Below are 72,089 nucleotides of genomic sequence, written 5' to 3' on the forward strand. Positions count from 1 at the left end.
TGCAGCGAGCAACTGACTTATTGGAAATAATACATACTGATGTATGCGGTCCGATGAGTGTTGAGGCTCACGGCGGGTATCGTTATTTTCTGACCTTCACAGATGATTTGAGCGGATATGGGTATATCTACTTAATGAAACATAAGTCTGAAACATTTGAAAAGTTCAAAGAATTTCAAAGTGAAGTGTAAAATCATCATAACAAGAAAATAAAGTTTCTACGATCGGATCGTGGAGGTGAATATTTGAGTTATGAGTTTGGGCTTCATTTGAAACAATGTGGAATAGTTTCGCAACTCACGCCACCTGGAACACCACAGCATAATGGTGTGTCTGAATGTTGTAACCGTAATTTATTAGATATGGTGCGATCTATGATGTCTCTTACCGATTTACCACTATCGTTTTGGGGTTATGCTTTAAATAGGGTTGCATCTGGTTCTGATAAGGTTTGGGGATTTTTCGCAGTACCGGGAGGCTACCGGAACCCCCCGAGAAAGTTATTGGGCCTAATGGGCTATAGTGGAGGAGAGGAGGCAGGCCACAGGAGGTGGGGCGCGCCCCCCATGCCCCTATCCGAACTGGACAAGGGCAGGGGCGCGGCCCCCTCTTTCCTTCTCCTTCTCCTTCATTTCCCCTTTCCCCCTCTCCGTTGGAAGGAAAGGGGGCCGAATCCTACTAGGTTTGGAGTCCTAGTAGGACTCCCCCCTTGGTGCGCCTCCCCCTTGGCCGGCCTCCTCCTCCCCCTCCTTTATATACGTGGGCAGGGGGCACCCCAAAGCACAACAGACAAATCTCTTAGCTGTGTGCGGTGCCACCCTCTACTGGATCAAGAGCTCGAGGGACATCATCGTGCTGAACGTGTGCTGAACACGGGGGTGTCGTATGTTCGGTACTTGGATCGATTGGATCGTGAAGATGTTCGACTACATCAACCATGTTACTAAACGCTTCTGATTTCGGTCTACGAGGGTACGTGGACACACTCTCCTGTCTCATTGCTATGCTTCTCCTAGATAGATCTTGCGTGATCGTAGGAATTTTTTTTGAATTACTACGTTCCCCAACATGTATAATCCATGGAATCACATTAGTCATAAAGAACTCATATACTTATTGCAAAAGTTTATTAGCCCTCGAAGCAAAGTACTACTACGCATGCCCCTAGGGGGATAGATTGGTAGGAAAATACCATCGCTCATCCCCGACCGCCACTCATAAGGAAGACAATCAATAATAAATCATGCTCCAACTTCATAGCATAACAAGAGACTATACGTGCATGCTTCGGGAATCACAAACCTTAACACCAATATTCTTACTAACCACACCATTTACTAGTACCTCCCACATATTCCATATCTATATTGCAAAACTATTGCAAGGAATCAAACATATCATATTCGGTGATCCATAAGTTTTATGTAGGACTTTATGACTAACCATGCAATTGACCAATTCCTGTTGACTCTCTAAATAGATATAAGTGAAGCAAAAGAGTTTAATTCTTTCTACAAAATACCATGCTCTAATAAATATAAGTGAAGCAAAAGAGCAATCTTCAAATAACGGTTTTCTATGTGAAGAGAAACAGGCAATCCAAACTTCAAATGATATAAATGAAGCACATGAAGCATTCTATAAAGCCATAGTCAAAAGATATAAGTGAAGTGCAATGAGCATTCTATAAATCAACCATGGACTATATCATACCAGCATGGTGCATGAAAGAAAAGTGAAAACTAAATGCAAAAGACGCCCCAAGATTTACACATATCACACGAACGAAACGAATCTGAAAACATACCGATACTTGTTCAAGAAATATGGGACGCTTGAGTCTCCTTGAATATTTACTTGGGGTTCCTTGGGCATCCCCAAGCTTGAGCTCTTGCCTCTCCTCCTCCTCACATGGAGACCTCCTCGATCTTTGAACACTTCATCCACACAAAACTTAACCGAACTTTTAGTGGCGGGGTTAGTGAATATAGCAATGAAATCCCATCATGTAATATTGTAACATTATTGCATAATTATAAAAAAACATTACCCACTGTATGCTATCACAATCCTATGGCCCCAAGTCAAGGAGGCTTCAACAAGAATTCAAACATACGCAAATAACAAAGCTATAACAGCAATCTGTGAAAACAGGACAGTTTGTAAAGATTTGAACATCCACCATACTTATGTAACTCAAAAAATTCTGAAACATTAGGAAAAAATAAACATTTTGTATATAAAGATTGTGCAAAAAGTTTCAGAACTGTTTGACGTTCCAGTAAAAAATGTAAAATCGAGCACTACAGCCAATGTTTCTGTTTTGCACCGCACAAACCAACAAGCAATTTAATCACCCTAAAGGCAAACCTTGGCACATTATTTTTATAATACAATGGAACTGTACAAGGGGATAACTATTTTTGTTGAAAATTTTCTATAATTTAAGGTTCACAAAGTTTCCGTGAGCATGAACAAAGTTCAAGGAGCTCCCCCACTTCAACAATGCTTGTCTCTGTCACTTTCACTTTCCTTTTTGAAAAGTTTTGGGTTCCCCTCTAAATTTTTCTGTTTTTAAACTTTATAAAAGCACTCAACAGAAATAAATGACTCTCTAAAACTTCCGGGTTGTCTCCCTGGCAGCGCTTTCTTTAAAGCCATTAAGCTAGGCATAAAGTGCTCAAGTAATGGATCCACCCGGATCCCCAAGGTATATCAAAGCCCATTTTAATTAGCAATGTGGCATTTAGTAGTGAGCACAAAGCAACATATATCAAGCAATGATGAAGTCTAACTCTCTCCCTAAGCATCGGCATGTCATACAAGAACAATTCATGCACATCAAGTAAAGGCCAATACATAACATTAGTAGTTTCTTGCAATTTTATCGTGTTGGAAACATAGAGAGGTGGAGATATAGTTCCTCTCTCATAATAATTGCAAGTAGGAGCAGCAAGAACATGCATATTATATTCATCAAAATCATCATGTGCAACGGTAAAAGGCAATCCATCAATATAATCCTTAACAAGAGCAAACTTCTCCGATATAGTGTAGTTGGGAGAATTCAGAAAGATAATAGGACTGTCATGTGTGGGTGCAATAGCAATAGTTTCATTCTCAACATAAGGTACTATAGCAAGTTCATCTCCATAAGCATAATTCATATTGGCATCTTGGCCACAAGCATAACAAGCATCAAATTCATCAAAAAGGGATATTTCAAATGTATCAACGGGATCATAGCATTCATCCTTCGATAAGAACGAAGGGGCATTAAATAATGTATGAGTTGAAGAGTTACTCTCATTAGAAGGTAGGCACGGGTAGCTAATCCGCACTTCCTCCGCTTGTTCTTCGCTCTCCTCCTTCTCCTTTTCATCCAATGAGCTCACAGTTTCATCATTTTCTTCTTCCACAGACTCCTGCAAAATGTTAGTCTCTTCTTGGACATCAGAGATATTCTCAATAAATGCAGCAATATCGCAATTGTATTTATAATTATAATAGCAATATTTAAGAATAGCAAGATTTTCAGGTTTATAGCCAGCATCATCATCATCTTCATACTTTAAAAACAGAGATTCAATTTCAGAAACACCCTTAAAAGCAACAAATTATTCTATTTGTTCCACATCACAGTAATCATATATACCATTAGCATAAGAAGCTAAGGTTTCATTATCATTAAATTTGCTTGTAAAGGGAAGATGTGGAGCATTCATCCTATAGCAACAAGTATAATCATATATCAAGCATAGATTCCAAGCATACCATTTCAATATATGAATTTGATCCCATAATAGTTTCCCTTTGTGAGTCAACTGATAATGTCTAAAGTATTCACATTGATCCAACGTTACTCCCATTATATAGTAGAATGGGGTTTTCTCCGGATTATCAAAATACTTCATAATATCTTTCACATAATGAGCATCGAGGGTTTTAGGAGGTTCCCCATCTCCATGAGTAGCAGGTACAACTATTTTTTTGGTGTTTCGTGTTCCATATCCATAACTAAAGATAGAGAACAACTTAGAACAGGAAATAAAAACTACTTGGTGATAAAGCAAACAAGCACACACGAGAATATTCACCCCACGCTATAACTCCCCGGCAACGATGCCAGAAAAAGGTCTTGATAACCCACAAGTAGAGGGGATCGTTTGTAGCCTTCTTCGATAAATAAGAGTGTCGAACCCAACGAGGAGCTAAAGGCAGAACAAATATTCCCTCAAGTTCTATCGACCACCGATACAACTCTACGCGCACTTTAATATGTGCTTTACCTAGAACAGGTATGAAACTATTTTGTAGGAGTGATTCTAGAACTATTTTGCAAGAATAAAACTAGAAGTACTTTGCAAGATAGTAAAAGTTAGGTGTTTGGAAAAAGGGTTTGTGTCAACAAGAAAGTTATTTGTCCCTAGGAAATCGATAAAAAGTATGAGTAATCATTCTTGCAATTCTACATGAGGGAGAGGCATGAGCTAACATACTTTCTCTACTTGGATCATATGCACTTATGATTGGAACTCTAGCAAGCATCCGCAACTACTAAGGATCATTAAGGTTGTGAAGCCCAACCATAGCATTAAGTATCAAGTCCTCTTTATCCCATACACCATAGCCCACCTACTCAGGTTTAAGCTTCTGTCACTCTCTCAACCCACCATAAGTGAACCATGATGTTGGATTCAGGGCTCCGCTGACCCTTGGGAGGTTCAAACATTGGGATGCGTACGAAGAACTCCTTCGCCCCAACTTGCTGGCCCAACGATTCCACAGCCTAGCTTGACGAACCCAAGAGACAAGAGACACAACAATTTATCCTGATTCAGGCCACCTTGCGGTGTAATACCCTACTCCAGCTTTGTTGGGGATAACTGTTGGGGAACGTAGTAATTTCAAAAAAATTCCAACGCACACGCAAGATCATGGTGATGCATAGCAACGAGAGGGGAGAGTGTGATATACGTACCCTTGTAGACCGACAACGGAAGCGTTAGCACAACGCGGTTGATGTAGTCGTACGTCTCACGGCCCGACCGATCAAGCACCGAAACTACGGCACCTCCGAGTTCTAGCACACGTTCAGCTCGATGACGATCCCCGGACTCCTGATCCAGCAAAGTGTCGGGGAAGAGTTCCGTCAGCACGACGGCGTGGTGACGATCTTGATGTTACTACCGTCGTAGGGCTTTGCCTAAGCACCTCTACAATATTATCGAGGATATGGTGGAAGGGGGCACCGCACACGGCTAAGAATATGATCATGTGGATCAACTTGTGTGTCTTTGGGGTGCCCCCTGCCCCTATATATAAAGGAGCAAGGGGGAGGAGGCTGGCCCTAGGAGGGGCGCGCCAGGGAGTAGGTCCTACCCTAGTTGGAGTAGGTTTCCTCCTTTCCTAGTCCAACTAGGAGAAGGGGGGAAAGGGGGGAAGGAGGGGAAGGAAGAGAGAGAGGGGCCGCGCCCCAAATCCCTTGTCCAATTCGGACTGGGCTTGGGAGGGCGCGTGCGCGACCTCCTGGTCCTTCCCACTAAAGCCCATTAAGGCCATTGCTTTCCTCGTATTCCCGTAACTCCCTGGTACCTCCAAAAATACCCGAATCTCACTCGAAACCTTTCCGATGTCCGAAAATAGTCGTCCAATATATCGATCTTTACGTCTCGACCCATTTCGATACTTCCTCGTCATGTCCACGATCTCATCCGGGTCCGAACTCCTTCGGTACATCAAAACTCATAAACACATAAATATAACTGTCATCGAAACCTAAGCGTGCGGACCCTACGTTCGAGAACAATGTAGACATGACCGAGACCACATCTCCGGTCAATAACCAATAGCGGAACCTGGATTCTCATATTGGCTCCACATTATTTTACGAAGATCTTTATCGGTCAGACCGCATAACAACATACGTTGTTCCCTTTGTCATTAGTATGTTACTTGCCCCGAGATTCGAATCGTCGGTATCTCAATACTAGTTCAATCTCGTTACCGCAAGTCTCTTTACTTCGTTTCGTAATACATCATCTCGCAACTAACTCATTAGTTGCAATGCTTGCAAGGCTTATGTGATGTGCATTACCGAGAGGGCCCTAGAGATATACCTCTCCGACAATCGGAGTGACAAATCCTAATCTCGAAATACCCAACCCAACATTTACCTTTGGAGACACCTGTAGAGCTCCTTTATAATCACCCAGTTACGTTGTGACGTTGGTAGCACACAAAGTGTTCCTCCGGCAACGGGAGTTGCATATCTCATAGTCATAGGGAAACATGTATAAGTCATGAAGAAAGCAATAGCAACATACTAAACGATCGGGTGCTAAGCTAATGGAATGGGTCATGTCAATCAGATCAATTCTCCTATGATGTGATACCGTTAATCAAATAACAACTATTTGTTTATGGGTTAGGAAACATAACCATCTTTGATTAACGAGCTAGTCAAGTAGAGGCATACTAGTTGACACTCTGTTTGTCTATGTATTCACAACATGTATTATGTTTTCCGGTAATACAATTCTAGCATGAATAATAAACAATTTATCATGATATAAGGAAATAAATAATAACTTATAATTGCTTCTAGGGCTATTTCCTTCAATTACTACTGGGCGTAAACCGGCCTATCTGGGCCGGGTTAACTTCATCAGTAGTTAAGTATGTTAAAGCCCATGAAGGTAGATGAGGGCTTAAAGCCCATGATCGGTTTAAGGCCTGTAGCCGTAAACCGGCGTCGGTATGTAAACTTGTATTGTAAGTTAGGAATAAGTAGAGACCAAACCGAACACGTATATGAACCGGTGTTGGGACTCTGTAAACCGACGGGCGTCACCCATGTATATAAGGGGACGACCCGGCGGCGGTTCTAGGACAACAGACAACAACTCGAGACTTAGAAGAAGCTTGTTTGCTCCCTATTCATCGAAACCCCATCAATTCCATCACAACTAGACGTAGGCTTTTACCTTCATTGAAGGGGCCAAACTAGTATAAACTCTATTGCGTCCCTGTGTCCGCTTTAACCCCTTCAAGCTAACCCGTTGCGATGGCTCCATGACTAAGTCCTTTCTCTAGGACATCTGCCGTGACAAAACCACGACAGTTGGCGCCCACCGTGGGGCTATCGCATGATGGTTTCAGGTTCTTGGAGGGCCGCTTTGAAGGGCTCGAGGGCTACGCTGTAGGCTGGATGACTAAGAGTCGTCACGGCAAGCTCTACATCGACGACGCAGGCTGGGGCCCCGAGGCCGGCTCAGTTGAGTACGGGAACCGGGTCCCCTTTGGCGGCATTCACGTTTTCATCGGCAAGATCGGTGAACCGGGCCCTGAGCCGGACATCTGCACCGACCTCGTCGAGACGGCTCAGCGTGCGCGATCCGCCCGGGTTGAACCGGCCATGAAGCGTGCCTTCGTGGGAGTCATCCATGGAGGAAGTTATGAGGATGTATCGGAATCTCGCGGTGAGACTGTCGTTTGTTCCGACGACAAGTCATCAACCGGAGAAACCGAATCTCTATATCAGCTACAAGATGGCCGGATTGGGGGCTGTTCCGATGGCGATAGTATTCCGGACCCCTCTGATCTGCCCAACCGAGTTGGAATATTCATGGCCGGCACACAGGCAGTGCTTCATTCTTCGACCGCTGCGCCAATGACCTCCGGTTCAGTAGCAGCAACGGCTGCCGGGGCAGGAGGCTCTGTACGCCCGCCGGCTCAAGTTCTATCAGATCTATTTGATGCATTGGTTGTGCTCATGGCAGAAGCTAATCCGGTGGATCAGGACGCCCACAGCGCGGAGATAGCAAAGGTGAAGGAATGGATCACCCAGGCCAAGGCGGACCTGGCAGCTGAGGATGCCAGGATGACCGCAGAGCGGGTCGCTCTAGACGCACAAGCCTACAGGCTCATGTTGGACCAGAACGCGTTGCATGAAGTCATAAAGAGGAAGTACCGATCCCGTTTGCCTTCGGTTTTCGAGGCCAGAGACCTTTTCAACACCCCAGGAGCAGGAACCAGTAATCCACTAGAGGTAAACCGGGCGGAGGCTCCCGCGACCGGTGCGCCGGTTCAGCCCCATCGGATGGATCTGCCTTGCCAAAACACTGTTATACCTCAGGCTGTTTCGACACCTCCGGGTCACTACTCCAAGCCGATGGACAATCTCGTTGCCGCTGCTGCACGGCTGGAGGCCATTCCAATTGAAGGTGACTCACCGCAGGCAGTAGAGACGCGACGGGTCAAGGAGCTTCTGAGGACAGCTTTGGTCCAACAGGAAGCATACTCGTACAGTCGCGACCGGATTCACTCGACCCCTCGTCCAAGCCGGAGCTATAGCAGGCATATGGATGAACCGGCAGTGTCAAGTAATGAACGACGTGGAGCACCCCGCGGCAACAACCCGGCGGGTGGTGCTGATAACGCTCAGGAAGTGGTGGACCGGGCCCGAGCGCGCAGGGAGGCCGAGTTAGCCGCACAGTATCAGGCTCGGCAGCTTACGCCGGTTCATCCAACTGTCTCGATCGAACCTGGTGTTACGTCTAGTTCTTTGGGGGTGCCTTGCCTTGTCCCCGCTTTACGCAATGTGCGCCTGCCCAAGGATTTCAAAGGCCCACGCAAGGTACCAAATTACACGGCGGATCAACCTCCAGAGACATGGGTGGAGAGCTATGAGATGGCCATGGAGATGCTTGATGTGGATGATGCGGCGTGTGCGAAATACTTCACCATGATGCTTGAAGGAACGGCCCATACTTGGTTAAAAAGCTTGCCGGCTAATTCTATCAGTTCATGGGCCCAATTACGAACCCGGTTTATCAATAATTTCAAGGATACATGTAAGTAGCCCATGTCGATAGTAGACTTAGCTGCCTGTGTCCAGGAGGAAGGAGAATCGACGACTCATTGGGTGCGCCGGGTCTCACAAGTGTTGCATTCATCAGACCGCATCAACGCTGACACCGCAGTCTTAACCCTAGAAGGCAACTGCCGATTTGGGCCCCTAAAGCTGAAGTTGGGACGGATGAAGCGCCATTGCACTGACATGGGGACCCTCATGGCTGCTTTGGTAAAGTATGCTGATTCTGATAGTACCAAGGATCCCGAATCTGATGATGACAAGGCAGGGAAGGGAAAGAGGAACAACAACTCCAAAGGTCAGCAGCATCACTGGGCAGGCAATGGTGGTGGAGGCAAGCGTAAAGCGGATGGTAACATGGACTTTGTGGCTAATACCAACACGCAGGACAATGGCCAGCGACGCAAGGGTAAACCGAAAAATCGCAATGGGGCACCCAACCCTAACCCGGACCGCCTAAATTATCTACTGAGCCAGCCCTGTCCGAGACATGGGACGAAGGAGGTGCCAGCAAACCACCTTTGGAAGGATTGCTTCATTATGCAGGAGTTTAAGGATTCTAATGCTTTCCGGTATGATCACGGTTCCGGCGGTGGCTCAGGGTCCGGGCCGGGTTACGGCAGAGGAAATTCCGGTTCAGGATTTAATGGTAATCCGGGCGGACATAATAATCAAAATAATCAGAACAACCAGGGTGGTTACAACCAACAGCAGCAACAGTCAGGTTACCAGAGCAACCCAAAGCAGTTGAATAGTGGGCAGTACCATGTTTTCACCACTAGCTTGGACAAGCGAGACCGGAAGGTTCAGAGGCGGGCAGTCAACTCTGTTGAACCAGCCATGCCCCGTTATCAACGCTGGTCTGAACAGCCAATCATATGGAGTAGAGAGGATCACCTTCCCCAGGTTGATAACCCGGGTCAGTTGGCTCTGGTGGTGGCACCTCAGGTGGGAGGCTATAAGTTCACCAAGGTGCTCATGGATGGAGGGGGCAGCATTAATATCTTGTACTATGAGACCTTCCGTCGTATGGGACTAACAGATAAAAATCTCAAACCATCCAATACGGTGTTCCATGGTGTGGTGCCTGGCAAGTCAGCATATCCTGTTGGTAAGATAGCTTTGGAAGTGGCCTTCGGAGATGATCATGATTCCAGGTCGGAGATACTGACGTTTGAACTGGTGAAAATCCAAAGTCCATATCATGCCCTGTTTGGGCGACCGGCCTACGCCAAGTTTATGGCACGGCCCTGTTATGTGTATTTGCAGCTCAAGATGCCGGGTCACAAGGGGACAATAACGGTTCACGAAAGCCGTAAAATCGCTTTGGAGTGCGAGGAAGGAGATGCGGCCTACACAGAGTCGGTTTGTGCCACCGAGGAGCTGAAGTATTATAAGGACAATGTTGATCCGGCGGACATGACTCCATTAAAGAAGCCAACTACGGTGCATGATCCGGCCCTAAAGTTCAAATCGGCAGCTGAAACTAAGCTTGTTGACTTCGTGCCTGGCGATTCGTCCAAGCAGTTCAGCATCAGTGCCAACTTGGATCCGAAATAGGAAAGCGCGCTCATCGCGTACATCCATGAGAATCGGGACATTTTTGCATGGAAGCCCTCTGACATGCCAGGTGTACTGAGGCAACTCGCTGAGCACACCCTTAATGTGGATCCTAAATACAAACCGGTGAAACAGTTCCTCCACCGGTTTAACGAAGAAAGACGCAAGGCGATTGGAGAAGAGGTAGCCAGGCTCTTAGCAGCTGGCTTTATTGTTGAAATTTTTCACCCTGAGTGCTTTGCTAATCCGGTGCTAGTCCTTAAGAAAAATGGCACCTGGTGCATGTGTGTGGATTACACAGATCTTAATAAGGCTTGTCCAGCAGATCCTTTTGCCCTCCCCCGTATTGATCAAATTTTTGATGCTATGGCGGGTTGCGAGCGTTTAAGTTTTTTGGATGCATATTCTGGCTATCATCAGATCAAAATGGCAGTTAAGGACCAGGAGAAGACGGCATTCATAACTCCCTTTGGAGCCTTCTGCTATGTGTCTATGCCCTTTGGGCTCAAGAGTGCCCAGGCAACTTATCAACAGTGTGTACAAAATTGTCTTCACAAGCAGATTGGCCGTAATGTACATGCTTACGTGGATGATATTGTGGTCAAATCCAGGGAGAAGGAGACTCTGGTTGACGATTTGAAGGAAACCTTTGATAACCTGAGGACATACAAGATGATTCTTAATCCGGCCAAGTGTGTCTTTGGTGTACCGGCAGGCAAGCTATTGGGTTTTCTGGTGTCCAACGGGGGAATTGAGGCCAATCCGGAGAAGATCACAGCCATCACCTCCCTGGCTAAACCGAAGTGTATCAATGATGTTCAATGCCTGGCAGGCCAGATTACCGCGTTGAGCCGGTTTATCAGCCGCCTTGGTGAGAAGGCAATCCCTTTGTATCATATGTTGAAGAAGACGGACCAGTTCGTCTGGAGTTCCGCTGCTGATGAAGCATTTGAGGACTTAAAGCGGCAATTGGCCAATCCACTTGTGCTCGCTGCTCCCATTGGCAAGGAACCGTTACTACTGTATGTAGCTGCTAATGCTCGTGCGGTCAGCGTGGCTATTGTGGTGGAGCGAAAGGAGGCAGGTAAGGAGCATCTGGTTCAACGTCCGGTCTATTATATCAGCGAGGTACTCATTGAGTCCAAGCAAAGGTATCCGCATTGGCAGAAGCTGGTATATGGAGTTTTTATGGCAAGCCGGAAGCTCAAGCAATACTTCCAAGGGCACCCCATTATGGTGGTCAGTTCTACTCCCTTGGGGGATATCATCCAGAACCGGGAAGCGACTGGCCGGATTGCCAAGTGGGCCATAGAGCTTGGGCCGCACGGTTTGAAGTATGTGCCTCGGACGGCGGTTAAGTCTCAAGCACTTGTTGATTTCATCAATGATTGGACGGAACTGCAAGCACCTGAAGAAAAGCCGGATCACACATATTGGACCATCCATTTTGACGGATCCAGGCAATTGGAAGGCTCGGGGGCTGGAGTCGTATTAACTTCCCCACGAGGTGATAAGTTTTGTTATGTTCTCCGCTTAATGTTCCCTTGTACTAACAATGCAGCTGAGTATGAAGCCTTGCTCCATGGTCTCCGGGTGGCTAAGGAGATGAATCTAAGTCGAGTTAAGTGCTTCGGTGACTCGGACCTCGTGGCTCAACAAGTGTCTGGCACTTGGGACTCCAAGGACCCACTCATGGCAGCATATCGTCGTGAGGTGGATATTGTTGTAGGTCACTTTAAAGGCTATCAGGTGGACCACGTGGACCGACGGAAGAATGAAGCGGCGGATGCTTTAAGCCGGCTGGGCTCTCAGCGCAAACCGGTCCTGCCCAACGTTTTTCTGGATGTGCTGCACAACCCGTCGGTCAAGCTCCCTGGTGAAGCGGATTTGGCTATTCCTGATCCGGAGGCTCAATTGGTGGCAGCTCTTCATGTCATTCCGGATTGGATGCTTCCTTACCTGGCATACAAGAACCGGGGCGAGTTACCAGAGGATGAGACTCTGGCCCGACAGATAATCCGGCGATCCAAGTCCATGACTATTATCAACGGCGAGTTGCATCATTGCAGTGTGTCAGGGGCGTTTCAACGCTGTGTGTCTCCTGAAGAAGGCCGTGAAATTTTGCGTGAGATCCACGAAGGAGATTGTGGTCACCACGCCGGTTCAAAATCTTTGGTGGCTAAAGCGTTTCGCCATGGCTTCTATTGGTTAACTGCTCATGCTGATGCGGAGGATCTGGTCAGACGATGTGATGGTTGCCAAAAGTTTTCAAGACGTGCTCATGTACCGGCTCAAGAATTGAGAATGATTCCAATTACTTGGCCGTTTGCGACTTGGGGGCTGGATATGGTTGGGCCTTTCAAAAGATCCAAAGATAAGAAGACCCACCTCCTGGTGGCGGTTGAAAAATTTACAAAGTGGGTGGAGGCAGAGCCTGTTAGCAAGTGTGATGCGGCCACGGCGGTTCAGTTCATCAAAAAAGTGATCTTCCGGTTTGGCTTTCCACACAGTATCATCACCGATAATGGTACCAATTTGTCCAAGGGTTCCATGAAGGAGTTCTGCGAACGGGAGCACATCCGGCTTGACGTTTCATCAGTGGCACACCCACAGTCTAATGGTCAAGCAGAAAGGGCTAATCAAGAGATCTTGAAAGGCATCAAGCCCCAGCTTATGGTTCCTTTGCAGAGAACACCGGGTTGTTGGGTAGAAGAGTTACCATCTGTGTTATGGAGCATCAATACCACACCCAACAGATCAACAGGATACACACCGTTCTTCATGGTCTATGGAGCGGAGGCGGTTCTCCCTAGTGATATCCGTCATGACTCACCTCGTGTGGCGGCTTATGTTGAAGCGGACAATGAGACAGCACGGCAAGACGCTTTGGACCTGTTGGATGAAGAACGTGACATAGCAGCCGCCCGCTCGGCGATTTACCAACAGGATCTTTGTCGTTATCACAGTCGCCGAGTCAGAACCAGAACCTTTCAGGAAGGAGATTTGGTGCTTCGGCTCATCCAAGATCACACTAATATGCATAAGCTATCCCCACCTTGGGAGGGACCTTTCGTGATCAGCAAGAATCTGCACAACGGGTCATACTATCTGATCGATATTCGAGAGCATAAAGACTCACGCACATCAGAGGAGGAGACCAACAGGCCGTGGAACATAGCTCATCTTCGGCCTTACTATACCTGAGCCATTGGCTCTACTTATGTACATATTACGACGATGTATATATTATGATTAAATATAATAAACCGGAACCTCAGCTAAAGCGGGGTATCTGTTCTTTTACATCATGTGTGGTTACACGGAGTTGTTCTAAAGCAGCCTCCGGTTTACCCCTTGAGTTAGCTTTTCAAAAGCATCATGTTATATCACTTGGGGGCTTGGTCGTGTCCGAACCAATGCAATACCTCTTGATAGGCGAGAGCCACCAGATCACTTGGGGACTTGGTCACGTCTGAACCAGTCATGCCTCTTGATCGGCCTAAAGCCACAGAATCACTTGGGGGCTTGGTCGAACCCGAACCATTGCCATGCCACTTGATCGGCATAAATGCCACGGTTTCATTTGGGGACCTGGCTGACTTGAACCATAGCTACACCTATCGGGAGCTTGGTCGTGTTCGACCATGGTAACGCCATCTGATCAGCTCAAATAAGCCTCCTTTTGCAAACGGTTTTATCATTGCCTTTGCTTCACACTTTTCTTTGAAAGATATTTCTTTCTTTTTATTGCATTTTTTTAAACCGACAAAGTTTTAAGCCGGTTCAAACTGTCAATCGACGGAACACGGTCCATTTTAATCCGGAGACTATTTGCTCGGTTTGATTTTTTGTTAACATCCCATTATGGAGTAACACGGTGTTTATTATAACCCGGCACGGTTTACATGGTAAACCGGCATCATATATATACAGGAGCTGCTATCTCCTCCAACGGTGTGGGTTTATAAAACTCCGCTTCAAGATTGGCCAAGCCAACTTCACGTCCAGCGATGGCAGGTATTATGTATCCCAAAATTTGGTCATATACTTAAATTTTTTGGATGTTTTGATTTCATGTATGCAGACATCATATTCCGCCTGACGGTACAACCGCGGTGGCACTTTAAGATTTTTTATTGCGGAAAGTACTTTGGAAAGTTCATCACCCAAAGGAAGAGCAAGTTGCAGTAATTATGCACGAAGGCATATCAGCATCAAAAGTATCAGCTAGCCTATTACAAGGCAACACAGTGCCCACAATAAGATCATTGTTTTTCGCAAGGGAGAAGCAGTTTTAAACCGGCTTCTGGTTCAAGCTTGGTCACCAGCCCGGCCTGATGGTTGTGGGTCATCCCGCGCCACTTCAGCTTCAGTTTCTCTACCCAGCGGCTGGAAATCAACAGTTGTCTAGTCGATTCCCATTAATGCTCGAAAGACAGCTTCATCATGGATCAGCAACGACGGTTCAATATCGGGAGCATAAGTATGCTTACGGATTGGAGGGATAAGATTTTCCGCTTCATGAATTGGGGCAGCTACTCGCTTGTTTTGATTGTCATAATGGGCTTGATAGTGAGACAAGTCTGCTTCTTCAGCCAATTGACAAGCTAGCGGACGCACCTCCCGGTTTATTGCTCGCAGATCCACTTCACCAAATTCTGACCCGTCTTCCTTCAAGCTGGGATAGCCCTGAGCCGCTTCAATAGGATCAAAATCTGGCACCCAAGCTTTTGCCCGGATTAAGGCATTAATCGCACCGGTTCGAGCAGCAGATTTCTTCAGCTCTTCAACCCGGGCAGGAAGCACCGACAGTTTCTGCAGAGTGTCCTGAATCAAAGTGGGCGCCGGCTTGTTGTGGGATGCAGTATAGATGATCCGCTGTGCACCAGTGTACAGTTGTTCGATCAAAGTATAGGCGGCTTTCAATTTCTTCCGCACATCTGACCCCAAATGACCAATGCATGTCCCTGAAATATCACACAGGGTTAGCAAACCGGCAGCTCTGTAAGACGGCCGAATCGATACAGAAATCAAACCGGCTTACCAAAGATAGCAGTGGTCATGGCATGCACATGCCGCTTTATGCTGGCCAGTTCGTCCACCACCGGTTTAAGTGCAGCCTCGGCATCTTCTGCTCGTTTGGTTAAAGCAGATTTTTTAGTGGCCCAATCCGCCCGCTCTTTCTTGAAGCCCTCCTTAAGCTGTTCCATGGCGCGTAAAGCGCTGGTTAACTCCTCTTTTGCTTTGGAGGTTTCATCTTGTTGGGACTTCAGATTTTCTTGGAGATCGGCAACTTGGTTCTCTTTAGTTTTCAGTTCAGCCTGCATACAGACAGTTATATGATTCAGCAAGCAGTGCAAGAATTGAAGCACCAACCACATAACAAGTTATGCACTTGGCGCTTGGGGGCCTAATGCCTATTTGATCTTCATATTTCACTTGATTATAAAGTCCCAAGCTCAATACAAGTATTCAACTTGGCACTTGGGGGCTAATGGCTATTTGTTCAAATAAGTTCTGATGCAGCGATATTAATTACTTAAGTCCCGGTTTAACTACACTAAGTTGAACCAGCCCTTGGGGGCTACATCAGCGAATTTCAAGGCTTTAAGATTTATATTAGTAAGTCCCAGTTTGAAAGAAGATTACAAACCGGTCCTTGGGGGCTAGGCGAGTCAGCAAGCATTGAAGCATACAAGCAGGAAAGAGCATATGGAAGTTACCTCATATTTATCTTTCATCATGTTAACCAGACCGGCTTCATAGTCACGACTGGTATACAGCCGGGTTCAGATAGCCGGAATGGATGTCTTGGGTGTTCAGAGAAGCGTAAGTCGCCAGATCAACATTCCACTTGCCCTTGCCAAAGGCAGCAAATTCTTCCTAGGCAGTATGTTTAGACAAAGCGACAGGATTGCTTGGCTCTGTATGGCCAATGCCAGTAATAACAACTTCATCATCCTTGGCGTCGCCGGTTTGCACGGGGGCCGTTGGCTTATCAGTAGGCTTTGATGGATTGGTGGATTTCTCAATCCGGATGGGGCTTGTGGGCTGGTTGACAGGACTTGAGATATCAATAGGCCTCTCTTCAGCAATAGGATCGTCATCCCGCTGCGGTGGATCATTGGGTATATCTTCAGGAATAGCCGCTTCAAGATCTGGCATTGCGCCCGGTTCAGGGACAGCATCTTCTTTAGCCGCTTTATCTAGGCGAGCCTTCTTGCTTGGCTTAGGCTTGGCCCTAAAAGGAGTAACAAAGGTCAGTACAGTATATGCAACAAAGTAATACAACAAAAGCATTATGATAAGTATAGCTTACCCAAGCACCGTTTTGAGCGGCGGCAGCTGGGTAGCTGATGACCCGCCAGATGATGAATGGGAAGTGACCTGGTAATCAGAGTCAGACGGATTAAGAGGTTGACGAAGACAGCCCATTTTAGGACAAGCACTGACAGGCAAATTAGAGACCTCTGAATGGCGTTTCCGAACCGGACTATTCGGTAAACTGGCGGAGGTAACTACCTGGCCACTATGCCGGGTTGTGCGGCGAGCTTCGTGCTGTTGGGTCTTCATAAGAAATTTGGGATCCAAGTAAGCAAGAGGATGAGAAAATTTAACCTTCCGGTTTGCCTGACGGATTTTTAGTGAAGGCAAAGGATCTGAATCGGAGGAAAGAATAATTACCTCTGCAACATCAGCATGACTGGCTTCGGCATCATCCTGACAAATATCATCATCAATAAGGCGCATGAAAAATAAGCCAAGTGAATCAAGCTCTACCTCAAGGTCCGGGTTACCCACATCATCATCAGCGGCCGGATCAGAGGATGCAGTGGTTCTATTCCTGCGGATAGTCTTCTACACAGCTTTAGTCTTTTGCTGGGTTGATCGTTCTGGTTTATCTGCTTTTTCTGGCTTCTCCTGTGGAAGTTTCTTGCTCCAAAACGGATCATTACCCTGTTTCAACAGACGTTGGTGTTAAACAATGACCAGATATACCAATAGCAGGTTCAATAAAAAGAAAGATCAAACTCTTACAGCTGGCGGTTTGTTGGTGGCACAGAAGGGAAGCAGGCCGGTTTGAGCACAGACGTATTCCGGTTCATTCAGCATTTTATTCACAGCCTCTATGATTTCTTCATCGGTAAGCTGGATGTTAGCATGCCGTAGTGGGTCATCAACACTGCCAGTATACTCGCACATCAAACCGGAGCGCTGACTAAGGGGCAGTATGCTCCACGATATCCAACAGCGAGCGAGATCAACTCCTGTTAAACCATTGGCCATGAAGGCTCTGAGCTTGGACAGTTGAGGAGCGTATTTTCTTCTCTCCTTGGCATTCAACCTTTGCGGAAAGGGGTGTGTATTGCTAAGCCGGTCCGGACGAAAGCCAGGCAAAGGATTTTCACTAGCAGGGGAGGTGTCTTTGCAATAGAACCATGTTTGATTCCACTCTTTGGGGTGGCTGTGCAGTTTGGCGTGAGGGTATGTGACCTCTTTTCTTTTCTGAATCGCCACACCACCCAATTCTGTGTTGGAACCGTCAGTAAACTCAGTGCGGCAGTTTAGATGGAAGCAGTCTCTGAACAGTTCAATGGTGGGCTCCTCTTGAAAGAACGCCTCACAAAGTACTTGGAAATGACACATGTTTGTGACAGAGTTGGGGCCAATGTCTTGTGGGTGGAGTTGAAAATTGGCTAAAACGTCCCGGTAAAATTTAGAACCGGGCGGCTTAAAGCCCCGGGCTAAGTGATCTACGAAAACGACGACCTCTCCTTCTTGAGGTGTGGGAGGGCATTCTTCGCCAGGGACCCTCCAATGGATGGTATTTTTGCTGCCTAAAGCGCCAATCAGGACTAAGTTGTTCAGTTCAGCCTCTGTGACGCGAGAAGGAACCCAGTTGCACTCATATTTGGCCATGATGAAATCTACAAAATTGGTGATTCTGGTTCAAGAACGCATTGATTAAAGTACACCCGCATGTCCAATATTAAAACCGGAGACAGTTCTATCTAAACCGAAGTTTTATGGAACAACAGCGTCTGGTGGTTCAACAAGGGGACTAATGGTATATACCGGTTTGGCAATTTTTCTACAAAGTTAAACCGCCGGACCTAAGCATTTAAACAGTTGAAATTGCGGATAGATAAGTGTACAGAAACAGATTTCACAAGATTTCTCTACAGCGATGGATCTGAAGCAAGTTCAGAAAAGAAGGAAAATCAAAAGCTCAAAGCAGAACAATATTGAATCAATGGGCAGAAATATATGTGAGATCTATGGTTTTAGGCATGAAACTAAAGGCGGATACTAAAAGTTATCACTACACAGAGAAGGGGTTCACAGATGTATCCAGGAGCTAGCATATGAACAAGGAGCAGGCGATGAACACTAGAGAGCATGGAAACCCTAGAATAGATCTATAATGAAAAAGATAGAAGACTTACCGGAGCTGAGGAAGACGCGGAAGGTCGCCGCGGTACTCTGGTACGCTCAGGGTGATGCAGCGGCCAAGGTTGGTGCAGTAGTTGACGGCGGCAACACAGCTCCGAAGCTGGGCGACGCGAGGAAGACGAATCAGAAGGGCACGAAGGGGAAAAAAGAAATGACCCTTTGGTCCTATTTATAAAGAAAGGGACATGTGTCAGGCGCGAGAATCAAGGGGCCGCGAATTTGGAAACGAAGCTGTCGCCTCGATTGTCGCAGATCTATTAAACAAGAAGGTATCATGGATAGTTTCTTTATGACAGATGACGTCACTCCGGTTTACAGCAATCAGAGAAGATGACATCACGGCAGTTCACTACAAGAAGATGTTGAAGATGAAGTTTTTGCTAAAGGATTGACATGAGCCTGTTCAAATCAATCTGGGGCCTAATGTTGGGGATATTACTACTGGGCGTAAACCGGCCTATCTGGGCCGGGTTAACTTCATCAGTAGTTAAGTATGTTAAAGCCCATGAAGGTAGATGAGGGCTTAAAGCCCATGATCGGTTTAAGGCCTATAGCCGTAAACCGGCGTCGGTATGTAAACTTGTATTGTAAGTTAGGAATAAGTAGAGACCAAACCGAACACGTATATGAACCGGTGTTGGGACTCTGTAAACCAAGGGGCGTCACCCATGTATATAAGAGGACGACCCGGCGGCGGTTCTAGGACAACCGACAACAACTCGAGACTTAGGCGAAGCTTGTTTGCTCCCTAGTCATCGAAACCCCATCAATTCCATCATGACTAGACGTAGGATTTTACCTTCATTGAAGGGGCCGAACTAGTATAAACTCTCTTGCGTCCCTGTGTCCGCTTTAACCCCTTCAAGCTAACCCATTGCGATGGCTCCACGACTAAGTCCTTTCTCTAGGACATCTGCCGTGACAAAACCACGACAAGCTTTGTGGTGGATTGCCTCGAGGGGCTGAGGATGAACAAGTACAGTGTTTGAACAGCCTCAAGAGGTGAGGTGTTCTTGAGCTCGATGAGCTAGAGAGGTGGTCAGGGTGGAATGGATCTCCCCCCTTCCATGGTGGTGGCTAAGTCCTATTTATAGTGGCCTTGGTCCTCTTCCCAAATGTAGGAGGGAAGGGATCCCACAACGGCCAATTTTTAAGGGAGACAACTAGTACAAGTTATCCTGACAAAAGTAGTCTTCGCCTGCAAAGACTCTGGTGGTGATGTTGTAGAGGGCTCCGCGATGACCTCCGTCATGTTGCCCTGGCGGTCTTGGTCTTGTTGCACCAATATGGAAACCTTTACCTGATTCCTCGAGATTTCGCACCTGCACTTGCCCCCTTGGCACCAAAGGGGAAACTGGTACGCTGCGCCCGCTAGCGCCCGCCTGGCCTTGGTCGTCATGTCTCATGTCATGTGAACCTCGCGAGGTGCACCTTGCATTGATATCTCTGCTCCTCGGTAGCTAGCCTAGTGAGGCCGCCCCCAGGGAGGTCTTGGTGGCGTCCGCCTCGCGAGGCTTGGCCCCTCACGAGGGTCTTGAGTCGTTGCTACTCAAACTGGGCCGTACCGGACCGTTGATGGAGCCACGCCGCGGGCCGCTGGCAGGCAAGTCTGGGTACCCCCATTCCTAGGATGCCGACAGTAGCCCCGGGGCCCAAGGCGCGCTCGAGCTTGGCTTCAAGGCGAAGCCAGAGGGCAAGCGTGGAGCGCTGCGGGCCCCAACCGCCTGCGGCCTTGGTCGACGCATGGCAATTGATGAGACGTGGGTGCCTCCGCTTCCCCATGCTACCTCGGCAACCGTTCAACTTGACAAGACCCTGCTGCATGCAGAAGAAACCATCATTACGTGCGATCGTGGAGGCCGACGGTTGGCCTCCTTCTGGCTATAAATGAGGGGAGGGGAGAGCCCCCTCGCTCCTCTCTGTCTTCTCGCCGCCCGCTCCTTCTTCCTCCTCCTCGCCTCGCCACCTTGCCGCAGCTCCCATGGCGCCAATGAAGTGGTTCTCAGCCGCGGAGAAGGGGAAGGCTCGCCAGGAGGGGCCCGGCTCGCTGCTGCACCCACAAGCATGTCGCGACTCCTGCTGTGGCTCCTCGGCGGCGCGGGCGTACTCCTTCGGGGACCGGCGTTGTCCTCGGCGGCCGTAGCGATGCTTCCTCTCGCGGCAGGGGCCACTTGAGGTGAGGCAGCCCTTGCGCCGAGGGGAAGTGCACCGTAGTCGCCCGGCCTCCTCGGTCGCGCTTCCATTCGGTGGAGGTGCTCTCGGAGTTCATTGTGTGGTCGGATAGGCCGGGCGGCACCTAGCTCCAGCTCCCACGCTCCTTTGCTGGCGAGCTGCCGGCCATGGGCCTCGATGACTTCTGGTTGCAAGCCGACGGCTGCTGCAGCAAGGCCTCGTGGGCCGTGGTGGATGTTTCTGCCGCGGGCAACGCGGTCCTGGCCCACAGCTGGCAGACATTTGCCCGCGCGCGCGGCCTGAGCAGGAGGTGCACCCTCCACTTCAAGTACGACGGCGTCGCGACCCTCTACATGAGGGTGTTTGGGGAAGATGGTCACCGCGCAGGGTGCTACCCCCAAGATAGCAACGAAGATGGTGGGCTTGGCCTTGACGATGGTCGTGACGGCACGAAAGGCGAGCTTGCCCTTGGTGACGGCGGTGGCTCATCCAGCAGCGGCGGTTCCTCCTCCAGCGAGAGCACCAGCAGCGGCGGCTACGACCAGCCGCCGGGCTCGCTTCGAGGACGGTGGCGGGTCATACCGTTGTGCTCTGGTGAAGCGTGAGGAAGGCTCCGACTGAGTCCGGGGGGCCCTTGGAGCCAACCCTCGTGAGTTGCTGCAGTTGTGCATGCCGCTTTTGTTTATCCTTTCCTTTCTTCCTGCATTTTAAAAAACAAGCATGGGGCCCTGTGGGGGCGTGTAATGAACTATGGTATTTATGCTGCTATGTTATGCTTATTGCTCCAATGTTATGCTGCAGTGCTCAATCTCCAAATGGATACGGTAGGATACTTAGCTTTATACGCTTGCAGTAGTTCCCTTCCTCGCGCGAGCGCGTGTTCTACTATCTGGTGAGGCCCTTCTTGCTGTCGGCTTGGGAGTCTCTGACCTCGGGGGGTGTCACGAAGCTGCGGGGTAGTTAGAAAGCTCTGTCGGTGTCTTATTCTTCTTTGTGCGAGTCCTCAGGCGTGAGCCCCTCGTGGCTCAGTGCACCATGTCATAGTACCCGGGGGGTATGGCCATCAAGAGGGTGCGTAGATCACGAGCTTGCTCGAGGGCGTCTCGCGAGGATAGAAAAAGGCGGAGCTCCGAGGGAGCGGGGCTACGGCGAAGTGTGTTTATTGCGTGGGCCAAGCCTGTCTCACGCACACACCTGCCCAGCCCCCGTGCGCGAGACACGCGAGAAGAAGCAACGGGCAACTGTCGCTCCTCCTGAACCAGGACCAAAACGCAAAAGAGAAAATGAGGGGGGGAAGTCGGTCAGGCAACTGAAAGCATGCGAACTCCAAATTCATTAAAAGGTTGCAAACTAGCTACAGAAAGCAAATGAACAACCGCGTCCGGCACCTAGTCTAGCCTTCTCACCAGCGCGGAGCTAAGTGCAGCCACTAGGACGTGGGAGGGAGCCCCCGAGGCCGGAGGGCGGCACTCTGGAGACTCCGAGGCGTGTACATCCCCACTCATTATTACGTGAGAGTGTCACGAGCAGAGACCTTCATAGGCACGGGGCCTTGCTTCATAGGTAGAACCTCTGGAGGTGCTGCATGTTCCAGGCATTCTGGATGGGGATCCCGTCCTGTGTTTCCAGGCGCACGGCGCCAGGCTTGGAGACGCGGGCGACCTAAACGGGCCCTCCCACATGGGTGAGAGCTTATACAGCCTTTCCCTGGAGAGCACCCACCATAGGACGAGATCTCGCACCTCGAGCGTCCTGGAGCGGACACTGCGGTAGTGATATCGCCGCAGCGCCTGCTGGTACCTTGCCACTCGGCGCGAGGCTTGACGGCGGTGTTCCTCCCCCAGCACGAGGTCCATCCTCCGCTCGGTGTCCTGGTGCGCCTCGTCAAACGCCAAGACCCGTGCGGAGCGATGCCTGACCTCATGTGGGAGAACCTCTTCAGCTCCGTAGACGAGGAAGAACGGAGTTTCGCCGGTCGGCTTGGTCGCAGTGGTGCGGACGGACCACAACACGGATTGGAGCTCATCGAGCCAGCCCCTGCCACAGGCCTCGAGCTTCTTCTAGAAGGTTCTTGTATTGAGGCCCCTCAGGACCTCTGCATTGGCGCGCTCAGCTTGGTCGTTGCTCCTCATATGCCCGGAGGAAGCCTGTCGGGTCCGTCGTGCCGTCGTAGCGAGGTGGCATCTCCAGCTTGAACTTGTGCGGCCATCGCACCTGTTGCAAGGCGGAGGCGAAGGCTCGGAGCCCCATAGCGCCTCCATGCGCGCCCGTTGGCCCGGACAGAGGAGCGGCGCTCGCCATGAGAGTGGAACGGGGGAGTGAAGTGGGCGGAGCAGACGGAGAGGCGAAGCTTCGACGCACCCCTACCTAGCGCGCCAAATGTCGGATTCAGGGCTCCGCTCACCCTTGAGAGGTTCGAACACTGGGGTGCATATGAAGAACTCCTTCTCCCCAACCTGCCGGCCCAACAATTCCACAACCTAGCTCTACGAACCCAAGAGACAAGAGACACAATAGTTTATCCTGGTTCGGGCCACCTTGCGGTGTAATACCCTACTCCAGCTTTCTAGTGGATTGCCTTGAGGGGCTGAGGATTAACTAGTACAGTGGTTGAACAGCCTCAGGAGGTGAGGTGTTCTTGAGCTCGATGAGCTATAGAGGTGGTCAGGGTGGATCTCCCCCCTTCCATGGTCGTGGCTAAGTCCTATTTATAGTGGCCTTGGTCCTCTTCCCAAATGTAGGCGGGAAAGGATCTCACAATGGCCAATTTTGAAGGAAGACAACTAGAACAAGTTATCCTGACAAAAGTAGTCTTCGCCTGCAAAGACTCTGGTGGTGATGCTGTATCGGGATCCGCGATGACCTCCATCCTGTCGCCCTAGCAGTCTTGGTCTTGTTGCACCAATATGGAAACCTTTGCATGATTCCTCAGGATTCCGTGCCTGCGCTTGACCCCTTGGCACGAAAGGAGAAACTGGTACGCTGCGCCCACTGGCGCCCGCCTGGCCTTGGTCGTCATGGCTCACGTCATGTCAACCTTGCGAAGTGCACCTTGCATTGGTATCTCCGCTCCTCGGGAGCCAGCCTAGTGAGGCCGCCCCCAGGGAGGTCTTGGCGTCGTCCGCCTCGCGAGGCTTGGCCCCTTGCGAGGGTCTTGAGTCATTGCTGCTGAAACTGGGTTTTACCGGGCCGTTGATGGAGCCACGCCGCGGGCCATAGGCAGGCAAGTCTGGGTACCCCCGTTCCCAGGACGCCGACACATGAACATATTGCAACACCCTACAGCGGGGGCCCCTCATGTTTGCGCAAGAACGGAGGGCACCGTAGGACAACACCATAAATAAAATATACAATCATACCAACCAAGATCACGATTAACCCACAAGACAAAACGGATCTACTCAAACATCATAGGATAACCATAGATAATTGGGAAATAATATATGGAGTTGAGAACCATGTTTAAGTAGATATTACAAAGGGGAGAAGAGGTGTTACACCGCTGCATAGAGGGGGAGAGAGTTGGTGTTGACGGTAGCAAGATTGTTGATGTAGATTGCTGTCTCGATCGTTGCCCCGGCGGCACTCCGGCGCCACCAGGAGCGAGGGGGAGAGAGTCCCCCTACTTCTTCTTCTTCTTCCCTGGCCTCTGATACGTCTCCGTCGTATCTATAATTTTTGATTGTTCCATTCCAATATTCTACAACTTTCATATACTTTTGGCAACTTTTTATACTATTTTTGGGGCTAACATATTGATCCAGTGCCCAGTGCCAGTTCCTGTTTGTTGCATGTTTTTTGTTTCATAGAATATCCATATCAAACGGAGTCCAAACGGGATAAAAACTAACGGAGATTTTTTTGGAATATATATATGATTTTTGGAAAGAAAATTCCACGCGAGACGGTGCCCGAGGTGGCCACGAGGTAGGGGGCGCGCCTGCCCCCCTGGGCGCGCCCCTGACCCTCGTGGGCCACCCGTAAGGCGGTTGATGCCCTTCTTTCGCCGCAAGAAAGCTAATATCCGGATAGAGATCGTGTTAAAATTTCAGCCCAATTGGAGTTACGGATCTCCGGGAATATAAGAAATGGTGAAAGGGAAGAATCTGAGAACGCAGAAACAGAGAGAGACAGAGAGAAAGATCCAATCTCGGAGGGGCTCTCGCCCCTCCCGTTCCATGGAGGCCATGGACCAGAGGGGAAACCCTTCTCCCATCTAGGGAGGAGGTCAAGGAAGAAGAAGAAGGAGGGGGGCTCTCTCCCCCTCGCTTCCGGTGGCACCAGAGTGCCATGGGGGGCCACCGTCATCACCGCGATCTACACCAACACCTCCGCCATCTTCACCCACATCTCCATCACCTTCCCCCCTCTATCTACAGTGGTCCACTCTCCCGCAACCCGGTGTACCCTCTACTTGAACATGGTGCTTTATGCTTCATATTATTATCCAATGATGTGTTGCCATCCTATGATGCATGAGTAGATTTTTGTTGTTCTATCGGTGGTTGATGAATTGCTATGATTGATTTAATTTGCTTGTGGTTATGTTGCTGTCCTTTGGTGCCCATCATATGATTGCGCGCGTGGATCACACCCTAGGGTTAGTGTTATGTTGATAGGACTATGTATTGGAGGGCAAGAGTGCCAGAAGCTTCAACCTAGCAGAGAAATTGATGCATACATGATTGAAGGGGGACCAATATATCTTAATGCTATGGTTGGGTTTTACCTTAATGAACATTAGTAGTTGCGGATGCTTGCTAATAGTTCCAATCATAAGTGCATAGAATTCCAAGTCAGGGATGACATGCTAGCAGTGGCCTCTCCCACATAATACTTGCTATCGGTCAAGTAAAGTAGTCAATTGCTTAGGGGCAATTTCACAAATCCTACCACCACTTTTACACACTCGCTATATTTACTTTATTGTTTCTTTATCTAAACAGTCCCTACTTTTTATTTACTTGCTCTTTATAATCTTGCAAACCTATCCAACAACACCTACAAAGTACTTCTAGTTTCATACTTGTTCTAGGTAAAGCGAACGTTAAGCGTGCGTAGAGTTGTATCGGTGGTCGATAGAACTTGAGGGAATATTTGTTCTACCTTTAGCTCCTCGTTGGGTTCGACACTCTTACTTATCGAAAACTGTTGCGATCCCTATACTTGTGGGTTATCAAGATCTTTTTCTGGCGCCGTTGCCGGGGAGCAATAGCGTGGGGTGAATATTCTCGTGTGTGCTTGTTTGCTTTATCACTAAGTAATTTTTATTTGCTGTTCTTAGTTGTTCTTTATCTTTAGTTATGGATATGGAACACGAAATACCGAAAAAATTAGGTGTACTTGCTACTCATGGAGATGGGGAACCACCTAAAACCCTCGATGCTGGTTATGTGAAAAATATTATGTACTACTTTAATAATCCTGAGAAAAACCCATTCAATTATGTAATGGGAGTAAGTTGGATCAACGTGAATAATTTAGGGATTACCGCTTGACACAAAAAGGGAAACTATTATAGGATCAAATTCATATATTGAATTGGTATGCTAGGCAACTATGCTTGAGATATGATTATACTTGTTGCTCTAAGATGAAGGCTCCACACCTTCCCTTTTTATGCGAATTTAATGATAATAAAACCTTAGATTCTCATGCTAGAGGTATATACGATTACTATGATGTCGAACAAATAGAAGAATTTGTTGCTTTTATGGGTGCTTATGAAATTGAATCGACGTTTAAAGAGTTTGAAGATTTTGATGATTCGGTTTATAGACCTGAAAATTTAGCTATCCTTAAATATTGTTATGAGAATTATGAATACAATTATGAAATTAATTCACTTATTGAGAAAGTCTCCATTGTCCAAGAAGAGACTAATATTTTGCAGGAGTCTATGGAAGAAGAAACTGATGAAACTGTGAGCTCATTGGATGAAAAAGATGAGGAGGAGAGCGAAGAACAAAAGGAGGAAGAGCGGATTAGCTACCCGTGCCCACCTTCTAATGAGAGTAACTCTTCAACTCATACATTGTTTAATTTCCCTTCGTGCTTACCAGAGGATGATTGCTATGATGATTGTTATGATCCCGTTTATTCTTTTGAAATATCCCTTTTTGATGATGCTTGCTATGCTTGTGGCCAAGATGCCAATATGAATTATGCTTATGGAGATGAACTTGCTATAGTTCCTTATGTTAAACATGAAATTGTTGCTATTGCACCCACGCATGATAGTCCTATTATCTTTTTGAATTCTCCCGACTACACTATATCGGAGAAGTTTGCACTTATTAAGGATTATATTGATGGGTTGCCTTTTACCGTTGCACATGATGATTTTGATGAATATAATATGCATGTGCTTTCTGCTCCTACTTGCAATTATTATGAGAGAGGAACTATATCTCCACCTCTCTATGTTTCCAATATGATAAAATTGCAAGAAACTGTTTATACTATGCATTGGCCTTTACTATGTGTGCATGAATTGTTCTTTTATGACATGCCGATGCATAGGAAGAGAGTTAGACTTCGTCATTACATGATATATGTTACCTTGTGCTCACCACTAAATTACAAATCATTGTTAATTAAAATTGGCTTTGATATACCTTGGGATCCGGGTGGATTCATTACTTGAGCACTATATGCCTAGCTTAATGGCTTTAAAGAAAGCGCTGCCAGGGAGACAACCCGGAAGTTTTAGAGAGTCATTTATTTCTGTTGAGTGCTTTTATATAGTTTAAAAACAATAAAAATAAAGAGGGGAACCTAAAACTTTTTCAAAAAGGAAAGCGAAAGTGAGAAAGACAAGCATTGTTGAAGTGGGAGCTAGCCTTGAACTTTGTTCATGCTCATGGAAACTTTGTGAATCTTGATTACAAAAACTTTTCAATAAAAATAATTATCCCCTTGTACAATTCCATTTATTATAAAAATAATGTGCCAAGGTTTTCCTTTAGGGTGATTAAATTTGCTTGATGGTTTGTACGGTGCAGGACAGAACTTTGGCTGTAGTGCGTGATTTTACATTTTTTTAGCTGGAATGTCAAATGGTTCTGATTCTTTTTGCACTGTCTTCCTATACAAATTTTTCATTTTTTCTAATTTTGGTATAATTTTTCAAGTATCAGAAGTATGGTGAATGTTCAGATTATTACAGACTGTTCTGTTTTAGACAGATTCTGTTTTTGATGCATAGTTTGCTTGTTTTGATGAAACTATCGATTCATATCAGTGGATTAAGCCATGAAAAAGTTATATTACAGTAGACACAATGCAAAAACAAAATATGAATTGGTTTGCAACAGTACTTAGAGTAGTGATTTGCTTTATTATACTAACGGATCTTACCGAGTTTTCTGTTGAAGTTTTGTGTGGATGAAGTGTTCGATGATCGAGAAGGTCTCGATGTGAGAAGAAGGAAGAGAGGCAAGAGCTCAAGCTTGGGGATGCCCGAGGCACCCCAAGTATATATTCAAGGAGACTCAAGCGTGTAAGCTTGGGGATGCCCCGGAAGGCATCCCCTCTTTCTTCAACAAGTATCGGTATGTTTTCGGATTCGTTTCGTTCATGCGATATGTGCAATCTTGGAGCGTCTTTTGCATTTAGTTTTCATTTTTCTTTTATGCACCATGCTGGTATGAGATAGTCCTTGGTTGATTTATAGAATGCTCTTTGCACTTCACTTATATCTTTTGAGTATGGCTTTATAGAATGCTTCATGTGCTTCACTTATATCATTTTAAGTTTGGATTGCATGTTTCTCTTTACATATACAACCGCCATTTGTAGAATGCTCTTTTGCTTCACTTATATTTGTTAGAGCCTGGGCATATCTTTTGTAGAAATAATTGAACTCTCTTGCTTCACTTATATCTATTTAGAGAGATGACAGGAACTGGTCATTCACATGGTTAGTCATAAAATCCTACATAAACTTGTAGATCACTGAATATGATGTGTTTGATTCCTTGCAATAGTTTTGCGATATAAAGATGGTGATATTAGAGTCATGCTAGTGGGTAGTTGTGGATTAGTAGAAATACTTGTGTTGAGGTTTGTGATTCCCGTAGCATGCACGTATGGTGAACCGTTATGTAACAAAGTCGGAGCATGAGGTATTTATTGATTGTCTTCCTTATGAGTGGCGGTCGGGGACGAGCGATGGTCTTTTCCTACCAATCTATCCACCTAGGAGCATGCGCGTAGTACTTTGTTTCGATGACTAATAGATTTTGCAATAAGTATGTGAGTTCTTTATGACTAATGTTGAGTCCATGGATTATACGCACTCTCACCCTTCCACCATTGCTAGCCTCTCTAGTATCGCGCAACTTTCGCCGGTACCTTAAACCCACCATATACCTTCCTCAAAACAGCCACCATACCTACCTATCATGGCATTTACATAGCCATTCCGAGATATATTGCCATGCAACTTCCATCATCATCATATACATGACTTGAGCATTCATTGTCATATTGCTTTGCATGATCGTAAGATAGCTAGCATGATGTTTTCATGGCTTGTCTGTTTTTTGATGTCATTGCTACGCTAGATCATTGCACATCCCGGTACACCGCCGGAGGCATCCATATAGAGTCATACTTTGTTCTAGACACTGAGTTGTAATATTGAGTTGTAAGTAAATAAAAGTGTGATGATCATCATTATTAGAGCATTGCCCCAGTGAGGAAAGGATGATGGAGACTATGATTCCCCCATAAATCAGGATAAGACTCCGGACTTTACAGAAAAATAAAAGAGGCCAAAGAAGCCCACCAAAAAATAATAAATAAATAAATAAACAAAAAAATGAGAGAAAAAGAGAGAAGGGGCAGTGCTACTATCCTTTTTCCACACTTGTGCTTCAAAGTAGCACCATGTTCTTCATATAGAGAGTCTCTTGAGTTATTACTTTCATATAGAGGTCTTCATGAGCAAGCAAGTTGGATGCACACCCACTTAATTTCAGTTAGAGCTTTCATACACTTATAGCTCTAGTGCATCCGTTGCATGGCAATCCCTACTCACTCACATTGATATCTATTGATGGGCATCTCCATAGCCCGTTGATACGCCTAGTTGACGTGAGACTATCTTCTCCTTTTTGTCTTCTCCACCATCATATTCTATTCCACCTATAGTGCTATGTCCATGGCTCACGATCATGTATTGCGTGAAAGTTGAAAAGGTTTGAGAAAGTTAAAAGTATGAAACAATTGCTTGGCTTGTCATCAGGGTTGTGCATGATGTGAATATTTTGTGTGGTGAAGATGGAGAATAGCCAGACTATATGATTTTGTAGGGATAACTTTCTTTGGCCATGTTATTTTGAAAAGACATGATTGCTTTATTAGTAGGCTTGAAGTATTATTGTTTTTATGTCAAATGATAGACTATAGCTTTGAAACACTCGTATCTTAAAATTCATGCCATGATTAGATATGTGATCAAGATTATGCTAGGTAGCATTCCACATCAAAAATTATCTTTTTTATCATTTACCTACTCGGGACGAGCAGGAATTAAGCTTGGGGATGCTGATACGTCTCTGTCGTATCTATAATTTTTGATTGTTCCATGCCAATATTCTACAACTTTCATATACTTTTGGCAACTTTTTATACTATTTTTGGGACTAACATATTGATCTAGTGCCCAGTGCCAGTTCCTGTTTGTTGCATGTCTTTTGTTTCGCAGAATATCCATATCAAACGGAGTCCAAACGGATAAAAACTAACAGATATTTTTTTTGGAATATATATGATTTATGGGAAGAAAAATCCACGCGAGACGGTGCCCGAGGTGGCCACGAGGTAGGGGGGCGTGCCTGCCCCCCTGGGCGCGCCCCTGACCCTCGTGGGCCACCCGTAAGGCAGTTGATGCCCTTCTTTCGCCGCAAGAAAGCTAATATCTGGATAGAGATCGTGTTAAAATTTCAGCCCAATCGGAGTTACGGATCTCCGGGAATATAAGAAACGGTGAAAGGGAAGAATCTGAGAACGCAGAAACAGAGAGAGACAGATCCAATCTCGGAGGGGCTCTCGCCCCTCCCGTGCCATGGAGGCCATGGACCAGAGGGGAAACCCTTCTCCCATCTAGGGAGGAGGTCAAGGAAGAAGAAGAAGGAGGGGGGCTCTCTCCCCCGCGCTTCCGGTGGCACCGGAGTGCCACCGGGGGCCATCGTCATCACCGCAATCTACACCAACACCTCCGCCATCTTCACCCACATCTCCATCACCTTCCCCCCTCTATCTACAGCGGTCCACTCTCCCGCAACCCACTGTACCCTCTACTTGAACATGGTGCTTTATGCTTCATATTATTATCCAATGATGTGTTGCCATCCTATGATGTCTGAGTAGATTTTCGTTGTCCTATCGGTGGTTGATGAATTGCTATGATTGATTTAATTTGCTTGTGGTTATGTTGCTATCCTTTGGTGCCCATCATATGATTGCGCGCGTGGATCACACCCTAGGGTTAGTTGTATGTTGATAGGACTATGTATTGGAGGGCAAGAGTGACAGAAGCTTCAACCTAGCATAGAAATGGATGCATGCGGGATTGAAGGGGGACCAATATATCTTAATGCTATGGTTGGGTTTTACCTTAATGAACATTAGTAGTTGCGGATGCTTGCTAATAGTTCCAATCATAAGTGCATAGACTTCCAAGTCAGGGATGACATGATAGCAGTGGCCTCTCCCACATAATACTTGTTATCGGTCTAGTAAAGTAGTCAATTGCTTAGGGGCAATTTCACAACTCCTACCACCACTTTTCCACACTCGCTATATTTACTTTATTGTTTCTTTATCTAAACAGTCCCTACTTTTTATTTACTTGCTCTTTATTATATTGCAAACCTATCCAACAACACCTACAAAGTACTTCTAGTTTCATACTTGTTCTAGGTAAAGCGAACGTTAAGCGTGCGTAGAGTTGTATCGGTGGTCGATAGAACTTGAGGGAATATTTGTTCTACCTTTAGCTCCTCGTTGGGTTCGACACTCTTACTTATCGAAAACTGTTGCGATCCCCTATACTTGTGGGTTATCAGCCTCCCCCTAGATGGGGAGGCGAATTCCCTCTCTGGTCCATGGTCTCCTATGGCTGCGGAGGGGCGGGAGCCCCTCCGAGATTGGATCTCCCTCTCTGTTCTCTTCTGTTTTGCGTTCCCCAGATCTGGCCGAAAACCGTTTCTTATATTCCGGGGGATCCGTAACTCTGATTGCGCAGAGATTCTAACACGATTTTTTTTTTCAGATATAAGCTTCCTTGCGACCGAAGTAGAGCTCCAATCGACGTACGAGATGAGCACAACCCACCACCACGCGCTTGGCTCAGGGGTGGTGCGCTGGTGTCTTGTGCCATGTGCGGGCCTCCGTTTGCAGTGATTCCAACTCCCAAAAATCATATATATTTCAAAATAATTCTCCATAAAAATTTATTGCATTTGGACTTTGTTTGATATGGATATTCTACGATACAAAAAACATGCAAAAAACAGGAACTGGCACCGGGCACTTGATCAATAAGTTAGTCCAATAAATCATATAAAAATTCACCCAAAGTATGTAAAATTTGTATAATATTGGCATGGAACAATAAAAAATTATAGATACAACAAAGACATATCAGTATCCCCAAGCTTAATTCCTGCTCGTCCTCGAGTAGGTAAATGATAAAAAAGATAATTTTTGATGTGGAATGCTACCTAACATAAACTTGATCATATGTCTAGTCATGGCATGAATATTGAGACATAAGTGATTCAAAGCAATAGTCTATAATTTGACATAAAGACATCAATACTTAGGCATCCCAACAAACAATCATGTCTTTGAAAATATCAACGCTAAAGAAAGCTATCCCTTCAAAATCATATAGTCTTGTCATGCTCTGTCTTCTTAACACAAAGTATTTATATTGCACAACCCTGATGACAAGCCGAGAAATTGGTTCATACTTTTTAACGTGCTTCAGCTTTTTCAACTCTCACGCAATACATGAGCACAAGCCATGGATATAGCACTACGGGTGGAATAGAGTATGATGATAGGGGTAAATATAAAGAAGAAAAAAAGAGAAGGAAATCTCACATCGACGCGGCTAACCAACGGGCTATGGAGATGCCCATAAATCGATATCAATGCGAGGAGTAGGGATTGCCATGCAACGAATGCACTAAGACCTATAAGTGTATGAAATCTCAATATGAAAACTAAGTGGGTGTGCATCTAATCCTATGATGAAAAATTCCCACTAGTATATGAAAGTGACAACATAGAAGACTCTCCAAATGAAAAACATGGTGCTACTTTGAAGCATGGTAAAGGATACTAACAATGCCCCTTATCTCTTCGTTTATTTTAATTTTTTTTATTTTTTTCCTTTTTCTCTCATTGTCCGGAGTCTCATCCCGACTTGTGGGGTAATCATAGTCTCCATCATCCTTTTCTCACTGGGGCACTGCTCTAAAACTGAATAATGATGATCATCACACTTCTATTTACTTATAACTCAAAAGAAAAAATTACAACTTGATACCTATGACAAAATATTGGATCTTCGAATTGGAATCGATTGAAATTGGAGTTCCACCAAAAAATGTATCCTATGCATCTAGTTCATTGTGATCGGAATTACATATATAATTTTTGGCCTCGTGAAGGACAAAGTATCACTCTGGCTTGGGGGAGGCTGAAGTCAATGTTATATTCATGCCCCAATCATGAGCTCTCAAGAGAAATTATTATCCAGAATTTTTATGCTCGGCTTTCTCATAATGATCGATCCATGCTTGATACTTCTTGTGCTGGTTCTTTTATGAAGAAGACTATTGAATTCTGGTGGGATCTTTTGGAAAGAATTAAATGCAACTCTGAAGATTGGGAACTCGATGAAGGTAAAGAGTAAGGTATTAATCTTAAGTATGATTGTGTTAAATCTTTTATGAATACCGATGATTTTCAAAAGTTTAATTAGCACTAAATATGGACTTGACTCTGAGATAGTTGCCTCCTTTTGTGAATCATTTGCTACTCATGTTGATCTCTTCAGATAATAGCTTGGGATGCCGGGGCATCCCCAAGCTTAGGCTCTTCTTACTCCTTATTCCTTCATCCATCATAAGATAACCCAAAACTTGAAAACTTCAATCACACAAAACTCAACAAAACCTTCGTGAGATCCGTTAGTATAATAAAACAAATCACTACTATAAGTACTATAGAAAACCAATTCATATTTTGTTCTTGCATTATATCTACTGTATTCCAACTTTTCTATGGCAAAAACTTATCAAAGAAAACCACAGAACCATCAAAACAAGCACACAATGCAAAGAAAACAGAATCTGGCAAAAACATAATAGTCTGTAGCAATCAGAATATTTCGAATACTTTTGTAACTCCAGAAACTCTGAAAAATTAGGACGACCTGGGAAATTTGTATATTAATCTTCTGCAATAAGAATTGGTATTTTATCGCTCTCTGGTTAGAAATGAGAATTGTTTTCGTGAGCGCAAAAGTTTCTATTTTTCAGCAAGATCAAACAACTATCACCCAAGAAGATCCTAAAGGCTTTACTCGGCACAAACACTAATTAAAACATAAAACACAATCATAACAGCTGCATAATTGTGCTAACACTCAATAACAGAAAGCAAAAAGGAAAAATAAATTTTATTCATTGGGTTGCCTCCCAACAAGCGCTATAGTTTTATGCCCTTAGCTAGGCATAAAGCAAGGATCTAAGTTTTATCATCCTTCTTCTTATAATTCCCTTAGAGGTGTTTTCGTCATGGGGTTTTGTAAAAACATATTATCCATAGAAACTTTAGCACTATTAAGTTGCTCATTATCATAACCGCGTTGATTTCCGGCAACAATCCAAGAGTAATGTTGATTAACATTATAGAAAACTTGTTGAATTACATCTAGAATGGGGACTTCCTTTTTAAGATTCTCATCAAAGATTTTATTATCCCCAAGCAAATGTCTTAACGCATAATCACTATTGTAAAAATATTCATCTATTATAGGCTTTTCATGATTCATACCCTAAAAATCAAATATTTCCCTAGCTTCCCGTATGATATAGTCAAACTCATTCATAAGAACAAGAGTGGCCAACTTTTTAGCCTTAGGATTCTTTATAACGGGGAGCTCAAAAAACAATCTTTGCAAAGTAGGATGGGTATGGATAAATTTACTTTCAAGTTTCAGAACTAGTGCTGAAATAGCATCCGCATAAGATCTAGTAGTTCTAAGTATAGGAGCATCATCAAGACTTAGATTTCCCACACAATTGAAAAATTCTTGGATGCGTTCCTTTCCTATAACATTCCCATGCCCCAAGATAAAAGTTTTAGTATCCATATTTCCCGTACGTCCAATCTTAGGAGTTAGGCCATCATCTATTGGTGCCATACCAAAATCACTCATGATTGTCAGCAAAAGATAGGTCTGACGAGAAAACGGCAAACAAAAAAGAGGGTGAATAAAACAACAATTTTTTGTGAAGTGGGGGAGAGGAAAACGAGAGGCAAATGACAAATAATGTAAATTGTGAGGAGATGAGATTTGTGATTAGGAACCTGGTATATGTTGAAGATCCTCCCTGGCAATGGCGCCACAAATTCCTTTTGATGCGGCTTGAAGCTACGTCGGTATTTCCCCAAAGAGGAAGGGATGATGCAGCACAGCGACGGTTGGTATTTCCCTCAGTGATGAAACTAAGGTTATCGAACCAGTAGGAGAACCAAGCAGCAATACGTAAACGGCACCTGCACACAAATAACAAATACTCGCAACCCGGTGTATTAAAGGGGTTGTCAATCCCTTTCATGTAACGGCGCCAGGGCAAACAGACATGAATAAATTGTAGTGGATTGATAGATCGAACGCCAAATAAAATAAATAAGAATAAATTGCAGCAAAGTATTTTTGTATTTTTTGGCTTTAATAGATCTGAAAATAAAAGCAAAGGAAAATAGATCGCAAAGGCAAATAATATGAGAAAGAGACCCGGGGGCCGTAGGTTTCACCAGTGGCTTCTCTCGAGAAAAATAACAAACGGTGGGTAAACAAATTACTGTTAGGCAATTGATAAAACATCAAATAATCATTGCGATATCTAGGCAATGATCATTATATAGGCATCACGTCCAAGATTAGTGGACCGACTCCTGCCTGCATCTACTACTATTACTCCACACATCGACCGCTATCTAGCATGCATCTAGTGTATTAAGTTCATGGAGAAATGGAGTAATGCTATAAGAACGATGACATGATGTAGACAAGATCTATTTATGTAGAAATAGACCCCATCGTTTTATCCTTAGTAGCAACGATACATACGTATCGGTTCCCCTTCTGTCACTGGGATCAAGCACCTTAGGATCGAACCCACTACAAAGCACATATTCCCATTGCAAGATAAATAGATCGAGTTGGCCAAACAAAACCCAAATATCGGAGAAGAAATACGAGGCTATAAGCAATCATGCATATAAGAGATCAAAGAAACTCAAATGACTTTCATGGATAAAAAGATAGACCTGATGATAAACTCAAAGGTTCACCCGATCTCAACAAACACACCGCAAAAACAGTTACATCATATGGATCTCCAAGAGACCATTGTATTGAGAATCAAATGAGAGAGAGGAAGCCATCTAGCTACTAACTACGTACCCGAAGGTCTACAAAGAACTACTCACGCATCATCGGAGAGGCACCAATGGAAGTGGTGAACCCCTCTATGATGGTGTATAGATTGGATATGGTGGTTCTGGACTCTACAGTGGCTGGAATTGACTTTCGTCGACTCCCCTAGGGTTTCTGGAATATTGAGGTATTTGTAGAGCAAAGAGGCGGTCCGGGGGGGCACCCGAGGTGGGCATAACCCACCAGGGCGCGCATGGGCCTCCTGGCGCGCCCTGGTGGGTTGTGCTCCCCTCGGAGCACCCCCTAGGCGCTGCCTTGGCCCATTGGGTGTCTTCTGGTCCCTAAAAAATCTTCGTAAAGTTTCGTTGCATTTGGACTCTGTTTGGTATTGATTTCCTGCGATGTAAAAAACATGCAGAAAACAGCAACTGACACTTGGCACTATGTCAATAAGTTAGTACCAAAAAATGATATAAAATGGCTATAAAATGGTTATAAAACATCCAAGATTGATAATATAACAGCATGGAACAATAAAAAATTATAGATATGTTGGAGACGTATCAATGACCCACTACCTATTGATGATAGTTTTGGTGATGAGCAGTTAGCTGCAATAAATATTGCTCATAATACTCCTTGGTATGATGACTATGCTAATTAAATTGTTGCTAAATATTTACCACCTAGTTTCACATACCAACAAAAGAAAAAATTCTTCTATGATTTAAGACATTACTTTTGGGATGACCCACATCTTTATAAAGAAGGAGTAGATGGTATTATTAGATGTTGTGTACTTGAGCATGAACAGGGACAGATCCTACGACAAATGTCACTCCGAAGCTTATGGAGGGCATCGTGCTAGAGATAGAACTGCTCACAAGGTATTGCAATATGGGTTTTATTGGCCTACTCTCTTCAAGGATGCCCGCAAGTTCGTCTCATCTTGTGATGAATGCCAAAGAATAGGTAATATCGGTAAGCGTCAAGAAATGCCTATGAATTATTCACTTGTCGTTGAACCATTTGATGTTTGGGGATTTGATTACATGGGACTTTTTCCTTCCTCTAATGGGTATACACATATTTTGGTTGTTGTTGATTATGTTACTAAAAGGGTAGAAGCTATTCCAACCAGTAGTGTTGATCACAACACCTCTATTAAAGTGCTTAAGGAAGTTATTTTTCCAAGGTTTGGAATCCCTAGATATTTAATGACTGATGGTGGTTCACACTTTATTCATGGTGCTTTCCGTAAAATGCTTGCCAAGTATGATGTTAACCATAGAATTTCATCACCATATCATCCTCGGTCTAGTGGTCAAGTTGAACTTAGCAATAGATAAATAAAATTAATTTTGCAAGAGACTGTCAATAGGTCCTGTCGTGGTTTTGTCACGGCAGATGTCCTCGTAAAAGGACTTAGTCGTGGAGCCATCGCTATGGGTTAGCTTAAAGGCGTTAAACTGGACAAGGGACATGAGAATTTTATACTAGTTCGGCCCCTTATGATGAAGGTAAAAGCCTACGTCTAGTTGTGATGGAATTGATGGGGTTTCGATGACCAGGGAATGTAATCCACTTTGCCTGGCTCTCGAGTTGTTGTGTGTTGTCCCCAAACCGCCGTCGGGCCGTCCCTTTATATACATAGGTTGACACCCGCTGGTTTACAGAGTCCCGAGGCCGGATCATAAATGTGTCCAGCTCGGTCTCTATTCCTTCTAACTTACAATACAAGTTACATATTCATGCCGGTTTATGTCTACAGGCCTTAACCCTCCTTTGGGCCTTGGGCCTTCCTGAAGCACCACCATCCTTGTCTTCATGGGCCTTTGAATAAAGCAACCATCATGGGGATAATCCGGCCTCTCCTAGCCGGTTTATGCCCGGTGGTAATATCCCCAACATTAGGCCCCAGATTGATTTGAATTTGTTCATGTCAATCTTCAACACTTAGAAAAATTCATCCTTTGCATATTCACCTTGATCTTGTAAATCGCCATGATGTCATCCTCTAGGATCATGATAAATCGCCATGACATCACTTTAAAAATTATACATCTCACCTTCAGTTAATGAGCCTCCAACAATCGAGGCGACCGCTCCGTTATATATCCAATTTTCGGGCTCCTCAATTCTCGCGCCTGTCACCTCTCCATTTACTTTATAAATAGGGCCAAGGGTCATTTTGTTTTTCCCTTTGCCTCCTCGCTTCTTCTTCCTCCTCGCGATGCCCTGCACCCGATCGCCACCGCCGTCGTCGAGCTTCGCCTCTGCATCACCGTCGGCCGATGCATCGACCTGGTCGCATTAGAGAGATGCGGCGCACCTCCGCTACCTCAACAGCTATTGTAAGCCTTTCCTTCTTTCCTCTGTAGATCCATTAGGGTTCATATGGGTTCATGTCACTCTCCTCGTGTTCTTCGTTAGTCCATAGATAGCAGAGCTCGATCTTGACGTGTTCCACACAGTAGCTATGGTACTCCTTATCTCGGCCATTTAAACCAAACCTTAAATACATAATAACTTGATCTGGACCTTTTGTGAACTGCTTTGGGACCAAACTTTTTAAGTCTCAACATTTTTTTCTTTTCCTGACTTACGGTAGATCCAAAATTTCAATGTAATCTTGTTAAACATGTTTTTCCTTACTTAGTCATTCTTGCCTTAGATTTGTATCTTCACACCAATATAGACGGTTTAACTTTTTAAAGTATAATAATCCGGCAGGTACCATTAGTCCCCTTTTAAACCGCCGATTCATTTATACTCCGGTTTAACAATATGCATATACCTCTACTTCTGCTCATTGCCTTACCATTCATCAATACTTTGTCATCGGTAGTTTATAACTTCTCCCGATTTACCAATTTCACATGCTTGGACTCCTTTTCCCTGTTGTACCTTATGCATCACCATTAATGAATCGTAAACCGGCATTATTTTCTTCCCAGCTTTTCACTTGCAATGGTCAAGCAGTTTTATTCCTGCAACTGGGTCCCCTCCCGGGTTACAGAGGAGCAACTGAACGGAATGGTCAAGATTGGTACCTTACCGAACAAAAATGAAATCCGGTGGCGAGTTCCTGGGCCGGAAAATCCTCCTACCCCCAAGCAGGGTGAAGTAGTGGTGTTTGTTGATCACATAGGCCGTGGCTTTAAACTGCCCGAATCAAAGTTTTTTTGAGATGTACTTGCCAGCTTTCAGCTCCAACCTCAAGATATTGGACCCAACTCGGTATCCAATATATGCAACTTTCAAGTTTTTTGTGAAGCATACCTACAAGAAGAACCAACTATCGAGCTGTTCCGGGATTTCTTCCATTTAAACCAGTGCACTAAATTCGTAGACGGACCCAATACTGAACTTGGCGGCGTCTCTATTCAGAAAAGGAAAGAAGTTGAGTTTCCTCATGCCAAACTTCACAGTCACCCAAAGGAGTGGAACCAAACTTGGTTCTATTGCAGAAACACCTCTCCCGAAGATGAGAACCCTCTATAGGGTTATCGTGCTCACCGGCTCGCTAATACTCATCCACTTCCGCAACAACTAAGTGCCCAGGAACGGGCCTGGTACGCACCTCAACTCGCCAAGCTTATAGCCTTCTTGGCTAACGGTTTAACAGGCGTGGACTTCGTCCGTTGCTGGATATCCTGGAGCATTTTGCCGTTAAGTCGCTGCTCGGGCTTAATGTGTGAGTATACTGGTGACGTACAAGACTCTCAACGTCGTATCAATATTCAGCTAACAGATGAAGAAGTCACTGAGTCTGTGAAGAAAATGTTGAATGAACAGGAAGTTGTCTGCAGCAAGACCGGGTTAAGTCCCTTTTACACGCAAAACAAACCGCCCGCTGTAAGTATTGCTTGTGCATCCGCTTTACACCTGATATTTTTGGACTGTGCAATCTTTAAATACCCTCTGCCCATTCTTAAACAGGGTGATGACCCGTTCTGGAAAAAGAAACCTCAGGAGAAAGTGGTGAAGCCTTCTCGTCCTAAAATGAAAGCCATCAAGAAAACCACAAAAAGGAAGGCACATGAACCCATCGGTTTAGAGCTTGACGATGACCAGGATGAACCGGACGCAGAGGTAGAACCAAGACCGGAGCTTCAGATGCCTTCCAGGGTTTCTGAGATTCGTTCTGTGATTTGTTTTACTCTGTTGCATTCATCTTTGCATCATGTGCATTGCATCATGTCATCATGCCATCATGTCATTAATCTTTGCACCTCAACTCAACTAAAAAATTTGCATAGATCGTTGATCTATTTAAACCGAGGGAATCCACGTGGTGATTCTATTTACAACATATACCCCAATATTAGGGAGCTATATTAAATATTCCACTATTTTGGAATTCACCTTAACACACTTGCAAAAATTCCAGTGCCTTTGTTATCACAACTCTTGGCCTCTAACTTTGCTATATATCCTTTCTCTATTTTCCGGAGCTCCACCAAGAATCCGAACATTTTTGGACCTCCTATCACCCACTTCCTATTCAAATCATTTGAATTTAAATCAAATGAGTTTGAATTTAAATCTTTCTATCATGGCCTTTTCTATTTTCTTGGAACAAGCATATTTTTGTGAGTCCCGGAAAATAATCCCATGCCCAAACTCTTTAACCTTTTCTTCACTCCTTTTTCTTTCTTTGCATCTATTTTTTCTGCTGTGGAAAATAAGAGAAGAGGGAGAGAGGAGCCAGTCCAGCTGACCGACTAGGCCGGCCCTTTAGGCCCAGCCGCACCCACCTAGCCCTAGAAATAGGAGAGGCCTCTATCGATCTCTCCGTCTCCCTTCCTCCAGCCAGCCCATCCATCTCTGCGGCCCAAGGCCCACCTAAGCCCGTTCTAACCCTAGCCGCCTCCTGCCCGATCCATCTCTCCCTCTCCCTCGTCTCCACCCCGCCTCCAGGAGAGCGTGCACTGCACCCCATCTCCCGATCGATCTCCCCTCCTCCTCATTCCTCCTCTCGCTGCCTCATGCACCGCACAGGGAGAGGAGCTACCCATGCCAGCACCTCCCACTCCGCCGCCTCGCTCCCTTTCCCCGTCCCTCTCCCGTGCGCGCCATCTACCCCGCCGGCGACCAAAGCCGCCGGAGCGCCGCTCGCCTCGCCCTCGCATCTCCGGCCTCCTCGTCGTCCTGCCATGGACGCCGAGCTCGAAGCTCCAGCCGACCCCGCCTCCATGGCCTTTGCCGCCGCCGTCTCTCTCCTGCCTCGTCGGACCTGCTATGTCCTCCGCCTTCTCCCTCCTCGCAGGTCCTCTGCTGCTGCAACACCTTCACCATCTCACCAACCGACGGCCTCAAGCATGTCCGCCCCACCTCCTTCCAGACCCGTCCGACCCCGCGTGCCCCTGCCGGCCTCACCGGAATTCGTCAAGTTCAGCGCCGCATCGCGCCTGCTTCGCAGCGATCCTCCCCTCGCGTTGACCTCCTACCTTTGCCCTCGTTCGAGGAGATGACGACGGGCATCCCGTGCCGTTCTGACCCTGCCAAGCTCTGCCTCGTCTGCAGCAACAACCAGAGCACCAAGCGGTCACCACACGCCTCTAGCGAAGCTCCGGTGAGCCAAGCTGCCTGCTTCGCCAACCAGCCATCCCCGGCTCAAGCCGCCAAAAAACCGCAGCTACCGTTTTCCATGGATTCACCAAGTACCTCTACTGACAACACAGAACCTTGTACGACCACCATCCGAGGCAAGATATCAACAAGTACCACAACCTCGAATGCACGATTACCGTCGACCCTCAAGACAACAAGTACCCCTTCGGATACGCCAAGTTCGACAACACTGCAAGACCCGAAACGCCAATACTGCCTTCGTGGATTTGTTCAAAGTACCACGACGCCCGGAGCCCTCGGATTCATCAAGTTCCCACAACAACTTAAGTGTATCCCTCCGGTTCGCCAAGTTTGGCTACCGTCGATACCTTGAAAAACTACTTCCACTACGCCGCCGTGTACCACTATTGTCGAACCGCGAAGACCCCGTGGACGTCAAGTTCTGTGTCATGACCTCGAACCTCTACAAAAACGTTGTACGACTACTTCCATGGCTGAAGACCCGTGTACAACTACCGTCGCCAAGTTTGACTACCGATGACATGTACCACAACCGTCTCGAGAATGTCTACTTCCATCTACACCGCTTTGAACTCGATTCACTCCGAAGATGCACGCTTCAAAAGGTATAACCATCGAGACGACCGCCCGTGGACCGAATGCATGCGTGTTGAATGAGATGAACCCCGCATTTGCACCGTGTCTGAAATTGTCGCTTGCGTGGTCCTCCAAATTGCCATGTCGTCCACCCACAGGAACCCGGTAACCGGGATCACACCATCATCTTGCATGACACGCTCCCATCGCACTTCCTTTTGCACCGGCATCTCAATCGAGTTACCGGAACCAGAACATTGTCGTGACACCGTTTTTGTTACCGTTGTCGTGGCACCCCTTTTCTTTCCACCACGGTGACAAATGCTTCATAATTCTCTTGTCAACTTTTAATAAAAATGGCATTAACTTCCACATGTCATCCGCATCATGATAACAACATCAAGAATGTTTATTAATTGTTGTTGCATTAAATTGTTAAATGCATATGGGGATTTACCGGAATCGTTGCTTGATGTTTCCGGCCCCATTTAAATTGCTTAGATTGTGTAGTTTACTCATGCTTCATCCCTTGCCAGGTTTAACTACATTTAATATTGTTGAGTACATAAACAAGGGAGAACTAAATAATTCATGTGGTGTTTCGTCAATATGCAACTCGTTGCATATTGAGCTCCACTTAATTTGTAGTGTTGTTTGTTGCACTTTGCCATGCCATGCCATGCATATTTAAACCAGACATGCATCATACTTCATTGTGCATCATGCCATGTTTATGTGATGGTTGTTTTACTATGTTGCTTGCTTCTTTCCGGGTTGCCTCTCTCGTTAGCTTCGGTTTCATTCCGGAGTTGTGAGGATCCATTCGGCTACGTCCGTTTGTCTTCTTCATGGACCCGTTCTTCTTCCATGCGGGATCTCAGGCAAGATGACCATACCCTCGAAATCTCTTCTATCTTTGCTTGCTAGTTGCTCGCTCTATTGCTATGCCGTGATACCTACCACTTGCTATATCATGCCTCCCATATTGCCATGTCAAGTCTCTAATCCACCTTCCTAGCAAACCGTTGTTTGGCTACGTTACCGCTTTGCTCAGCCCCTCTTATAGCGTTGCTAGTTGCAGGTGAAGATGAAGTTTTGTTCCTTGTTGGAACATGGATATTGTTGGGATATCATTATTATCTCTTATTTAATTAATGCATCTATATACTTGGTAAAGGGTGGAAGGCTCAGCCTTATGCCTAGTGTTTTGTTCCACTCTTGCCGCCCTAGTTTCCGTCATACCGGTGTTATGTTCCTTGATTTTGCGTTCCTTACACAGTTGGGTGTTATGGGGACCCCTTGACAGTTCGCTTTGAATAAAACTCCTCCAGCAAGGCCTAACCTTGGTTTTACATTTGCCTCACCTAGCCTTTTTCCCTTGGGTTTCCTGAGCCCGAGGGTCATCTTTATTTTAACCCCCCCCCCCCCGGGCCAGTGCTTCTCTAAGTGTTGGTCCAACCTGAGCGATGTTCGGCGCCCCCTGGGCAACCAGGGTCTATGCCAACCCGACGTCTGGCTCATCCGGTGTGCCCTGAGAACGAGATATGTGCAGCTCCTATCGGGATTTGTCGGCACATCCGGGCGGTTTGCTGTCTTGTTTTACCATTGTCGAGATGTCTTGTAACCGGGATTACCGAGTCTGATCGGGTCTTCCTGGGAGAAGGAATATCCTTCGTTGACCGTGAGAGCTTGTGATGGGCTAAGTTGGGACACCCCTGCAGGGTTTTGAACTTTCGAAAGCCGTGCCCGCGGTTATGGGCAGATGGGAATTTGTTAATATCCAGTTGTAGAGAACTTGACACTTAACTTAACTAAAATGCATCAACCGCGTGTGTAGCCGTGATGGTCTCTTTCCAGCGGAGTTCCGGGAAGTGAACACGGTTTGGGTTATGTTTTGAACGTAAGTAGTTTCAGGATCACTTCTTGATCACTTCTAGTTCATGACTGTGCTTTGCTTCTCTTCTCGCTCTCATTTGCGTAAGTTAGCCACCATATATGCTAGTGCTTGCTGCAGCTCCACCTCACTACCTTTTCCTACACATAAGCTTAAATAGTCTTGATCTCGCGGGTGTGAGATTGCTGAGTCCTCGTGGCTCACAGATACTTCCAAACAGTTGCAGGTGCCGTTGATGCCAGCGTAGATGACGCAACCGAGCTCAAGTGGGAGCCCGATTAAGATCGTGTTCGTTGTGTTGTTCCATTTCCAGTTGATCAGTAGTGGAGCCCAGTCACGACGATCGGGGATCTATGCATTTTGGGTTGTCTTTCTTTATTTGGTTCCATAGTCGGACCTTGATTGTATTCTGGATGATGTAATGCTATATTTATGTATTGTGTGAAGTGGCGATTGTAAGCCAACTCTTTATCCCTTTCTTATTCAGTAAATGGGATGTTTAAAGATTACCCCTCTTGCGACATACCTACTATGCGGTTATGCCTCTAAGTCGTGCTCCAACACGTGGGAGATATAGCCCCATCGTGGGTGTTACAAGTTGGTAATCAGAGCCTTCCCCGACTTAGGAGCCCCCCTGCTTGATCGAATCGCTGACGTTGTTGAGTCTAGGAAAAATGTTTTGAGTCTTATAGGATTATATATATCGGAGAGTAGGATTCTTTTTACTCCTCAGCCCCTTCGTCGCTCTGGTGAGGCCTCCTGGCGTAGAGTTTTGACTCTTCTCTCCTCAAATTTCACGAATTTTTTTAGGATCACGCGGGTATCATGGAATCGTTTCGATGGTTTTGTGAGGAGAACATTGTTCTTGGTGCCTCCTGACATTTAGGGGTTGTGGCAGTGTCCCGGGGAGTTTTGCTCCGAGGTGTTATCATCACAATTTTATCGTTGCAGTTCTAGAATACCTGAGTTTCGCCGACATCGAAAATCTCTTTTATGCAGTTGTTGGTGAGATAACCTCGACACCACCCAGTACTGGGGCGGAAGTTCGGGAGTATTGCCATAACTCGTATAACGGATGCTTTTCGAAGGTTGAGGTAAACGATTTCCGAAGGTTTCTTGGTTATGTGTTGAAGGGTGGATACAGCTGGGTGTAGGATTTGCTAGTTTTGGGTGAGATATTATGCTTCCCCTGTATTCCCAACACCTGATTGTATAACCAGAAAGTTTCGGGAGTTTATATGTGGGAATTCAAGTAGTTGTAGTATATCCTTCCAACAGACACATGATACGATATGGGATCTATCATATGTTTGTTTCCGGCTTATTCTGCAAGCCAATCCTTTGTTTTGTTTTTGTTGTGGTATTCGAGTTGCTTCGAAGTTAAGTGTTGATTCCATACCTTTCCTAAGCGGTGTTCTCATATTTCTATGTGAATACTAATACTTTTTGATCATCGAGGTTGTCATGTCAATTATTTCCAACCGGTGTGATTCTCTTCAAGATAATCCTATCATTTTTTCCATCCGCAAGATCAACTCTAAGTTTTCTCAACGGTGTTTGTTCCATCCGTCCCCAAGTTGCCTTTGTTTTTCCCCCCCCCCCCCCCTTTTTTCTTTTAAGGACTCAGATTTCTGAATCAAGTATCCATTTTATTCATGTGAAGTCTCCCCATTCTTTTCCGTCAATATTATTATCCGGCGATTCTCAAGAAGATACTAACGGAGCTTAAGTTCATCATTCTTCGTTCTCTTTCTTCTCCGGTGGATTCAATTCAAGTTTTTTTGGTGTTGATCATATTCCTTTCATTGTTTCAAATGCTTTCTCATGTTGTGCTCCTCTGAATCATCCACCTCTCTCTATTCAATTGTTCCAGAGTGCCGAAGATATCTTGGAAGATTCGCGTTTCCATTCTCGATTCATTCAAGTTATTTTGAGGTTGTTATCACATTCAAGCCATTTAATTCAACGGGCGCAATCTCTCTTTTAAATCATTCAACGGTGTTTCTCTTGAGCGGGCCCTAACCCACAGGTCTTTTCCCAGAATCTTACCTGACTCTTTTGATTTCCCAGAGTTACTCTCAAATTCTTCTCCAAGTTTGACGTAAGAATGAATTATCATCAGTCATATGTATTTCTCCAAGATCTGTCAAATTCTTTTAACCGTTGGCTCAACCTTTCTATTCGTCATCCCGGAGTATCTCAACAATTAATGGTGGTGTTTCTCGTCGTCATTCTCGGATTTTGAAGACCAAAGAAGAGTTTTTCCTCCATATCTTATCTGTTCTCTCAGAGACTCGTGGTTCTAGATTCATGCCATCCTCTCATAATTGTTTTCGATTGTGAGAATTCTTTTCACCTATCAGGAGCAATTCAAGATTCTTTTCAGTTTGATTCTCCGAAGGCCATCAATTTAGGTTTATTCATTCTCAGCTTTCAACTATTATTCTCCAAATCTTACCGGTGCATCATTAAAGTATCCTCTAATCAGTTCATGATCTCTTCGTTCTCTCATATCTAAACTCTCTCATGTATCTTCGTTCATTTGCTAATTCTTACTGGTGATTCATCCATTTATTTCGTTCGTTTTTCAATTCTTACGGTGGTTCATTCAAGATTTCTTTTCCTTCGTTATCATATCAATTTATTCATTGTTTCAATCCTACCGGAGGTCCGTTGAAGACCTTCCCAAGTTTGCGCTATGTCTATCCTTTTTACGAGAATAAGTAGTATGCCAAATCCATTGCATGTCATCAATTTAAATTGGTGAAGGATAAGCATAATGTAATTCTTATTCTTGTTTCATCCAAGCGATTAATTCCTTATTCCGGAGGCTCATCAAAAATTCTTGATTTCTTTTGTTCATCTTTCTTTTCCGGAGTTCCAAGTTTTTCCGCATTATCTCGTCGCGAAGCTCTATGTAAATCATCGCAAGGCTTCACCTTGTGTTTTCAACTTCTCTTTCTTTCTATTATCCTTTTATTACCGGAGTTCTTCTTGGAGGCTCTACATCGTGGTTCGTCAAGGCTTTCTTTCATTATCCATTTGTTCTTCAAGATTTCTCTCGGAGTTAAGATCCGCCAAGCTATACTCTCAAATAAACATGGTGTCAACACATGTCTTGTTTTGAGGAGTTCAAGCATTCTTCATCTTGCATTCTGAAGTACAATTCGTTCTACCTTATCATTTAAGGTGGTGTTATGTCATTCTTGACAATTTCTTTCGTGTTTCATGATTCGCAAGTTGTCAAGAATGAGATAGTTAAACCCATTAATTTCTTCGAGCATGAGCTCTTCTCAATCCGTCAATCTCTTCGTTGGAGTTACCTTGGGTTATATTTCACCTAAAGCTTTCCCTAAGGAGTGTTGCTATTTATGGTGCTTATAAATGACCCAAGTTCTTCATTTATCCTCCTGGTGAAATAAGTTTCTCATCTCCTTGTTGATATCAATCCAATCTATTGTTTCCGTTAGTGGAAGAATTTCACCTCATAGTTTTGAGATGTTCTCCATAAGCCCACTACAACCTTGTTCTTTTCGTTGTTGGATTTCCAACAACTCCGTTCGACCCTTCTCCTAAAGATGTTTTTCCAAGCTCATTTGAGGTAGAAGATGTGGTTTTCTCGTCCGTTCTTTTGATTCCATTCTATCATTTGTTTCGGAGGCATTGTGATGTTGCTCTCTTCGACCCATCATCTTGTTTTGTCAAGATCTTGTTCAATTCCTTCCAATTATAGTCGGAGTGATGTCCAAATGATATCATTCTTATTCCTTCTCTATCTTGTTTTAACCAGAGTGTTGTGTCTATCGTTCCTCTTCTAACGGGAGTCTCATCCAAGTGCTTTCTTTTGCCAGGTTCATATTCTTTACCTTCCTTTTTTTCCATCTGGAGTGTTGTCGTAATTGATCTTTATCGTTCCTTGTACATCTCTTTTCATCCAGAGTGCTTGCATGTACTTCTTGTCCTTTGTGACACTTTTCTTATGTATTTCAACCTACAGGGTTCTAGTAATGTTCCTTGTTCCTCTGTCCTAACGGACTGTTTGCAACTTTGTTCTTCTTCGTTGTTTTTTTCTATCAATTTTTTCAACCTCGCAAGGTTCTTTGGTTTCACTCGTTTGTCAAAGAAGCAACTTAGTTTTACCTCTTCTCTTCCTCTTCCATTTCTCTTCGGGCCATTCTAGATCTCGGGACGAGATCCTCTTGTAGTGGTGGAGTGTTGTGACGCCCCAAGACTGGAGCTTCACATGCCTTCCAGGGTTTCTGAGATTCGTTCTGTGATTTGTTTTGTCTGTTGGATTCATCTTTGCATCATGTGCATTGCATCATGTCATCATGTCATTAATCTTTGCACCTCAACTCAACTAAATAAATTGCATAGATCGTTGATCTATTTAAACCGAGGGAATTCACGTGGTGATTCTCTTTACAACATATACCCCAATATTAGGGAGCTATATTAAATATTCCACTATTTTGTAATTCACCTTAACACACTTGCAAAAATCCTAATGCCTTTGTTATCACAACTCTTGGCCTCTAACTTTGCTATATATCCTTTCTCTATTTTTCGGAGCTCCACCAAGAATCCGAACATTTTTGGACCTCCTATCACCCACTTCCTATTCAAATCATTTGAATTTAAATCAAATGAGTTTGAATTTAAATCTTTCTATCATGGCCTTTTCTATTTTCTCGGAACAAGCATATTTTTGTGAGTCCGGGAAAATAATCCCATGCCCAAACTCTTTAACCTTTTCTTCACTCCTTTTTCTTTCTTTGCATCTATTTTTTCTGCTATGGAAAATAAGAGAAGAGGGAGAGAGGAGCCAGTCCAGCTGACCGACAAGGCCGGCGCTTTAGGCGCAGCCGCACCCACCTAGCCATAGCGATAGGAGAGGCCTCCTATCGATCTCTCCCTCTCCCTTCCTCCAGCCAGCCCATCCATCTCTACGGCCCAAGGCCCACCTAAGCCCGTTGTAACCCTAGCCGCCTCCTGCCCGATCCATCTCTCCCTCTCCCTCGTCTCCACCCCGCCGCCAGGAGAGCGTGCGCTGCACCCCATCTCCCGATCGATCTCCCCTCCTCCTCGTTCCTCCTCCCGCCGCCTCACGCACCGCACAAGGAGAGGAGCTCCCCACGCCATCACCTCCCACTCCGCCGCCTCGCTCCCTTTCCCCGTCCCTCTCCCGTGCGCGCCACCTACCCCGCCGGCGATCAAAGCCGCGGGAGCGCCGCCCGCCTCGCCCTCGCGTCTCCGGCCTCCTCGTCGTCCTGCCATGGACGCCGAGCTCGAAGCTCCAGCCGACCCCGCCTCCATGGCCTTTGCCACTGTCGTCTCTCTCCTGCCTCGCCGGACCTGCTCCGTCCTCGCCTTCTCCCTCCTGCAGGTCCTCTGCTGCTGCAACACCTTCACCATCTCGCCAGCCGACGGCCTCAAGCATGTCCACACCGCCGCCTTCCAGACCCGTCCGACCCTGCGCGCCCCTGTCGGCCTCACCGGAATTCGTCAAGTTCAGCGCCGCATTGCGCCTGCTTCGCAGTGAGCCTCCCCTCGCGTTGACCTCCTGCCTCTGCCCTCGTTTGAGGAGATGACGATGGCCATCCCGTGTCATTCCCGACCCTGCCAAGCTCTGCCTCGTCTACAACAACAACCAGAGCACCAAGCGGTCACCGCGCGCCTCTAGCGAAGCTCCGGTGAGCCAAGCTGCCTGCTTCGCCAACCGGCCATCCCCGGCTCAAGCCGCCAAAAAACCGCAGCTACCGTTTTCCGTGGATTCGCCAAGTACCTATAATGACGACACAGAACCTTGTACGACCACCATCCAAGGCAAGAGATCGACAAGTACCACAACATCGAATGCACGATTACCGTCGACCCTCCAGACCACAAGTACCCCTTCGGATACGCCAAGTTCGACAACACTGCAAGTCCCGAAACGCCAATAATTCATGTGGTGTTTCGTCAATATGCAACTCGTTGCATATTGAGCTCCACTTAATTTATAGTGATGTTTGTTGCACTTTTCCATGTCATGCCATGCATACTTAAACCGGACATGCATCATACTTCATTGTGCATCATGCCATGTTTATGTCATGGTTGTTTTACTATGTTGCTTGCTTCTTTCTGGGTTGCCTCTCTCATTAGCTTCGGTTTCGTTCCGGAGTTGTGAGGATCCATTCGGCTACGTTCGTTTGTCTTCTTCATGGACCCGTTCTTCTTCCTTGCGGGATCTCAGGCAAGATGACCATACCCTCGAAATCACTTCTATCTTTGCTTTCTAGTTGCTCGCTCTATTGCTATGCCGCGATACCTACCACTTGCTATATCATGCCTCCCATATTGCCATGTCAAGTCTCTAATCCACCTTCCTAGCAAACCGTTGTTTCGCTACGTTACCGCTTTGCTCAGCCCCTCTTATAGTGTTGCTACTTGCAGGTGAAGATGAATTTTGTTTTCTTGTTGGAACATGGATATTCTTGGCATATCATTATTATCTCTTATTTAATTAATGTATCTATATACTTGGTAAAGGGTGGAAGGCTCGGCCTTTTGCCTAGTGTTTTGTTCCACTCTTGCCGCCCTAGTTTCCGTCATACTGGTGTTATGTTCCTTGATTTGCGTTCCTTACATGGTTGGGTGTTATCGGGATCCTTGACAGTTCACTTTGAATAAAACTCCTCCAGCAAGGCCCAACCTTGGTTTTACATTTGCCTCACCTAGCCTTTTTCCCTTGGGTTTCCTGAGCCCGAGGGTCATCTTTATTTTAACCCCCCGGGCCAGTGCTTCTCTAAGTGTTGGTCCAACCTGAGCGATGTTCGGCGCCCCCTGGGAAACCAGGGACTATGCCAACCCGACGTCTGGCTCATCCGGTGTGCCCTGAGAACGAGATATGTGCAGCTCCTATCGGGATTTGTCGGCACATCCGGGCCGCTTTGCTGGTCTTGTTTTACCATTGTCGAGATGTCTTGTAACCGGGATTCCGAGTCTGATCGGATCGTCCTGGGAGAAGGAATATCCTTCGTTGACAGTGAGAGCTTGTGATGGGCTAAGTTGGGACACCCCTGCAGGGTTTTGAACTTTCGAAAGCCGTCCCCGCGGTTATGGGCAGATGGGAATTTGTTAATATCCGGTTGTAGAAAACCTGACACTTAACTTAATTTAAATGAATCAACCGCATGTGTAGCCGTGATGGTCTCTTTTCAGCGGAGTCCGGGAAGTGAACACGGTTCTTGTGTTATGTTTGAACGTAAGTAGTTTCAGGATCACTTCTTGATCACTTCTAGTTCACGACTGTGCTTTGCTTCTCTTCTCGCTCTCATTTGCGTAAGTTAGCCACCATATATGCTAGTGCTTGCTGCAGCTCCACCTCACTACCCTTTCCTGCCCATAAGCTTAAATGGTCTTGATCTCGCGGGTGTGAGATTGCTGAGTCCTCGTGGCTCACAGATACTTCCAAACAGTTGCAGGTGCCGTTGATACTAGCGTAGATGATGCAACCGAGCTCAAGTGGGAGCCCGATGAAGATCGTGTTCGTTGTGTTGTTCCGTTTCTAGTTGATCAGTAGTGGAGCCCAGTCGGGACGATCGGGGATCTATGCATTTGGGGTTGTCTTTCTTTATTTGGTTCCATAGTCGGACCTTGATTGTATTCTGGATGATGTAATGCTATATTTATGTATTGTGTGAAGTGGCGATTGTAAGCCAACTCTTTATCCCTTTCTTATTCAGTACATGGGATGTGTAAATATTACCCCTCTTGCGACATGCCTACTATGCGGTTATGCCTCTAAGTCGTGCTCCGACACGTGGGAGATATAGCCGCATCGTGGGTGTTACACCCGCATTACTCATCCGGGCTCCGACATGCGGATGAAGCTTAAAGTGGCCTATACTTTGATAGAACAGTTGTATTCTGGATCCCAGTGAGCCATTTGCACTACAGCTTATAACAAGCCTCCTCTAACACTGATAGAAGAAACCATCGAAAAGCTGGCCATGTTGCCTGCCCGGTTGGATGAACTGAAGAGATCAGCCGCAAGGTTAGGTGCGCTGACTGCGCTAATCCGGGCCAAGGCGTGGGTTCCAGATCTTGAACCGGCAGATATTGGTCAAGGCTATCCCAGCGTGAAGGAAGATGGCACAGAATTCAACAATGATGATCTCCGAAGGTTGACAAAGGAAATGCGGCCTATAGCAAGCAAATTGGCGGATGACACAGATCTGTCTCATTATCAACCGGTTTATGATGTTGAGGGGAAAAGACAGCCCGCGCCGATTCATGATGTAGAAGATCTTGTTCCGCCAATCCATAAGCACACTTATGGTCCTGACATTGATCCTTCCCCTCTTATAAGTGAAGAAGCCGTATTCCAAGCGTTAACCGGAATCGATTGGACAACAATTGATTTCGAGCCACTGGGTAGAGAGGAGGAAGTTACACCAACTCAAGATGATCCACAATCTTCAAGTCGTCCTGGTGATGAATCTGTTATGCCATCGAGCATGTTTATTTTGCTTTACATTGATAACTCGACATGCCTTTGGTATCTATTGTATGCATAATCCTCCGTAGCTTTATTCAACTTGTTCCTGCATATAAAAACTTGAAAGTGTCCTAGTGGTTTACCACTAGACGGGTCATGATGCCCATATATATATATATATATATAGCTTGGTGTATAACCAAGACTGTAATAACCAGATATAAAATAGATGATACCTGTGACATATCTCATTGGTTGTCCAACTGTTGGCATAATAAAGGTGATAACACCGATCTAGAGTATTGATGACTCCTTTCATTCTTGTCGGTTCATATTAAAACCGTACCGGGTTACGAGAAGCACCGGTTTACTCATATAATTATGGTGACTTCTAGTCAAAACCAGACCGAATCAAATTATTGCTGGTTTAGAACTGATCATGTACTGAGAACTGAGCGTTGAAAGTCATGCCGGGTTGTAATGAACACCGGTTTATCAGAAAATATTCATAAATCCCTTATCAAAAGATGTTAAAACAACAAATACAAAAGAAATATGCAAGGCTTTTCACGGGCTGCCAGGCCCTAAATCGAGGCTTTTCATGGGCTGCCAGGCCCTAAATCGAGGCTTTTCATGGGCTGCCAGGCCTCTGAGTTAAACCATTTTTCAAAGCCTTTTAAGATGGACCTCAATCTTTAACCAATCATCGTTTTAACTTTGACAAGTTCAGGGTCTATGAGATTGACTTGTCAAACGTTCGATGGGTCATACCAGGTTTACCTGGATGGAGTGGCTTACTTAAAGAGGCAGGATAACCCAGGGTTTTTGGTGAATACACCTGGCTTCCAAGCTTGGCTTGATAGCCTATTACAAGGGTGCAAGCTCGTTCTTCTTTGAGAAGCAAGGAGCCCCCTAGTAATATTTGAGTTATGCTCAGTGGTTACCTACGTTTGAGTTGTGCTTTATGCAACATACTCTCTTTGGTTCCACATAATTTCCTTTTGGCTTTAAGCCTATCAAGAGGTGTAGCTATGGTGTAAATACAACCAAGCCCCCTAGTGATTTCCCTTTTTGGTCTTAAGCCGATCAAGAGGTGTAGCTATGGTTCGAATACGACCAAGCCCCCTAGTGATTTCCTTTATATCTGTGTGGACTTATAGGCCGGGTTAATAGAACTCCGCTTTGTAAGTAGAAGCCCCCATGTAACCACACATGATGTAAAAAAGAACAGACCCCGCTTTAGCTGAGGCTCCGGTTTATTATATAATATATACATTGTCATAAGTATGTACATAAGAAGAGCCTGTGGCTCAAGTATAGTAAGGCCAAAGAAGAGCTATATTCCATGGCCGCTGGGTCTCCTCCTCCGATTTGTGTGAGTCTTTGTGCTCTCGAACATCGATAAGGTAGTATGACCCATTGTGCAGGTTTTTGCTGACCACAAAACGTCCTTCCCAAGGTGGGGATAACTTGTGCATATCAATCTGATCCTGGATGAGCCAAAGCACCAGATCGCCCTCTTGAAAAGTTCTGGTCTTAACCCGGCGGCTGTGATAATGTTGGAGATCTTGTTGATAAATCGCCGACCACGTCGCTGCTAGATCACGCTCCTCATCTAACAGGTCCAGTGAGTCATGTCATGCTTTCTCATTCTCAGCTTCAATGTAAGCCGTCACTCGGGGCGAGTCATGACGAATGTCACTAGGGAGAACTGCCTCTGCTCCGTAAACCATGAAGAAAGGCATGTAACCCGTCGATTTGTTTGGTGGTGTTGATACTCCATAACACAAAAGGTAACTCCTCCACCCAACAACCCGGCGTCCGCTTTAAAGGAACCATAAGCCGGGGTTTAATACCTCTCAAAATTTCTTGATTTGCCCTCTCTGCTTGACCATTAGACTGGGGGTGAGCCACTAACGCTACATCAAGCCGGATGTGCTCACGTTGACAAAATTCCTCCATAGCACCCTTGGATAGATTAGTACCGTTATCAGTTATAATGCTGTGTGGAAAATCAAACCGGACTATCACCTTTTTGATGAATTGGACCGCCGTGGCTGCATCACACTTACTTACTGGCTCTGCCTCTACCCACTTGGTAAACTTATCAACCGCCACCAACAGGTGGGTCTTTTTGTCCTTGGACCTCTTAAAGGGTCCAACCATATCTAGCCCCCAAGTTGCAAATGGCCAAGTGATTGGAATCGTTCTCAACTCTTGAGCCGGAACATGAGCGCGGCGTGCAAATTTCTGACAACCGTCACACCTTTTTACTAAATCCTCAGCATCAGCATGAGCCGTCAACCAATAGAAGCCGTGAAGAAAAGCCTTAGCCACCAAGGATTTTGAACCAGCATGGTGACCACAATCTCCTTCGTGGATCTCACGCAAAATCTCACAACCTTCTTGAGGAGACACACAACGCTGAATCGCCCCTGTCACGCTGTAACGATGTAACTCCCCATTGATAATGGTCATTGACTTGGATCGCTGGATTATCTGCCAGGCCAAGGTTTCATCGCCTGGTAACTCGCCCCGGTTCATATAGGCCAGGTATGGGACTATCCAATCCGGTATAACATGAAGAGCCGCTACCAACTGGGCTTCCAGGTCAGGAATAGCCAACTCCTCCTCTGTGGGTATCTTGACCTATGGATTATGAAGTACGTCAAGGAAGACATTAGGTGGCACCGGTTTATGCTGAGAGCCTAGACGACTTAAAGCGTCCGTCGCTTCATTCTTTCGCCGGTCTATATGGTCAACTTGATAACCCTTGAAATGACCAGCCACTATGTCCACCTCTCGTCGATATGCAGCCATGAGTGGATCCTTAGAATCCCAAGTGCCAGATACCTGCTGAGCCACCAGGTCTGAGTCACCGAAGCACTTAACTCGGCTTAAATTCATCTCCTTAGCTATCCGAAGGCCATGGAGCAAGGCCTCATATTCAGATGCATTGTTAGTACAAGGGAACATTAAGCGGAGAACATAACAAAACTTGTCACCTCGTGGGGAAGTTAATATGACTCCAGCCCCCGAGCCCTCCAATTGTCTGGACCCATCAAAATGAATAGTCTAGTATGTGTTATCTAGCTTCTCCTCCGGTGCCTGCAACTCTGTCCAATCATTAATGAAGTCCACAAGTGCTTGTGATTTGATTGTTGTGCGAGGCGTATATTTTATCCCGTGAGGTCCAAGCTCAATAGCCCACTTGGCAATCCAGCCAATCGCCTCTCTGTTTTGGATGATATCTCCGAGAGGGGCTGAACTAACCACTATGATGGGATGACCTTGAAAATAATGCTTGAGCTTCCGGCTTTCCATGAAAACTCCATACACCAACTTCTACCAATGCGGGTACCTCTGCTTTGATTCAATAAGCACCTCACTGATGTAATAAACTGGTCGTTGAACCGGATACTCCTTTCCGGCCTCCTTGCGTTCCACCACAATAGCCACACTAACAGCCCGGGCATTAGCAACCACATATATCAATAAGGGCTCTTTATCAACCGGAGCCGCAATGACAGGCAGCTCAGCCAACTGTCTCTTCAAATCCTCAAATGCTTTATCGGCCGCTTCACTTCAGACGAAATCATCCGTTTTCTTTAGCATCTGATACAAAGGAATAGCCTTCTCCCCAAGGTGGCTGATAAACCGGCTTAAAGCTGCAATCTGGCCCGCCAAATGCTGAACATCATTGATACATACCGGTTTAGCCAGGGACGTGATGCCTGAGATCTTTTCTGGGTTAGCCTCAATGCCTCTGTTAGATACCAGAAAACCCAAGAGCTTGCCTGCCGGAAGACCAAAGACACATTTGGCCGGATTAAGCATCATCTTATAAACCCGGAGGTTATTAAAGGTTTCCTTCAAGTCATCTATCAATGTTTCCTCCTTCCTAGATTTCACCACAATGTCATCCACATATGCATGAACATTGCACCCAATCTGCTTATGAAGACAATTCTGAACACAACGCTGATAAGTTGCCTGGGCACTCTTGAGCCCAAAGGGCATAGATACATAGCAGAAGGCTCCAAAGGGAGTTATAAAAGTTGTCTTCTCCTGGTCCTTAACTGCCATTTTGATCTGATGATAACCAGAATAAGCATCCAGAAAACACAAACAGTCACAACCCGTCGTAGCATCAATAATCTGATCGATACGAGGGAGGGCAAAGGGATCAGTTAGACAAGCCTTGTTCAATTCTGTGTAGTCCACACACATACGCCAAGTGTTGTTTTTCTTAAGAACCAGAACTGGATTAGCCAGCCATTCCGGATGAAAGACCTCCACGATAAACCCTGCAGCCAATAGCCGAGCTACCTCCTCACCAATAGCCTTACGCCTTTCTTCGTTGAAGCGGCGGAGAAACTGCCTGACCGCTTTAAACTTAGGATCTATATTAAGTGTGTGCTCAGCGAGTTCCCTCGGTACACCTAGCATGTCAGAAGGCTTCCATGCAAGGATGTCCCAGTTCTCACGGATGAACTCGATTAGCACGCTTTCCTATTTGGGATCCAGGTTAGCGCTGATGCTGAACTGCTTGGATGAATCGCCAGGAACAAAATCAACCATCTTAGTGTCCGTAGCCGATTTAAACTTCAACGCCAGATCATGCTCCGTAGTTGGTTTTTTCAGAGAAGTCATGTCCGCCAGATCAACATTGTCCTTATAAAACTTCAGCTCTTCTATGGCACAAACCGACTCAGCATAAGCCGCATCACCTTCTTCACATTCCAAAGCAATCTTCCTGCTCCCATGTACTATGATGGTCCCCTTATGACCCGGCATCTTAAGCTGCAGATAAACATAACACGGCCTCGCCATGAACTTGGCATAAGCCGGTCGTCCAAACAGGGCATGATATGGACTCTTGATTTTCACCACCTCAAAAGTCAACGCCTCTGACCTCGAATCATGATCATCTCCAAAAGCCACCTCTAGGGCTATCTTGCCAACTGGATACGCTGATTTACCAGGCACCACACCATGAAAGACGGTGTTCGACGGTTTAAGACTCTTATCTGTCAGTCCCATACGGCGGAAGGTATCATAGTAAAGGATATTGATACTGCTTCCCCCATCCATAAGCACCTTGGTGAACTTATACCCCCCAACTTGAGGTGCCACCACTAAGGCCAGATGACCCGGATTATCAACCCGGGGTGGGTGATCCTCTCGACTCCATAAAATGGGTTGTTTAGACCAGCGCAGATACTGAGGCATCGCCGGTTCAACAGAGTTCACGGCCCTTTTATGAAGCTTCTGATCGCGTTTACACAAGCTAGTGGTGAAGACATGATACCGCCCACTATTCAACTGCTTCGGATTACTCTGATAACCCGATTGTTGCTGCTGCTGATTTCCCTGATGATTATAACCTCCCTGATTACCCTGATTGCCTTGATTACCATGTCCGGCTTGATTGTCCTGGAACCCTGGACCGGAGTTGTTACCTCCATAACCCGGCCCATGAAAACCACCTCCTGAACCGCCAGGCGGGCCATTGTCATATTGAAATAGATTGGAATTTTTGAACTCCCGCATAATGAATCAATCCTTCCAAAGATGCGAAGTTGGCCTCTCCTTCGATCCGTGTTTTGGGCAAGGCTGATTTAGCAGGCGTTCAAGATTGGGACCTGACCCTCCATCCCGTTGGGGAGGTTTACCCTTGTGACGATGACCGTTATCCTGGGCATTGGTGTTAGCCACAAAGTCCAAGCTATTGTCTGCCTTGCGCTTACCATTGTTCCCATGACCTGCCGGATTATGCTGCTGCCCCTTGGCATTGCCGTTCTTTTTCCCCTTCCCCGGCTTGTCATCCTCAGACTTAGGGTCTTTGGTACTATCTGAATCGGCATATTTCACCAAAGCAACCACAAGGGTTGACATGTCATTGCAGTGACGTTTGAGCCTTCCCAACTTCAGTTTTAATGGCATAAACCGGCAATTGCCTTCTAACGTCAAAACTGTTGTATCCGCATTGATGCGGTCTGACGAATGCAGAATAGCTGAGACTCGCTTCACACAATGGGTTGTAGACTCCCCCTCCTCTTGAACACAAGCGGCCAGGTCCACAATCGACATAGGCTGCTTACACGTATCCTTAAAATTCTGGATAAACCGGTTTTTTAACTCGGCCCATGACCCGACGGAGTTAGCCGGTAAGCTCTTTAACCAAGTACGAGCTGTCCCCTCCAAAATCATGGTGAAGTACTTAGCACACACCGTTTCATCCACATCCAGCATCTCCATCGCCATCTCATAACTCTCAACCCATGACTCAGGGGGTAAATCGGCAGTGCAGTTGGGCACCTTACGAGGGCCTTTAAATTCCTTGGGTAGTCGCACATTACGCAAAGCGGGGGTGAGACACGGCACCCCTAAAGAACTAAAGACCACACTTGGCTCCACTGAAGCGGTAGGACGAACCGGAGTAAGCTGACGAGCCGCATGTTGTGCTGCTAACTCAGCTTCTCGACATGCTCGACCATGATCCACCACATCCTGCGCATTAGCACCACCACCCGCCGTGTTATGCCCTCGCGGCGAGTTACGGTGACGTGCACTGCTTGACACGGCCAGTTCATCAATGTGCCTGCTGTAGCTCTGACTCGGACGAGGGGTGAAGTGAATCCTCTCACGACTATGCGAATAAGCCTGCTGCTGGGTTAAAGCTGTCTGAAGGAGCTCTCTGGCCCGTCATGTCTCAATCGCCACCGGTGACTCACCGTCGATTGGGAGAGCTGCCAATCATGAAGCGGTGGCTACTATGTTATCCAACGGGTTGGAGTAATGCCCTGGGGGCGTCGGAACGTGCTGTGACAAAATGTTGTTCTGACGAGCGGGTCCATCGTGCGCGACTGAACCGGGGCTCCTGTTACCGGTGTCTCCGTCCGGTTTATCACTGGCTGGTTATTGGTTCCCGCTCCTGGAATGTTGAAGAGGTTTCTTGGCTCATAACCCGGCGGGAGGTGCGACCGGTATCTCCTCCTCATGACATCATCTGAGGCACTCTGGTCCAGCCTAAGCCGGTAGGCCTGAGCCTCTAACTCGGCCCGTTCTGTAGCCATCCTGGTGTTCTCTGCTGCCAGGTCCACCTTAGCCTAAACTATCTGATCCTTCACCTTTGCAATCTCCGTGTTGTGTTGATCCCGGTTTGCCGCATCCACCTCCGCTGCCAGCAATGTTGCTAAGGCATCGAATAAATCGGACAGAATTTGAGCCGGAGACGGCGTAGGGCCCCCTGCCCCTGCTGGCGTTGCTGTGGCTGAACCGGAGATCATTGCCGCAGCGGTAGAAGAGGGTTGTGCTGGCTGTGTACAGGCCATGAAGACTGCGACCCGGTTTGGCAAATCAAGGGGGTCCGGAATACTGTTGCCATCGGAACCTCCACTAATCCGGCCATCCTGTAACTGGTATAGCGACTCGGTCTCTTCGGTTGAAGACTCGTCATCGGAGCAGACAACGGTTTCACCACCAGATGCCGATCCATCCTCATATTCCGCTCTGTGGATGACACCTACGAAGACATGCTTTACGGTGGGCCGAACTGGGGCAGAGCTTGCATGCTGAGCCGTCTCGATGATGTCAGTGCAGATGTCCGGCTCAGGGCCCGGTTCGCTGATCTTGCCGATGAAGACATGAATTCCGCCAAAGGGAACCCGGTACCCATACTCAATTGAACTGGCCTCGGGACCCCATCCTGCACCGTCGATGTAGAGTTTGCCGCGACGACTCTTAGTCATCCGGCCCACAGCATATCCCTTGAGTCCTTCGAAGCTTCCCTCCAAGAATTCGAAACCATCGTGCGATGGCCCCACGGGGGGCGCCAACTGTCGTGGTTTTGTCATGGTAGATGTCCTCATGAAAGGACTTAGTCGTGGAGCCATCGCTACGGGTTAGCTTAAAGGGGTTAAATCGGACAAGGGACACGAGAATTTTATACTAGTTCGGCCCCTTACGATGAAGGTAAAAGCCTACGTCTAGTTGTGATGGAATTGTTGGGGTTTCGATGACCAGGGAGCGTAATCCGCTTTGCCTGGCTCTCGAGTTGTTGTGTGTTGTCCCTAAACCGCCACCAGGTCGTCCCTTTATATACATAGGTTGATGCCCGCCGGTTTACAGAGTCCCGAGGCTGGATCATAAATGTGTCCGGCTCGGTCTCTATTCTTTCTAACTTACAATACAAGTTACATATTCATGCCGGTTTATGTCTACAGGCCTTAACCCGCCTTTGGGCCTTGGGCCTTCCTGAAGCGCCACCATCCTTGTCTTCATGGGCCTTTGAACAAAGCAACTGTCATGGGGATAATCCGGCCTCTCCTAGCCAGTTTATGCCCAGTGGTAATATCCCCAACAGGTCCCGGAAGAATTGGTCTAAGAAATTAGATGATGCACTTTGGGCTTATAGAACAGCTTATAAAAATCCTATGGGTATGTCTCCTTATAAAATGGTTTATGGAAAAGCTTGTCATTTGCCTCTTGAGTTGGAACATAAAGCATATTGGGCAGTCAAAGAACTCAACCATGATTTCAAACTTGCCGGTGAAAGAGGCTATTTGATATTAGCTCTTTAGATGAATGGAGAACCCAAGCTTATGAAAAGCCAAGTTGTTTAAAGAAAAAGTTAAAAGATGGCATGATACAAGAATCCAAAAGCGTGAGTTTAAAGTTGGAAAATATGTTCTTTTGTACAACTCTCATTTCAGATTCTTTGCAGGAAAACTCCTCTCAAAATGGGAAGGACCATGTGTTATCAAGGAGGTTTATCGGTCTGGAGCTATCAAAATAAATAATGCCGAAGGTACTAACCCAAAGGTTATTAATGGGCAACGAATAAAACATTATATCTTAGGTACGCCCATTAGTGTTAAAAGTAATATTATCCAAACTTTGACACCGGAATAACACATAAAAGAGTCCTTCTGGAACACTCCAGAATCATGAAAATAAGGAGGTACGTGATACGATAAGTAAATGGACTACGAAAAATCCGCAAAAATATTTTTTGTTAGTTTTGGAATATTTAGAAAATTTGGAAAATAATAAACTTCTAAGAAACGTACCCTGGTGGGCACAAGATACCAGGGCGCGCCTAGCTTGCCAGGCGCGCCCAGGTGGGTTGTGCCCACCTCGGGTACCTTCCGGACTCTGTTTTTCTTCTGTTTTCTTGTCTCCCAAGATAAAAAAAATCTTTATATACCCCCCGAACCTATTGACCACCTTATCACGGAGAAATCCTCTGTTCTCTTTTCTTGTGGTTTTTGGTCAGATCTGTTAAGCCAGGCATCATGTCTTCTTCCTCCTCCAACAACGTAGAAGAGGATGCTTGGTTGATGAAGATCGAGCTGAAGAGAGAAGAGCCCGTAGAAACCGTCAAGGGAGACGAGAGCAAGGAGGCTACTGTAGATCAACCGCCGGTGGTCGAGCAAGCACTACCAGCCAAGGAGGAAGAAGAAGATATCCTTAAACCTTACTATGCTTATCTTACTCCTACTGAGATTCACATCATTGAAATGGTTCGTGTGCAAAATAAGTATCTCACTAGTGAAAATATTCTGCATCAAGAGCATATCATCCACCTCTAGAGCGTCATCTATCGATTGGAGAATCTCTTGATCCTTAAGGATAGGGTCGCTTCATCACGACCACCTTCTTCTTCATCACCAAAAGAAAATTGAGTATCGGGTATGGGCACTCCCCTTGGCTTCCACCAAGCTTGGGAGAGGTGCCTCGGTATCATATCATCCCCACTATATTTTTCCTTTACTTATTTTAGTTCAATCTTTTGCTTTAGATGAATAAAAGTTTAGTTCGATCCTTTCTTTTCGAGAGTTTGCTTAGTGATCTATCCTTGTAATCATGTGCGAGATATATAATAAAGTTTACTTTGAGTTTTTGCTTTCTTTACTTTCATGTTGCAATAAAAAAGAAAGGAAATAAATAAAATGAAAGGAAATAAATCAAGAAGATCATATGCTAATCGTATAGTAGGTGATGACACCACATAAGGAAAAGTATAAGTAGAAAAATTTATTAGAGATTTACAAACATAGCATTAGTCAATGATGCAACTCATGAAAGAATTAATAAGGGAAGAGAAGATACACATATCAATATACTATCCTAGAAATCTTTTGTGATTGTGAGCCCCCATCAAAATATTATATGCCAAATTGTTGACGTTGGACAAGGAAGAAAACTTAATGATTTATGTTTGTTCATATTCACATAGAAGTTATATTGTCATAGATCCTTCAACATGTGGTGCTTGCCCCTATCTTTACTAGCCAAAAACTCCGCACTAAGTAGAGATACTACTTGTGCATCCAAAAACCCTTAAACCCAAATCTTATTTTCAAGATTCCACCATACCTACCTAGTGATTGAGCAAGATCCCTCAAGTAAGTTGTCCGCGGTGCAATAAGGCAATAAAAATTTCTTCTAAAAGTGTGAGATCATTTAGTGTAAGAGAAAATTGAGCATTGTAAGAACTTGTGATGGTGAAGAATAAAAGCGATAGACTGCATAATAAATGTCGCCATCACAAGGGGCAATACAATGTGATGTTCTTTTGCACTAAGGGGTTGAGCATACAAACAAATAAGTGCATGGCAACCTCTGCTTCCCTCTGCGAAGGGCCTATCTTTTACTTTTATGTATTTACTTTTATGCAAAGATTCAAAGTTTTCTCTCTATTCCTTTTTATTTTTGTCCTTTGGCAAGCATCATGTGGTGAGGAAAGATCTAGGCACATATGTCCAGTTAAATATGGGTAGCATGAGTTATTATTGTTGACATCACCCTTGAGGTGAATAGGTTGGGAGGCGAAACTATAAGACCCTATCTTTCTATGTGTCCAGTTGAAATGTTTTCCTCATGTGTATGCGGTGAGTGTTAGCAATCATAGAAGACTATATGATGGTTGAGTATGTGGACTTGCCTAAAGGCTCCGACACGTGACCCTTCCTGAAAATATGATGAATTGTAGTTGCAAAGTTGACTGAGAACATAGTTTGTTGGTTTCTAATAGAGTTTTTGCTTTATACTTCGGTTGTGTGATGACTTGTCACTTATTCATGAGAAGTCTATGATAAGAGACTTATGTTTAAGTTTGCTGCTGTTATAATATTCAACATGATGCTTCTGTGTCCGTATTTTGTTTTTATCGATACCTCTCTCTCTAAGCATGTGGACATGTTTTTCGATTTCAATTTTCGCTTGAGGACAAGCGAGGTCTAAGCTTGGGGAGTTGATACGCCCATTTTGCATCATGTTTTCCTACTGTTATTTATGATACTTTTATGCATAATAATGCTTTTTGGAGTAATTCTAATGCCTTTTCTCTCATAATTTGCAAGGTACACACAAAGAGGGAGAATTCCAGCAGCTGGAAATCTGGACCTGGAAAAGCTACGTCAGGCTACCTATTCTGCACAACTCCAAACAAGATGAAACTTCATGAAGAATTTTTATGGAATATATGATGAATATTGGAGCAAATAAGTACCAGAGGAGGCCCGTCAGGTGGGCACAACCCACCTGGGCGTGCCAGGGAGCCCAGGCGCGCCCTGGTGGGTTGTGCTCACCCAGGCTCACCTCCGGTGCCCATCTCCTGGTATATAAGTCATTTTTACATAGAAAAAAAATAAAGAGAGGACTTTCTGGAGGGAGCTCCGCCATCTCGAGGCGGAACTTGGGCAGGACCACTTTTGCCCTCCGACGGAGCGATTCCGCCGGAGGAACTTCCCTCCCGGAGGGGGAAATCATCGTCATCATCATCACCAACAACTCTCCCATCTTGGGGAGGGCTATCTCCATCAACATCTTCAACAACACCATCTCATCTCAAACCCTAGTCCATATCTTGTATTCAATCTTGTTACCAGAACTATAGATTGGTGCTTGTGGGTGACTAGTAGTGTTGATTACATCTTGTAGTTGATTACTATATGGTTTATTTGGTGGAAGATTATATGTTCATATCCATTATGCTATTTAATACCCCTCTGATCTTGAGCATGTTTATCACTTGTGAGTAGTTACTTTTGTTCTTGAGGTCACGGGAGAAATCATGTTGCAAGTAATCATGTGAAATTGATGTGTTCGGTATTTTGATAGTATGTATGTTGCGATTCCCTTAGTGGTGTCATGTGAACGTCGACTACATGACACTTCACCATATTTGGGCCTAAGGGAATGCATTGTGGAGTAGCAATTAGATGATGGGCTGCGAGAGTGACAGAAGCTTAAACCCCAGTTTATGCGCTATTCCGTAAGGGACCGATTGGATCCAAAAGTTTAATGCTATGGTTAGAATTTATTCTTAATACTTTTCTCATAGTTGTGGATGCTTGCGAGAGGGTTAATCATAAGTAGGAGGTTTGTTCAAGAACAGCACCTAAGCACCGGTCCACCCACATATCAAATTATCAAAGTAGCAAACACAAATCGAACCAACATGATGAAAGTGACTTGATGAATTTCCCGTGTACCCCTCAAGAACGCTTTGCTTATTATAAGAGACCATTTTGGCATGTCCTTTGCCTCAAAAGTATTAGGCTAGCTTGCTGCACTTTTGCTACTATTATTGTTACTTGCTCATTACAAATTACCTTGCTATCAGACTACCCTCTACTTACAATTTCAGCACTTGCACACATTACCTTGCTGAAAACCACTTGTCATTTCCTTCTGCTCCTCATTGAGTTCAACACTCTTACTTACTGAAAAGAGCTACAATTTATCCCCTATACTTGTGGGTCATCACAGATACCGATGGTCGAATCTCGGGCCAGTAACATATCGCCAAACAAAGGGAATTACATATAGGATTAACGGAATCCTTGACATAGAGGTTCAACCGATAAAGATCTTTGTGGAATATGTAGGAACCAATATGGGCATCCAGGTCCCGCTGTTGTTTATTGACCAGAGAAGTGTCTCAGTCATGTCTACATGATTCCCGAACCCGTAGGGTCGCACGCTTAACGTTCGTTAGCGCTAGGGTAATGTTGAGATATTAATAGTGGAAAGTACACAAGTAATTCGGAGTCCCGTATGGGGACCAGGACATCACGAGGAGCTCTGGAATGGCCTGGAGGTAAATATTTATATATGTGAAGTCATATTCAGGGTTCAGAAATTTTTGGTAGAGTATCGGGAAGGTTCTAGAAGGTTTCAAGGGTTCCACCGTGGGACCCAATGACCCGGTAAGGCCCACATGGGCTGGACGCACCATTCCCCAAGGCACCCCAATTTAAAGGGTTTAATTTAGATATAATATGTTATCTCTGATACGTGTCCAGCGTATCTATAATTTGTTATTGTTCCATGCTATTATATCATCATTCTTGGATGTTTTACAATCATTTTATAGCAACTTTATATCTTTTTTTTGGGACACCTATTGACATAGTGCCCAGTGCCAGTTGCTGTTTCTTTTCTTATTTTTTAGTTCACAGAAAATTAATACCAAATGAAGTCCAAATTCCAAACACAGCAAAAGTTTTTGGAGAATTTTTCTGGGCCAGAAGACACAAGATGGGCCAAAGAAGTACCAGAGGGGTGCCCCGAGGGGGGCACAACCCACCTGGGCGTGCCTGGGGGCTCAGGCGTGCCCTGGTGGGTTGTGCCCACCTCGGTGGCCTCCCGCACCGCTTCTTTGCTCTATAAGTACCCCCAATATTCCAAAAACACTAGGGGAGTCGACGAAACACAATTCCAGCCGCCAGAAGTTCCAGAAACCACAGATCCAATCTAAACACCATCACGGAGGGGTTCATCATCCTCATTGGTGCCTCTCCGATGATGCGTGGGTAGTTCATTGTATACCTACAAGTCCGTAATTAGTAGATAGATGGCTTCCTCTCTCTCTTGATTCTCAATACAATGGTCTCTTGGAGATCTATTTGATGTAACTCTTTTTGCGGTGTGTTTGTTCGGATCCGATGAACTTTGAGTTTATGATCAGATCTATGTTTTTATCCATGAAAGTTATTTGAGTCTCTTGATCTCCCATATGCATGATTACTTATAGCCTCATATTTCTTCTTCGAATCTTTGGTTTAGTTAGGCCGACTAGATTGATTTTTCTTGCCATGGGAAGAGGTGCTTTGTGATGGGTTCGATCTTACAGTGCTCAATCCCAGTGATAGAAGGGGAAATGACACGTATGTATCATTGCTATTAAGGATAAAAAGATGGGGTCTATTCCTACATGAATAGATCTTGTCTACATCATGTCATCGTTCTTATTGCATTACTCCGTTTCTCCATGAACTTAATACACTAGATGCATGCTGGATAGCGGTCGATGTGTGGAGTAATAGTAATAGATGCAGGCAGGAGTCGGTCTACTAATCTTGGACGTGATGCCTACATAATGATCATTGCCTGGATATCGTCATAAATATTTTAAGTTCTATCAAATGCCCAACAGTAATTTGTTTACCCGCTGTATGCTATTTTTCTCGAGAGAAGCCACTAGTGAAATCTACAGCCCCCGGGTCTCTTCTTTATCATATTTGCCTTCGAGATATATTTTTATTTGCTTTTATTTTCAGATCTATTAATCCAAAAACCCAAAAATACCTTGCTGCAATTTTTTGTTATTTATTTTATCTTGCGTTCCCGTGAGATCTATTTATCCAATCTACTACAATTTTATCTATCGTTTTACCCAGGAGGGATTGACAACCCCTCTTTTACATCGGGTTGCAAGTATTTCTTCTTTGTGTGCAGGTATCATTCACGTAGTGTTGCATGGTTCTCCTACTAGTTCGATAACCTTGGTCTCATCACTGAGGGAAATACCTACCGTAGCTATGCTGCATCATCCCTTCCTCTTTGGGAAAATACCGACGTAGTTCAAGCCGCATCAAAAGAAATTTCTGGCGCTGTTGCCGGGGAGACATCATCAACATCTACCAGGTTCCTAATAACAAATATTATATCCTTGAAATTTACATTATTTGCCATTTGCCTCTCATTTTCATCTCCCCCACTTCACAAAAATTTGTCGTTTTATTCGCCTACTTCGTTCGTCGTTTTCTCATCAGATCTGTTTTTGAGTGCAATCTTGTGGCGTAGTCACGATGACTCAAGAGAACGCCAAGTTGTGTGATTTATCTATTACCAATGATGACCCACAAGTATAGGGGGTCTATCGTAGTCCTTTCGATAAGTAAGAGTGTCGAACCCAATGAGGAGCAGAAGGAAATGACAAGGAGTTTTCAGTAAGGTATTCTCCGCAAGCACTGAAATTATCGGTAACAGATAGTTTTGTGATAAGGTAAACCTAACCATAACATGAAACATATGGATCCAAATCAGCCCCTTACAAAGCAACGCATAAACTAGGGTTTAAGCTTCTATCACTCTAGCAACCCATCATCTACTTATTACTTCCCAATGCCTTCCCCTAGGCCCAAAAAATGGTGAAGTGTCATGTAGTCGACATTCACATAACACCACTAGAGGAAAGACAACATACATCTCATCAAAATATCGAACGAATACCAAATTCACATGACTACTTATAACAAGACTTCTCCCATGTCCTCAAGAACAAACGTAACTACTCACAAATCATATTCATGTTCATAATCAGAGGGGTATTAATATGCATAAAGGATCTGAACATACAATCTTCCACCGAATAAACCAACTAACATCAACTACAAGGAGTAATCAACACTACTAGCAACCCACAGGTACCAATCTGAGGTTTTGGGACAAAGATCAGATATAAGAGATGAACTAGGGTTTGAGAGGAGATGGTGTTGGTGAAGATGTTGATGGAGATGGACCCCCTCCCGATGAGAGGATCGATGGTGATGACGATGGTGACGATTTCCCCCTCCCGGAGGGATGTTTCCCCGGCAAAACAGCTCCGCCGGAGCCCTAGATTGGTTCCACCTCAAGACGGCGGCGCTTCATCCCGAAAGCTTCCTTCTGATTTTTTTTCCAGGGCAAAAGACACCTTATACCAGAAGATGGGCATCGGGGGGCTTCCAGGTGGCTCACGAGGCAGGAGGGCGCCCAGGGGGTAGGGCGCGCCCTCCACCCTCGTGGACGGTGGGTGGCCCCTCTCTGGTGCTTTCTTCGCCCAATATTTTTAATATATTCCAAAACTGACTTTTGTGGAGTTTCAGGACTTTTGGAGTTGTGCAGAATAGGTCTCTAATATTTGCTCCTTTTCCAGCCCAGAATTCCAGCTGTCGGCATTCTCCCTCTTCATGTAAACCTTGTAAAATAAGAGAGAAAAGGCATAAGTATTGTGACATAATGTGTAATAATATCCCATAATGCAATAAATATTGATATAAAAGCATGATGCAAAATGGACGTATCAACCAACAACAAGGATTTTATCTGCACTCCGATTGCTCCTCCCGCCACTAGTGCGGAATCTTGTGATATTAATGTTGCTTTGTTAAATATTGTCATGAAAGATCAATTTTCCGGTACTCCTAATGAGGATGCCGCTTCCCATCTTAACACATTCTTGGAATTATGCAATATGCAAAAGAAAAAAGATGTGGACAATGATATTGTGAAGTTGAAATTATTTCCATTTTCTTTGCGAGATCGTGCAAAAAATTGGTTTTCTTCTTTGCCTCGCAATAGTATCAATTCATGGGATAAGTGGAAAGATGCTTTTATTACTAAGTATTTTCCGCCCACGGAAATTATTTCCCTTAGGACACAAATTATGAATTTTAAGCAACCTGAGCATGAACATGTTGCGCAATCTTGGGAAAGAATGAAATTGCTGCTAAGAAATTGTCCTACTCATGGTTTAAATCTTTGAATGATCATACAAATTTTTTATGCGGGATTGAATTTTGTTTGTAGAAATCTTTTAGATTCCGCCGTGGGTGGTACTTTTATGGAAATTACTTTGGGTGAAGCGACTAAATTTCTTGATAATATTATGGCAAATTATTCACAATGGCATACCGAAAGAGCTCCTACTAGTAAAAAGGCTAATTCGGTAGAAGAAATAAACTCTTTGAGTGAAAAAGCTGATGCTCTCATGAAATTGGTTTCTAATAAAAATGCTCCTATTGATCTTAATGATGTGCCTTTGTCTACTTTTATTGAGCAAAATAGTGATGCCATAGATGTGAATTTTGTTTCATGAAACAATTTTAATAACAATGCTTATAGAGGTAATTTTAATCCTAGACCTTTTCTGGGAAATTCCTATAATAATTATGGTAATTCTTCTTATAACAATAATAGGAACACCTCTGATCTTGAGAATACTATTAAAGACTTTATCAATGCTTATAAGAATTTTAATACTGCGATAGAAGAAAAGTTGAGTAAGATTGATGATATGTCTAGAAGCATTGATAGAATTTCTCAGATGTGGAAAATCTCAATATGAAAGTGTTTGTACCTAAGGTTGAGGAATAATTAAAGCTTTATATGTTTCTATGGATGAAATTAAGAAAAGAACCGCTATGCTTAGAGCTAAGAGAGAATTTTTGGAAAAAGCGTTTTCTAGTGATTGCTTTCATAAAATGATGAAGATCTTAAAGTGATTGGTGTTTCTTCTATTGATTCCTTGTTTAGTAAAATTAATATTGATGATAAAGGGACTGAAGAAGAGTCAACTTTCGTTATAAGTCATCCCAATAATTTGGAGGGTGAAAATCTTGTTGAGAAAATTGATAAAAGTGGGTTTGGAGAGGTCAAAACTTTAACTAGTGGTGTGCCCACTCTTTTGGTTTACAAAGACTTTAATTATGATAATTGTTCCTTGATTAATTGTATTTCTTTGTTGCAAATCCATGATAAATGCATCCCATGCTTATGAACAAAATAAAGCTTTTACTAAACATATCGTTGATGATATGATGAAAGCTTAGGAAGAAAAGTTGGAATTAGAGATTTCAATCCCTAGATAATTACATGATGAATGGGAATCTACTACCAAAGTCAATATTAAAAATTATGATTTTTTTGCTTTATGTGACTTGGGTGCTAGTGTTTCTAAAATTTTGAAATCTTTATGTGATGTGTTTGGTCTTACCGATATCGAAGAATGTTCTTTAAAATTGCACTTGGCGGATTCTACTATTAAAAAGCCTTTGGGAAGAATTAATGATGTTCTTATTCTTGAAAATAGGAATTATGTGCCCATAGATTTTATTGTTCTTGATATTGATTGCGATCCGTCTTGTCCAATTATACTTGGTAGACCGTTTTTACGTACTATTGGTGCCGTGATTGATATGAAAGAATGCAATTTTAAATTTCAATTTCCACTAAGGAAGGGTATGGAAAACTTCCCTAGAACAAGAATTAAGCCACCATATGAATCAATCATGAGGTCATCTTATGGATCTAGAAATAAATATGACAATACTTAGATCTTTGCTTGATGCCTAGCTAGGGGGATAAAACGATAACGCTTGTTGGGAGGCAACCCAATGAATAAAATTTCCTTTTTTGTATTTTTCTTTCTGTTCTTGAGTGTTTGCACAATTATGCTACTGTTATGATTGTATTTTTATGTTTTAATTAGTGTATGCACCAAGCAAAGCCTTTGGGATCATGTTGGGTGATAGTTGATTTGATCTTAAGCTTGTTGAAAAACAGAAACTTTTCTGTCCAGTAAAACATTTTTCATTTTTAACAGAAGCGCGATAAAATCCTGATTTTTGTACACAATATTTATATCCAAATTTCCCATGTTTTCCTAATTTTTCGGAATTTTTGGAGTTACAAACGTATTTGAACTTTTCAGATTACTACAGACTAT

This window comes from Triticum urartu, chromosome 2 (assembly GCF_003073215.2).
Source record: "Triticum urartu cultivar G1812 chromosome 2, Tu2.1, whole genome shotgun sequence".
Taxonomy (NCBI): Eukaryota; Viridiplantae; Streptophyta; class Magnoliopsida; order Poales; family Poaceae; genus Triticum; species Triticum urartu.